Source organism: Mytilus edulis, chromosome 10 (assembly GCF_963676685.1).
Source record: "Mytilus edulis chromosome 10, xbMytEdul2.2, whole genome shotgun sequence".
NCBI lineage: Eukaryota > Metazoa > Mollusca > Bivalvia > Mytilida > Mytilidae > Mytilus > Mytilus edulis.
The window spans coordinates 66,939,574-67,011,662 of record NC_092353.1 but is presented as its reverse complement, the minus strand read 5'-3'; the positions used below and the strand labels follow the sequence as shown (position 1 = coordinate 67,011,662).

The 72,089-nt window shown below is 33.0% G+C and overlaps 3 protein-coding genes and 3 long non-coding RNA genes across 7 annotated transcripts in view; 4 read left to right on the top strand and 2 right to left on the bottom strand.

Annotated features, from left to right (window-relative positions):
* Positions 1-2,315, top strand: part of LOC139491715 (serine protease inhibitor dipetalogastin-like) — a 7,910-nt gene extending 5,595 nt beyond the window's left edge. Inside the window, exons 6-7 of the mRNA XM_071279546.1 lie at positions 387-500; positions 2,140-2,315. Coding sequence (XP_071135647.1) covers positions 387-500; positions 2,140-2,173 — 148 coding nt within the window. The 3' untranslated portion in view covers positions 2,174-2,315. The remainder of the gene's footprint in view (positions 1-386; positions 501-2,139) is intronic.
* A 2,953-nt stretch (positions 2,316-5,268) lies between these two features.
* On the bottom strand, positions 5,269-22,818 carry LOC139491716 (uncharacterized). 2 transcript variants are annotated; one of them, XR_011656615.1, is made up of 2 exons: positions 22,678-22,818; positions 5,269-7,473 (listed from the first exon to the last, which is right to left on the bottom strand). It is a non-coding gene; the product is annotated as an uncharacterized lncRNA (long non-coding RNA). The 2 variants fall into 2 exon arrangements; XR_011656614.1 differs by lacking the exon at positions 22,678-22,818 and adding an exon at positions 12,749-13,094.
* On the bottom strand, positions 18,767-21,399 carry LOC139491718 (uncharacterized). Its single transcript, XR_011656617.1, has 2 exons — positions 20,774-21,399; positions 18,767-19,155 (listed from the first exon to the last, which is right to left on the bottom strand). It is a non-coding gene; the product is annotated as an uncharacterized lncRNA (long non-coding RNA).
* On the top strand, positions 20,474-24,178 carry LOC139491717 (uncharacterized). The gene is made up of 3 exons (XR_011656616.1): positions 20,474-20,559; positions 22,694-22,800; positions 23,295-24,178. It is a non-coding gene; the product is annotated as an uncharacterized lncRNA (long non-coding RNA).
* An 8,120-nt stretch (positions 24,179-32,298) lies between these two features.
* LOC139491714 (uncharacterized) lies at positions 32,299-37,458 on the top strand. The gene is made up of 2 exons (XM_071279545.1): positions 32,299-32,366; positions 35,748-37,458. The coding sequence occupies exon 2, from the start codon at positions 35,756-35,758 to the stop codon at positions 37,442-37,444; it is 1,689 nt and encodes a 562-aa protein (XP_071135646.1). The 5' UTR covers positions 32,299-32,366; positions 35,748-35,755; the 3' UTR covers positions 37,445-37,458.
* Positions 37,459-44,204: 6,746 nt separating this feature from the next.
* On the top strand, positions 44,205-45,887 carry LOC139492920 (uncharacterized). Its single transcript, XM_071281069.1, has one exon. It carries the CDS (start codon positions 44,205-44,207, stop codon positions 45,885-45,887), a length of 1,683 nt encoding a protein of 560 aa, XP_071137170.1.
* The last annotated feature ends 26,202 nt before the right edge of the window (positions 45,888-72,089 follow it).

Below are 72,089 nucleotides of genomic sequence, written 5' to 3'. Positions count from 1 at the left end.
AAATGTGTTGTTTACAATGTTAAACAAAATCGAATGTTCTCCCCGGGACAAATGTCAATATGCTATCTCTACGAATCTGATGATTAACTTGTGAATGTCTTTACTCATGTGTTTATCGTGTAAACATCTTTGAAACTCTTATTACTTAACAATAGAAGAACACGTTTTTTTTTAGAGAATTTATTTTTGTTTCAATAATAATTCTTAAAATTTTGGTTGTAAATATGACGACAGTCATGTATTTGCTGACTGCACCAACTTGATACTTGTAATAGAATACAACAGTTAGTGCTAATGAAATAAAACAGAAATCACCTGTCCAAAACTAGGATACGAAAATAGAGTAATTCATAAAATTTTGTTCATCTGTAATATGTATCCAACAGTGGCGTCCCACTGCAGCACGAGGGTATGTGTGACTGTAATTGTCCTGTGACAGAGCAGCCCGTATGTGGAAATGACGGACAGACATACATAAATGAGTGCGTCATGGGCTGTGTGTAAGTATATCATTCCAATAAGTAAAGTTTTTCGTTCATTTTATGGCTGATGACGATTTGAAAGTATATTTTTGTTAAATAAAAACAAATTTGACATCAGCATTATTACCATATAGTTTATAATTCATTTCAATAGCAATCTGCGGGGCCATTTTGATTCACGAAGCATATTTAAAAATCCACTGAATTGTGTATCAATCGTCAGAATCATTTACTCGCCTGGGGTGCTGAATGCTATAGGTTAAAAGGAAGTAAATATAGATCGCTGGTGCCACCTAGATTTTACATCCAAGATGATAGGTAGAAGTAAATTTATTTTCTGCTGCCTTGGTAATTAGAAATTAAAATTGAAATAGTGAGAAATGAGTGTTGGCCATTGGTGTAGAAATAGCGAGAAATTTAGAGAAAACTCTCTAAGATTAGCAAGATTTGCTGTGCCAAATTAAGCAAGGGGTGTTCTTCATTCATACTATTTCGAAAATTCCGGAACCGTTGAGTACCCTTAAAAAATGCCATTTTGCTATCAAAAATGCTGCGGCACCATATGTGTTTGACCATTGCAATTACACCCAAAGGTGTTGATAATTCAGAATTCGAAATTTTTTTTAATAGATCTTTGATAGTGAAAAGGCAGGACCAAATAAGGCTACCATTGTCGCCTATGTAAATAATTACTTCCTTGTAACCATTAGGTTCGATCCATGACTGGGTCAAACCAAAGACTTATAAATATATATTTGCTGCTTCTCCGCTGCGCATGCGGTAATAACTGGAGTAAGAGTATAATTACTTATCGGCTCGATATCAAAATGTTGCGTCCGGTAAAGGTGACATGTCTTCATATGGACCGGTAAAGGCGCGCGTGTCGGTTAATTACAAAGCAGGGCCCAATCCATCATCCTCTGCAACACCATCGCAGCTTCTTCAGGAACCGAATCTTTAACTGGTATTTATTGTAACCACAAATATATAACTACAAGGACGATAGAAAGCTTTGCTTGGAAAACCCCAATAATAAACATTAACTGGTATCTTTAAATTGCGTGCGCATTTTAATAAGTCAACGAAGCAAACAGCAAACACAACAAACTATAAAGACATTTTGAGGTCAACATGCGGTATTAGTTTAAACATATTTATTTATAGTGGATTGGGAAACAAGTTTTGCAACTTATATTAATCCCTTTCCACTTTGTGGGTGCGAGTGCTGCCTTGTAGCGGCATTTAAATAGCCTACTCTCTTTCGAAATCTACAAGGGTGTCTTTAACGTGCAAGAGATATAGTTCTCTCTTTTAACACGGGTCAGTCATTTATCGCCCCCCTCCGACGGACTATCATCGTTTCCTCAAGACCATACTCGCAAATGGTGTCAAGGGAGAGCCGAAAATCAGTCCCTGAAATTTTCATCCCGGAACGGGAATCGAACCAGGAACCTTTGTGTCAGTAGTCCAATGCACTAACCACTACACCACGGCTCTCTGTACATGCGGTATTGAACACGTCCCCAAGTGGCGAATAAAACATCTGCGCTTTAAACGTATCTTATCTATCTCATAGTTTTATGTACACTTTATTATTCCAAACGTATCTATTATTATATTCTTATGGTGTTTTTCTCTCTTAAATTTCTTTATGCAGAGGTGTAACCAAAGTAAAGAATTCTGCATGCTGAAGACTGGTAGGAGTAACGAACTCTATTTGTACATCTCAATAGACACTGCATTGAACAAGACGTTGTACATAACATTTCATTTTTTAATGTATCAATATACTATATGTATATCAACCATCATCATCAAATAAAAAATGTAATAAAAAAATCACGTTTTTTTTTATATTACGCGTATATCTGTTCTATTATGCATGACAGATGTTTCAAGAAGAGACTTCATTAGGTATGAGATTGCCACTAAGATTTAGGTCCTAGACTACAATTGTCGTACCTTGATTTTCGTTGTCCTTCGTAGCAAGTCGGAGGATGAAATCTGTGATTTGGTCCTGTTGAAAAAGGTTAACAATTAGCACTTCGGAAGCTGTCAAAAGATTTCAAGACCCCCTTAAGATAAAATCTCCACAATTTACATATACCATTGGAATAACACAAGTATCAAAATTGCCTCATACCTTTAGAATTTTACCTCTGGGATAGATGAATCACCTTACCAGAAACTGAAGCATTATGGGTAACATTTTCTTTCGCGAAAACCAAAATCATAAGTATTAGACAATGGAAATTCAACCTAGGACTTGAAATTATTTACATTTTGGTTTTCGAATATTTTTTTTTATCCCGAAATGACGAATTTATCAGCAGTCATATCGATATCATATCTCAAACATTTTTTTTTTCTAAACCGTAACTTTATTTGGTATTCATAACAAAAGAAGTTGAGAATACGAAAACATATCTTACGGGAACTTTAAGTTAAGGGTATCTTGAAACAGCAATTTCATTTTCGAATCTAAATCCAAATCTGTATTGTTATTTCAATGTTGTTCAGCAGTAACCACGATATATTTCGACTATCCAACCTAAAACTACTTTGCTAAAGATAGGCTTGAACTTTCGTTGCACCATCAATTTAAAAACAAATTAACTGATAATTGATTGAAACGCAAATACTTGATAGTGTCGAAATCTTGTCTGTATTGACCTGTTATATATGCGTAAATTAACTAAATTGATCAAATCCATGATCCAATTTGAAAATAATATGTTGTTTTCCAGATACGAGGGCAATATCCTTATATTATTTTTTTCAAATCTTTGTTGGCACCGTATTGCAAACTTGACCGATGCTTCATAGTTATAGAAACAAAATCTAATATTGAAATTTGTTTGTTCGAATTATCAGATAGAGCTCGTTAGAACACATTGGCCTGTATGTTTGCTATTAAGCCTGTTTTGTTCGAAAGAACCTCGGGAAATAAACAAAAAACAAAATAGATATCCCGTTTTTAAGTAAATATAATATAACACTTCATTATCCTATAACAGTCAACAATGCAGGTAACATCAGTTCATCTTTTTTAGCCGTGTCTTTATTTCATAGCGAGTTTTCTTCAACTATGGACAAAGCAGTACAAATCCTGGAAATATATACAACAATAAGATTTAAGGTGGTACCTAACACTACAGGGAGATAACTCTGTAAACATCAGCTAAAAGTTTTAGTCACGTTATTGTTAAGGAACGAGCCACATTTATTTTAGTCAGTACCACCTTAATCTGTATTAATTTATCGCTTTAGTTTATGAATGAGAATGCTAAAACAAAGAATTATATTTGCTGCAGAATCTGTGATTATTTGATTGTGTCTTGACTTGTTGCCAGTGCACATGCAAATGATATATAGCATTCATTATAGTCAACACTCGTTCTGCATCAAATCTTCTCTGTTTTGTTAATTAATAAGTTGTCTGTACTTTTGGTTTATAATTGTTGATTTTACATAATGTTTCATAAAAAAATATTATTTGAAATCTAGCGGTCAATGTTACATGTAACCTTTTGAGAAACAAGTTAATTTCATAAAATTTAAAAACCGAGCCTGATATTGCATTGAAAACATGGCTTATTTTCATGGTATCTTTCTTTCCAACAATGATGTAATCTATGGAGGTCAATTGATGTGTATTGAGGGTTTTGCCTTGTCTCGTCATGAGACACTGGTGTTAAACTGACAATCGTAACTGGAATTACAACGATCCCAATATGGCTACGGCAGAACTAGGTAATATCTTTTCAGTCATTTTTTCTAAAATGTAGCCTGTTGTTGTCAAGAGTTCATCGATTGGAAGGTTTTTCTATACCATTACCAGAATATTTGATTCGTAACAGTGTACTATAATTGTCTAAGCGCTTCGAAAATTACCGTCGAAAAAATACGGGATGAGAGAAGGTATACATTGTGTCATTTATGTTTTGTTTAGCTGTCTCCTTGACGTTTATCCATCAACTGATATTATCCAAATTTATTAGTATAGCAAAAAAACAAAACTTAAATAAAAAAAACAAGTAAAATATAACACATGCATGAAAGGATACGGGTTTAGTGGTGTTGATCAACTGTAAAAAGGGGGGGTGGGGAATTTACTGTTCATTTAATAAGGTGAAAGACCTTTAAAATTGAGAATAGAATTGGTGAATGTGTCAAAGATAAAATTGAGAATGGAAATGGGGAATGTGTCAAAGAGACAACAACCCGACCAAATAAAAAACAACAGCAGAGGGTCACCAACAGGTCTTCAATATAGCGAGAAATTCCCGCACCCGGAATGAGACAACAACCCGACCATAGAGCAGACACCAGCCGAAGGTCACCAATGAGTCTTCAATGCCACGAGAAACTCCTGCATCCGGAGTCCGAGGCGTCCGTTAACATTAATTTATGAAATTACATTGACTGAATTAGGATAGTTGGACACAATTACAACAGAATTCGTTTAAAATACTAAAACATATGTTTTATAAGCAAGTAACTTGTCTTGTCTTTTTTAGTGTTGAGTTGAAAATAAAAACCTTTTTAAACGGAAGTTGCATATTAGTATTTCGTACTTCTTAAAATACTCTGAATTTCTTTTTTTTTTACAAAAAAAAAACCACGTGTTTGGTATGCTAATTGTTGTGTATTCATAAAGATAGATTTTATATCGTCAAGATACCAAATACGTGATAGGTATGGTCTAAAAATAAGCATTACAATCGAGTTTCAACTCATCAGCTCCTATAAAAATAGTTATACCGCTTCATAACAAGTTCAATAATTTCAACAGTAAATAAAATTTTTATTAGATGTAACTAAACAAGAAATATGTACTTATATAACTATACATGTATATATACAAAAATAGATGACATTACTATTAACAATGTACTTTAGAGGCTATTCACTGAAATTAAATTTATCAGAACACTCTACGTAGCGAAAGAGAAAAACCCACTTAAAATTCCAGACTAAATCCGGAAAACGCTTATCTGTTCATTTACAGTGTAAACTGAGTTTTGTAGTATGGGCTTTTTATTAGACGCCATATCAGCTTTTGACCATTTAAACAACTAAATTTGTTGAATTTACATTTTTAACGAAAAGAAACCTCTTTACCATATGAAAAACTTACTTGTGCAATTTCGATTTGTCTACCACAAAAAGACTTTAATCATACTCGAAACTTGCATGTTTCGATTGAAATTTCACTTTTTAATATTAGATATACAAATGTAATATTAACCTTTTGTTTTTTTCCGAAATTTTTGGCCAGAGATTCAATAAATACTTGACAACATTGACAACATGAGTCTGCTTGATGCAGGAGAACAAACATACCCTTATTGCACATGTAATGCACATTCAGATATAGAACAACAGACATAGATCATAAAATACTATTGTTAGATTCAGTTAACAATATGTTAGATCATGCTTCATATCATATAATCCACAAATACAAACGGTTTTGTAATTAACATGCATATTTTGCGTCGTGTTACATTTCAAATATTGTATTTTATACTGTTGCTAATAATTGCATGTACTGCCTGTTATTTTAATGCAATTAGAAAAATATAAAGTGTCTATAAAAAGCAATTATTTGCAGAATATCAAAAAAATAAAAACACAATAACAATAACATTCATAACATTGTAACAAAAAATAAATATCAAGCAATTTACAGCAGTTTGCATCAGAAACAACGGAACAAACTTAAAAAAAACAACATCGCCTATAAAAACATAAATAATCCAAAACACCCTCAATGAATATATGAACAATAGGAAATATGATTTTTCAGTATCAATTATTGAGGTCGGTTTTAGATATACTGTTATAAGGTCAGTTTTGGTCCAATTTTCGAACAATAATTCATATCAATTTTTAGTATAAATCTCGTTGACCGCAACACCTGATCCAGATTTTTTTTGTGTCAAGGAATTCGATAACATTGGCATATGTTACAAAAAAATTTTGATTTTAGATTGCTGTCAAGGTTTTCCCTACGCTTTTAAGTCCGAATATCCTCGTATTTTATCAATATATCCAAAAACGTTCTCACTTTGAAGCCGTTAATGTACTCTTATGAATATATTTGTTTAATCTAGCAGTAATGCTTTTAAAATTTATCTATTAAAGAACCAAACTATAGACTTTTAATTTTTGCATTTTAGTATAAAGTTAAAATGTAAGGCAAAGAGTCATTCCTTTAAAACATTTGGTGAACTTAATGATATAATACCCACACAATCCCTATAACACTAAACAGAAGAGCGGTGATATTTGACATTATTCCGTAGTTTCTGATAAAGTTTTAAATCAAAGCTTGCTATCAATAGCTGTAACGTGGTCGGCTATTAAAAGCTCGGCCATAAGCTCTAGAATATGAAGTAGATGGCACTGAGACTGAATGTCTTGCCTTATCTGTGTATAAATTAGGAACCAGACCCACATTAGAGTTGACCAGGTGGACACTGTTGCGTCCGTATAATTTTCTTTCGTAGTCAATCAGCTGCCTCCAAAATCCATTGTTTGGACGAATCACCGACCTCCTTTTCGACACATAATCATGAGCTTTGGCCAAAGTCATTCTATGATATTTCATCAGGTGAACTATACATAGTGTGGCGGATCTGCTGACACCAGCTACACAGTGAACTATAACCTTCCCTCCACGTGACGCTATGGTACTGATCTCGTCTGCAACTCGGTCGAAATGTAGATATAACTGTGCTTGTGGATGATCGTCGACGTGGATTTGTGTACTCTGAACTCCTGACACATTAAGGTTTGGTACGTCTAAAGTGCAATTTATTATATGGGTTATTCCAAGTAAAGACAATCGTTGACGAGTTATTGCTGTTGCACTACAAAGAAATAAATAATCCGTGATTTCTGCTATTTGTGTCAAATATGCCATTGTTTTTTTAAATGGTAGAACACGGTCTGTTAGATGATATGTCTATAAATGTCTAGGTATCTGAAAAAAAATTAAAAGTAGATATATTAAGGAATATGATAAGAAAAACAATAGATATGGAATACTTTTTATCTTTATAGTTTATACTCACTGGAGGGAAGAAACTTTTCGATTCTCTTTCTTGGTTTTATTTTTTGTTAGCGGGTAAAAATAGGAAACTCAAGGTATTTGAAAAACATTTCAAAATATATAATGAAAAAGAAAAAAAAAGATTGTTCAATCATTTTTATTTAAAAAAAGAGACATTTTGACTTCATGTGGATTCGTAAGGCGGGTGATGCATGTAGAGCAGTAAACGATTACCATGTCGACACAGACCGTCCCGCCCCTACCATAGCCGTGCGTGCGAGATCCTCACATATAACATATTTAGTTATATTTACAGTGTTTTCTATTGGAAAATGACTTTGATATATAAGTGCAATTGTATAATTCATTTTTCAAAACAATGCCGCGATTAGACGAAGGACACAGACGTGAATAAGTTTTCTTCTTTATCAAAATCTAAATAAAGTGTGTATGTGTGAATAAATAATTTATTCTTATTATAAATAAGAAGATGTGGTATGATTGCCAATGAGACAACTCTTCACAAGTGACCAAATGACACAGAAATTAACAAACAAAAAAGGTAACTGTACAGTCTTCAACAATGAGCAAAGCCCATACTGCATAAGTATGCACCCGTTTAGACATGCAAGCATTATTTTAGGAAAATGACTGTTCTGCAAGAGGAACTGAATCATTGAATAATAATTGCGGGTTGCTAGCTTAATGTTCATTGTCAAGTATCTCATGCATATTCCAGACGACTTACAACAGGGGCAAATATGTCATGCATATTCCAGACGACTTACAACAGGGGCGTCATGCATATTCCAGACGACTTACAACAGGGGCAAATATGTCATGCATATTCCAGACGACTTACAACAGGGGCAAATATGTCATGCATATTCCAGACGACTTACAACAGGGGCAAATATGTCATGCATATTCCAGACGACTTACAACAGGGGCAAATATGTCATGCATATTCCAGACGACTGACAATGAATTTAAATATATGTGTAAATGCCAATACTGGTATAATTAAGTTGCAACTGCATTCAAAGTAGAAGTTATTGTAAGACATTTCTTATATAAATGCAAGAATAGACTTAGCTTACTTTGGGATTCAATACCCCCTGGGAGAACACCATCATGTGCCCGCCATTGTTCTCCAGGGTATCACCCATCCTCGTATAGTAAGATGAATGTAAATTTCTGGTAGGAGTGACATGAATAAGTATATAATGAATATTTATGTAAAAAAAACCAAATGAAATAAAACATCTATAATCTTATTTCATGTTGATTGAAGTAATGAGTATCTTGGTTTATTTAAATAATTGCTACTAAACTGTGTTTTCAAGATAAGAGATATTGTTCAAAGAAGGGGTTGTGGTTTATTTAAGTATAGGTCACCGTGACAAGCTCTGATATATGTATACTTATACTCTATGACAGGTTAACGAACCTGTTTATTCTTTTGGCAAGATACCGATAATAATGATGTTATATTCATTAATAGTTTTATACGTGCCCCTATCTGCATACCTTACATATGTATTCAGTGAATGATTTGCTTTTAATATGTCTTGCACTGTTTTGATGCAGCTTTTAAATGGGCTAGATTTCCACCTTCAAGTTGCCGAAAATATTGAATTGTAGATCATTTCACCACTAAATAGATATAGTTAACAATGTATTGAACGATCGGCAGATACAAATAAAGGGGGACGGTCCCATATCATAAGTCGAATAAACATTATACTCGTGGAATTATTTATTTTCGTAAGTACGAATTTTCGTGGATTGGGATAAACTTGTATTTCCGTGGAATTAGCTTTCGTCGTTTTGCAAAAGTATGCATCCAAGCATATTATAGAGTATTGTACTTCGTTGGACATTCTAATTTTTGGTTTATCTTTACCTATACGAGATGCATGATGCATGATAATTAGTATCCCTCGATTAATGATAAATCCAAAGTAAATGTATGATAGTCAAAATAAAAAGACAAACAAGCCTACATGGTCATAAAACTAAATATTGAACAAAACGATCCAAACCAAAAGCAAGGGAATGCACTCATGAGCTTCCGAATGAACAACAATTTCCACTCCCCTAGCGACACTCCCCTTTTGTGCGGACAATTTGGTTGCTTAAATAGGGAATCGCTGTAGCATATGTGCCCCCCTCATAAAAAATTCTTGATCCGCCACTGATATTTAGAAAACAATCTTGACAGGGAAAATGACGGTTTTTTTTAAACGGTTGCATGGAGTACAGTTAATGTATAACAGTAGGGAATGTAAAAGACATAATAAGATGTCTATTTTTAATTTAACCATTAAATATTAGGAAATTTTAAAAATTATCTTAATTTCATACATTGACTTTCAAATATATTTACAGACAGCCATTCTATGACCGTAAAAGCCAACTATAGAAAAAAGACATACCTTTTCAGAAATCAATTTATCAAACCCAAATATACATGTAGGAAATTGTGCACTTATATTACGTATATGCTTGACAAACATGACCATACTTATTTCTGTAAAGAAGACGGATACAATTTTGTAAAGAAATTTAAAAGTTTTGTTCATTTATTCATCAAGTCTAGAATATTGCAAGGTTTTTGAAGTGCTGAAAGGTATTCGACGTAATAAATTATACAGATGGAATCAAATAGTGAATAGTAAACGAGACTGTATAGATTTTGTAACAATCTATATAATGTCAATTATTCATGAATAATTCTATGTATCTTTACATGTTCTTTTTGAATCTCCCGAAGTAAATGTGAAATTTGGTTTGAATGGATTGTAATTAAATAATACATGCAGCCGGGAAATTTTCTATATTGATTGAGGGTTATTATATGTAAAAGACATATTAAAGTATACATATCTATCAGAAAGAGACGAGTACCATTTAAATACGCATGACCACTTTCTCTTTAATTGCAATACCCTTATTACTATTTGAAACTGATGAATCCTGTCACATCTGAATATTTAGAATTGTTAAAACTATTAAAAGTTTTAAACGTTTTTATACCATTTATACAATTTAATCAATGTTCACAAAATTAATACGACATTCACATCTATTAACATTGATTGCCTGAGGACAAACTTTTGATAAAGCATTGGAAATATTATGTTGCTTTGCAAAGTCTTGCACCAAAACAAATCGACACAAAAGTAAATTAGTTTCTCTCTGGAAGACAGTAAATAGCTTGACTTTCAATTAAAGATAAGTTTGGAGTGGTTCTCATTTATATTTTAAAATACATGGTATAATTCGGCAATTATCATCATAATTGTATAGTGCATTGGTTCTATATGCTTTTGTTTTTTTAGACCTCTGATATTTGTTTGCTGTCTTTAATGAATGCACAACTTTCATATTTTTTTTAGCTATATAAACATAGTCTTACTCCTTCATCATACAGTAAGTTTACTGCTCCAAAAACGTCTTTCATTATTTACAAAAAAGTGGTATGTATGTTATCAGCAAAAAGTTCAGTATAGGCAATTAAACAAGAAAAGATAAGATAGATCGTCGATTCATATTGTCATAAACTCATAAGCCTAATATTAATCAGTATTAATTTGACGACAGAAATATAGAAGCAAATACGACTTCATTACAAGCACATACATATTAAATAAATCGTCTGAAAGTGTAACTATTCCTAAATTTATTAAAACAAATTGCTACTTCTTAGAAAAACAGAACACAACATCATTATTTATTACTTCTATCATTAGATATACTCGTTTCATATATTATGCTTGTATCTTAATTATTTTCGTGATGTATTATGAACTGTAAAAAGTAAAATCAGAAAAAATACGGAACTCGGAGGAAAATCTAAAACGGAAACTCCCTAATCAAAAGGCAAAATCAAAAGCAACACATCCAACGAATAAATAAAAACTGTCATATTGCTGACTTGTAATAGTTTGTTAATTTCGTCTATGTCACCAACTACATTGGGGTATAATTGTGCATTATCAGATCTTTGTGGCTAAACCTTCTCAGATATGAGAAGACAATATACATCTTAGAAATTTTATACTTCGACTTTGTCCACTTTATTTTACAAAAACCTGTTTGATTCAGAGGTGAAAGTACGTAACAAATAAATGTTGATCTTATTTCTGTATAAATAGCAATCTCTACCCGCACGCGATCATTAGAATAACAGAAACCAGTTTAAACCGACAATTCTGCAAAAAAAATAATCTTGATTATACTGGTTTACTTGCAGAATGAATGTGCAATGACGTAGACAGTGGCCTCGAAATATGTTTCGTAGGAAGTTGTGTACTGTATTGAGTATTGTGCACGTGAAAGACTTCTTTAAACCCACTGACAAACAATTTAAAGTTTCAATAAAGCAATAATCATATATTGAATGATAGTTGAATAACTTGAGTTATTAAAGTTCATGTTTGTTAAGATATTTTTGCATTTAGAATGTCTTTTTTATGAATGTTTTTTTATATTTTCTAAGAAAATTGGGACTGAGTTGGTAACTTCTTAAAATATGACGCCTCTAGCATTTAGAAAAAACTATAGATCTTTGAATAAAAAAAGAAGATATCTAATATTAGTGAATGGGCTATAATTCTTTGGTTTGTCATATCGACTCCTATCAACCTAGATAGCGATAAGATTTACGACTTCTACATGAAACTTGTCAAAAATAAAACCTAGTAATCCAACCAATGCAATAGGAAACCAGAATAAAGATGACGAAAATCTAACCCCAATACAAGATCGTGATATATAATACACTATTGTCGCAAGAAAAAAGTTTTGAAACAAAATCGCAGAAAACAATCCAACAAATTTTTAACACTTCAATGCAACTCTGACTCAACTAAACCAGTATAAAAAAACAGTAAAAAATCATCATGATAAAATTACTATAATGGAATTACATCAATGAAAATGATTGTCGAATCAATATCGAAACTGTTTGAAAGAAACATTGTTATATGTTGTTTTGTATCAAAAACAAACGGTTCTCAGTTTGAAAAGACTCTTTGTAATGTTTCTACCAATTATATGTACTCTTATTCCCTAACAATTTACACTGTCTACTTATTTATTGTTCACAGATCTGTATATATAAATATATACATCTACATGCAGGTATAATTTAAAATAACACACATGTAATTAACAAGTAATTAAAGTTGATCGGACTTACCTAATTCTAGAAGCGAAAGAATTTACTTAAGAAAGTAACATCCACATAACAAGCATCTTCAATAGCACACCTTTACTTTATGATTTATAATTAGTTATATGGTATACACTGGCAGGTAGCCATATAGTATGTCATTGATCTATAAACCACACTTTCTTTACATTTAAACGCCTATATTAATAATTTGTTACTTCTGAACTCGGACTCCGTATTGTACTTGTTGTTTACTTCATATGTTTGTTTTGGAAGTTTTCAGTTTCAAATGTTTTGACGTATATTTGCGTGACGTGGGCGCTATATAATTAACATTTTATTGCTATTGTATTGATGTGTACATTTTGTGAAGGATGAACGGATACTTTATCTAAACACCTATCTAAACCTCATATCAATTGTGCCCCATCTCCTATATTTATCTTTTAATCAAATGTATATGTTGTACGTGAAGTGGAGTGCAGTTATAATAGTTGATATAATATTTTTCTATTCTTGAAAAGTGATGGTTTTTGGTAGAAGGAAAACAAATTAAATCAAATCAAATATTGTCGTAGAAACTTTTTTGTGACCATTATATACGAACACAATAAACACATATACATACATATCAAGGATACGCAACAAAAACGGCATCAAAATTTATAACAACAAACAAGCTGTTAAGAGTCCCCTGCCCTCAGTTCTAATGACTCTTTTTTTCAAGAAGGATCCTTACTTATTTGTTTGTAAAGGCGTTGATGGATTTAGTAAATAAAATGATTTTTTTCTTCTTCAGATAAATTATTAAAGTTATTATTTTCAGTACATATGTGTTGAAAACAACTCGTTGTAAAGTAATTTACAAATATTTGAAAATACCTGGAAGGTGATATATATATTACGTTGATGATTTTCTGTGAATTTCAATGAAATACTACAAAATGTCATGTTGTTGACGCAAAACATGGATAGACCTAAAGGCGTATACTAGTAACGTAAAATGCACGCTTGTTATTAAAAAAAGAATTGCACACCTCAAAACACTCCTTATATAATTATTTTGTTTGAAAGCCGACTGATGCACACCTATACATGTATATGGGATCATGCGCGGTTGTTGTCATTAAACCGTTAGTTTTATGATAAATAATGATAAAGTTCATTTCCCCATGTTTCACGTGCAGGAAAAACTACAAAAAATAAAAGAACAAAAATTCTAAACTCCAAATAAAATCCAGAAAGGAAAGTATCCTATCAAATAGCATTACCAAAAGCTCAAATACACCAAAAACGAATGGAAAACAACTGTTATATTCCTGAATTGGAACACTGATATGCTTTCAAATGATTTTCCTATAAAATCATATGATGAATAAATTATCTTTTAAAATGAAACTTTTCCAAGACATCAGGTTGGAGACACTATGCATCCTTGCTACGCCTCCATATGCATTTTGAAGAACACGGTCACCGTCAGGAAATTGCAATGATTTTGGGCATGTAAATTAACAAAAAAAAGCAAAAATCATTGAATAATTTTCAGCCAATATCTTAGTAGCGTATTTAAATATATTCGTTTATTTTGCTAATCCAACTGTTCAGTTTGGTTTAATATGTGTCTTAGTCGTAACATTGTATGTGTCTTACAAATCTGGTATTGTAATTTTGAACATTTTGTTCAATATTTTCATTTTAAGAGCTTATAGCTGTGTGTTTTTTAAAAACAAGATTGGGCCTTATTTATTGTCGACATCTACTGTTTAATGAAATAAAAATACCATACTTTTCACAATAACGTGTGAAATATTACATGTCTTTATTTCAAATTATCAAAAGCAATCTATTTTCCGAAAGGATTTTTTTCCATTTATAAGCAATCTATTTAAATTAGATGAATTAATTTAACGATCTTTTGAAAAAAATAAAGTTTTAGATGTGCGGCAATTCTATAATGTAATAACTTTCTATTATACAAACGTCGCTCCTTTGTTAATATATACAGTTGTTGTTCAAAACTATTTAAAAACTTAATTGTGCTTGATAATTACTATTTAAACCAGTATAGTTTTGGTGAAACTGAGCTTTGGTAACAATATCCTCGCTGACAAAGCATCTCATTTCTATTTCAATTTATATACAAGTCAATCACACTTTAGTCAAGTTTCGAAATCTGTAAGAAATCGCGCTTGTCATCAAGTTTTTAAATTTAAACCAACTTTTGAACAGTTTTAACAAGTTTAAAATGACGCCGTATCAAAATAAAGTAATACGAAGTGATATAGACAAACGAAAAATGTTTGAAAACCCCACAAGATAGGCAACAAAATCAACATAATCAAAGATCTAGACATTTTTTCCATTTTATCATTTTAAAAGAATGAGTGTAATTTGATAATGGTTTACAAGATTGTCAACATAACTTAATTTGCTAAATTTTGGTCGACAGATTTGGTATTTCTGACAAAACCTATCAGTTGATGCTCCCGTAGGCATCTGGTTTCAAGTGTTGTACGTTACCTCGACTATATGTGTTTAATGCACAATATTGAGCTTCAAGAATTTGGCTTTGAGAATTTTTTACCAAACGTTATCTAGCATTGCTGAGTTTGTTAGTTTATCTTTCTTGGTGACACAAAAAGCATGTGTTTAGCGCATTTAAATTGGCACCATGCGATTATTATCATCTTCAACTATCGATGGTTGTGCATTTCTCAAACCTGGTTTAAGCCAAAGAGATAAGGATTAAATTTTGTATAGTGTCTTATACATATGAAATATTAACGTAAATTCGGAAATCTCAAAATTTTGCATTATAGTCTCGAATACTTTTTGGATCAATTTGGAATGCATGCAAGTTTTCAAATGCATAACGTATTTACTCAAGCTACTGTTTCACTGCCTCAGCAGGGACATTTTTTTCTCTCCAAATTATGTTATTGCTTTGAGATAAAAGCAAACCAGCTGTAGTTCACAGATATCTGTATATGATGGTGTTTCTTAATTTGTTGTTGAAACTGTTTATTTTAAAATCTCATCTCATATAAGTTTATAAACGTTAAGACTTAATTTTGTTTGGAAAATACTCTAAACGATACACCTCTAATAAAAAAGTCATACAAAAAATTGGAAACCAGCATTGTTCAATAGACAAAAAGGTCAATTTGGTATGCAGTAAATACTTCTTTGACAATATTCTAGTTTTGGACCACATGAATCTAGATAATTCTTATAAAGTGTTTTATGATCGTTTGAAGTGGCTTTGTACCTACCTATACATCCCGTCATTATGTTATTTAATGAATGGCTATTATCTATTTTGAATTTATTGAACCATAAAACTAATTTTTGACTCTTCACATTGAATAATCCTCGAAGCGTATGAATACACAACGTCAGAGTGGGCGTGTCGCCATCAACATTGACAACATTGAAAATAAAACTAATAATTTTAACCAATCAGAAGAGAGTAAATACACCAAATTTATTTATTTTTATATACTTGTCTTTCATTATGCCTTTTGGTGCTACGTTTGTTTTCATAGTGATTAAGATTATGACCAATGTTGACTGCTGTCCCCCTATTTTTGACATTTATACCTATTATGTCTGTTTGATTTGTTCACACATCGTTGTCAATATAAAGGAATTTCATGCGACTGTCAGATGTTAGCTAGCTATAAAACCATGTTTTATCCACCATTTTCAACATAAGAAAATACCTGTACCAAGTCAGAAATATGACAGTTGTGATCCATTCGTTTGATGTGTTTGAGCTTTTGATTTTGCAATATTTTAAGGTTCTCATCGTTTTGAATTTTTCCTCAGAGTTTTTGAGATTTAACTTTTTGTAACATTTTAAGTTTTAGAGTCGTGTTCATGCAAAACAACATTTTTTTTTAAATATTTTGTTTTTATTTAAACACATTCTTACACCAGTACTTTATATAGTTTGGGCACCAAACAATATTAAAATAGATGAGCAATTTAATTAGCTGCATGTCTTTTTAATTTTTGGCTTTTGAAGATTGCTAGTCATACAATTTATACCTAAATTATTTTCTCGTGGGAAGAATATAATCATTTTTACATTCAAATTGCATCATAGTGCAATGCAATTTACAAATTGTTGAAAATACCTTGAAGGTAAAATATATCACATTGATACTATTATGTAAACTTCAAAGATAATTCTTTTACCTCAAAGTGCGTATTTAAATGAAAAGGTATTTTTCTTTTACGATTGATCCGATAAAATTCTAGATCTGACATGCCCTATAGTGATCATTTGAAACTGCTCTTATAAAGGTTAAAAACATACACACCACGTGTCAATGAACTTATGTCGCTTGCTAATGCATGATAAAATCCTATAGGTTTCACAAAATGCAGTGCCTAATAAGGTGAAAAAAACATCGTTAATCTTATCAATACATGAGTAATAACGCCGTCGGATCTAAACCCCAGAATGAGTATTTGTAAACAAGATTTGGGTAACAAATACATTACTAATATCTCACACTATTCGAGAAAATAATTTACTCGGGTAAACGCTAGAAATGTTTTTTCCTGCTTTCTTATCAATATACCCGTATTGTGGTTTATTTTCGAGGGGTGTGAAATTTCGCTATTTTTGCGGATAGAACAAATTGGCCAAAATTCCGCCTATATAAGTCGCTTATCTGTATCAACCCGATACACCAATATAATACAAAGGGCTCTGTTTGAGCGAGTATATTTGATGAGGGTTGATACAGTATGTAATATTGAATAAGCAATATCAAATACACTTTATTATATACATGTACCTCCAGTACAACTAATTAAGATGTCTTTCACGAAACATGACGTAAAACATTTGTGTCAAAGCGGGTTGACATAGAAAACGCGATAATCAATACAAATCTAACAACTTTTCGGAAAGGCGTGTGATCCTACAACCATATGCAATGTTTAAATAAAAAAAAAACATATATCTTTGGCCGAATATATCATTTTAAAGTGTGAATTTGGTAAGCCGCGTCTAAAATTACGTTTTGCTTCAATGTTTATGGAATATGTAAATAAACTCATTATAAATACCAGAATTGAAATTTTGTATTAACGCCAGACGCACGTTTCGTCTACAAAAGACTCATCAATGACGCTCGATTAAAAAAATAGTTAAAAATGCGAATTAAGTACGAGGTTGAAGAGCATTGAGGACCCAACATTTTAAAAGTCTTACCAAATCAGCTAAGGTAATCTATTCCTGAGGTAGAAAAGCCTTAGTATTTAAAAAATGTAAAGCTTTGAAAATGTTTTTTAAATTCAAAGAAACACCTCTTTCAACTATTCAATAAGTACAATAGTTTGTTTATTTGAAAATTGAAATGAAGATTGAACATATCTTTAACATTGTCCAATCACATCACATGACAGTTCGACAAAGAGTTTCATTGTTCACGTGTCGGAGGAAAACGAGGGAGACATTCGTATATCAAGTAAACGGTACAAGTAAGAAAAATTACACCGAATTTTATGAAAACTAAACGCGCCAGATAAATTTCAGGCAAAGTTTTGATTTCCCCTATAAATTGAACAAAATAATATCCCAAATTCTCATATTTGTCGCCATTTCAGACTTGTTATTACCCTTTTCTGAATTCATGGAAATATTTTGAAACTTGAATTATCTTAAACTTGCAGTAAGTTGTTAGCTAATAATCCATATCGAAGGCCTCACATTGACATTCAGAAAAAAAAGCTTTAAAAAGTGTTGTTTCGTGACTTATGGTTTTATAAAAGGTATGTATAAGGAACTGTAGTGCTCGGATTTTATTCTCCTCGTTCATAAAAAACCTTTTATCGTCCTTTCAACCCAAGTTACATTTATACAGGTTTTTTTTAATGCACACAAGGCAACAAACAATAACATAAGTAGTACTTTGAAATAGAAAAATTATTAGGGACTTTCTGTTTTGAATTTTCCTCGGAGTTCAGTATTTTTGTGATTTTACTTTTAGAGTAACATAATATACGACACACGAAAAACAATCACACTGATACAGATAAAAATATTTTAATATAAAAGTGATGTATTTGACAGATTACAACTGTGAATAAAGGATAATGCGGTCGCATATGGCGATGGTGGGGAGCCAATGAAACGAACATATGTGACCGTCAAAAACAGTCCTGATATACCTATTCTCAACATTCGTTAAAAAAATGTCCAAACTAAACATTTCAATTATCTCGGAAACGTCTATAGCAATTGCACAATGTTGTTGCAAACGACTCCTTCATCCAGTCATCCATGGAACTTTCAGTAGACGTCATCTCATCAAGTGGTGTTACATGCCTTAGTCATTTTAATTTCACGCTTCCATTGCGTTTGCCAACGATTGTTGCAAGTCTTGGAAAATCCTATATTGTCTAGCGGTCAGAGTTAGCTGCAATGGAATGGTATAACATATTTTGTTGATATGGTTTTATATCAGCTATAAAATCCAGTCCATATTATTTGCATAACTAGTATCAAAAACGGCGTGAATAAGAATCTAAACAAATCTTCTAACCACCCATTTACTATTCTTAAGTCTGTCTCATATTCTATAACATTAATTTCCCATCCACAAATATATGGACGAACTTCAACTGTGTTCTTTCCAGTCTTTTCATACTCAAATATTATCAAACTCTTCCAAAATCCTTGATTTGGATGAATAAAACGTCTTTCATTAAACACGTGATCGTATGCATCCTTTAACGTCATATTATCATATTTCACAAGATATGCTAAGCAGACGCTGACTGACCTACTCATGCCTGCAATACAATGCACGAGTACTTTTCCGCCATTGTTTCTTACCATGTGAATATAGTCAATACATTGGTCTATATATTTCAATAAATTTTCTGAAGCACTGTCTTTCATTTCAACTCGCAAAATATTAGTAATACCAGAGGGATATTGAAAATCTTTTAGCTCAGTTGCTGTATTCAACACGTGCGTAATACCGTACTTCTTCAGTCTATGTTCATTGATAGACGCGACACCAGATAAAAACAGATATTCCTGTAATTGAGCTACAGAGTTAAAGCCTTTCATTTTTTCTGAAGAGAGAAAATGTATAGATATATTAAATAAAGCAATTGTTCCAAGTATTTAACCATAGTTTGTTTTTATATATACAAAACTATATATGATCCATTGTGCATCTATGCGTCTATAAGACAATAATATAATTTAGCATGTTTTAAACCGTTTACAATCATATGTCATAATAGCGTGTTTTCGTCATTTTAGCGGTATTTTGATATTGCCATAAAAGCCGAGGGTTTGACTAGCCATACAACCAGGTCTAACCGACCATTTGTTTCTTTCTTACAATGACTAACGTCCTGTGCCAAGTCACGAATATGGCAGTTGATATCAGACAGTCCGTTTCTATATATGTTGGTGTTTGCCAAGTTGTAGTTACCCCGATTTTGGTTTTTTTCCATTGATTTATGAGTTTTGAACAGCGGTATACTACTGTTGCCTTTATTTAGTGTTTCTGGTGTTCTGTTCAATGTTTTCGTCTTATAGTTACAGTGTTTCTCTCGGTTTTAGTTTGTTATCCAGGATATGTTTTTGCCTTTTTTGTTGCTCTTCCATCAGTTTCTTTTAAAAATAAAACGAATTTAAACCGATAACACATACATGTATATCTTTATTTGTGCCTATTTTAACTATGTTTATCCTTGTATATACTAGTATATCATGACCTATATAAGGATATTACACATATAGGAGGAAGTAGCTTAAATCAATGTATTGTTAATTTTAGAACTTACATAGACATATGATAGATGTAAGTATATGTTAATCTCTGTAAAAGTTATACGTAATTTTTAAATGAACCTGGATTAAAACAATGAACTCATTTAAACATTTTCGTATTTTCTTTATATTTGCCTACCTTTCTCTACTTTTATGTGGTGTCGTAAGGAATCCATTATTAACCTATTCGTTCATATGTTCGAATGTTTATAAAATTGAACTATATGTAGATACTTATTACTCACCTTGGATCAAATCCACGTGGAGGAAACCAGCAACTCACAAAACATAAACAAATATCATGGCGACCGAATTTGGATTTTAATAATCGTTATTATCTACCTTTATTACACCGTGTATTGAAATTCAAAACCATTTAAATTAAATCAATATCAAATTATTCTCGATATAATAAATGAATGTGTGAATTTAAATGTCCATGAAATATCATAAACATTACAACAAATAAACTCATCATAGAAGCAGCAACTTATTTGCAGATTAAGCATGATATGAGAATATGATTCAAATGTTAAGTATTATAAATATTTTGATATGAGCGTCACTGATGAGTCTTATGTAGACGAAACACGCGTCTGGCGTACAAAATTATAATCCTGGTACCTTTGATAACTAATAATGTCATTGTTACTACTTAGCTCTGTAAGAAAAATATGATATGCATATCTTTTGATTTTGCTAACAATAATTTGTTTTGATTTGTCACTTGTTCTATATTTTAACAAAGACACTATTGATCCAAAACGTATTATTGACCTTAGTACACACAAGTATTGACTTATGTACGTCAATGTTACCTTTGTTAAACACCTGGTCTATTGATCTGGTAATCAATTATACCTGTGATTATATGTATATCTGATGTGCAAACAACTGCATGTTCAGTATCATTAAACAAGGCACAAATCCTAGATTATCAAAGGGGTCTACGAGGTTTTATCTTATAATATATAGTGTATTTTTACCGGAGTTTTAGAATCCAAAAGGAGAAAAATATCAGACCCTCATTTTAAAGTCACAAATAATATATACCATCAAGAAGAGAAGTCATCTTATTATTAAACAATCAACAATTTTCACATATTTTTTATACTTTAATTTTAGTTGCCTTGAAAGAAGAAAAATATCCAGAAGCCATAATCATAAATAGTTTATTATTATGATGTATGCATTTTTGTCATCTAACGTTAAGTTAAAAAGAATTAAGACAACGTCACTTAAAAAAGATCCCTAGTATTTCAAACTTGACATACATTGATATTGTCATATTTATGAATTAACTGTTCATTCTAAACTTTGGATTTTCTTAAACAGGAATAGTTAGGCCTTTTCACTTTTTTTTTATTGGAGCGTCACTGATGAGTATTTTGTCGAGAAAAAAAAACGCACATCAGGGGTTCAGACTTTTAATTTTGATAATTTGATGAGATTATTTGAAATTGTATACTTCCAAAGATTTCTCTGTTCTTATATCTAAAATAAAATAGTTGGTAAGAACTCTACCATATGCTGTCAAAGCTTTTGACAATATCGTTCTTACCCATACTATATATTTATATTCGAATTGTAAACGTTATCAAAATCTCTGGAAAAACAGCAAAATTGGTAGACTATAGATCTCACCAAAGGTAATCATACAATGTCATAAGGGACTCATTAAAAAAATTATTTCGAAATTTTTATTTTTACTTTGTCAATTCTATGTGAAGAGATGTTATGCTTTGCCATTTTATTCCCGCGATTGAAAATTATACGTACAGAGAAAACTATGCCTATATCTTTTCGAAGGAATGCAAGTATTGTTTTTTTTTTTACTTTCACTGATCTATAATCTTTGACCGCCATTATATGTTTAAATTTTTTCAACAAAACCAAGAAAGTTACTTCTAAATCTATTAATAGTATGTTATTTTACATCACTAATACACTTCCTACGTCTGTAGAAAGTAATATTCAACATCAGATGTCAATCTTAACAATATGGACGATAATATAATTAAAAGCCAAATAGTTGAATAAATAATTAGCGGATTCTGCTTTTGTCAATTTTTAATACCTTTTTTTCACATTGGTATTCACCTTAATAGTGTTTGCATCTAGGGTATGTAATAATCTAAAGCGAACTTACCTTTTTATTCTGTTAGATTCCAAAGTGTGGCAGCCATATTGATCTTCTAAGTTCTAAAAATAAGCAACACGCGATTACATGCTTAGTTATTCCTCTCGACCAAGTAGACGTACATATATAAACGTAAGTACAGAATCTCCCAAATGATTTAAATACCCTCTATCTATATCGACATTATTTGTCCCAAGAAGTAAAAATTGTGATCAGTTTATTCAGTGTATATTAAGTAGTCAATATTTCACTATTGCTTTCTTTACTTTTTGTAAAGTGCGTCCATAAACATATCACAACAAGTGCATTCTCATTTCGCAATTGAAGTATATCGTTTTCATATGCAAATTACTGCTTGAGACTTAAAATAACCATTGATGTTTATCTGTATCTAAACAGCGATGTTAAATGATCCATGTGCATTAATTTACAAAACTTACAGTTCTTATGAACATACTTGAATGTCAATATTTATTTCGCTTCTTACACGAATGAATATTATAAACTGCTAAAGAATAATTTAAACACAGATAAACAAATTTTTAGATTTGAGTAAAGTTACGTCGTTTTTCGTCATTTCGAAATGCAAAATTCAGTATTTTTTTATGAATTTTTTTCTTTTATAGATTGTATGTCAGAAAGAGTCTGTTTAGTTTAAATTGCAATCTTGTCGTTCAAGGCATGTCGTTTGTTTCTCAATTTGCGCAACTAACAGATTTTCTCTACCTCAGCAGTGCATTCGCCATTACGCGCGAACGTCTACTGGATTTTAGGATAACCCATATCATTAATTGCACGTTAGAGGCACCAAGTCCTAATGAACTTGAAATAAAAACAACATTCCTTCAAATCGGCGACAATCCACAGTCCCGTTTAGATGAATATTTTGACAAAGCAGCAGACGAAATCAATGACGTTGCTATGCAGGGTGGAAATGTTCTTGTGCACTGTCTTGGCGGAGTTAGTCGATCATCGACGATATGTATAGCCTACCTAATGAAACACAAGAAAATGAAACTGAAAGAAGCGCATGATTTTGTGAAAAGTAAAAGAAGAATCATCCGCCCAAATATAGGATTCTGGGAACAACTAGTTAACTATGAAAGGAAATTATTCGGTTCCAATACTGTAAATCTAATTGAAACAAGCACTGGATTAATACCAGATATTTATAGTGACCAAACAAAAAACATGCTCTAGATATTTGCTGTTGTCTTAATCCAAGATTCATGATAAGGATGTCTTTCCTAACCCCCTTGCAATCAGTATTAGATAGTTAAAAACGATTTAAAATAATGAGAGCTGTTTAAATTTTCCAATATTTAAAAGAAGCAACCAGTCATGAACGAAAACAGTATGAACTGTAAAGAAGTACAGATAAAGTAGCTTATTTGGGGTTTAAATTATTATTTTGTTCTCATATAATTCTATTCTATGCCATTGCTTTATTGTAACTTTAGCAGTGAAGTAACGACCTTCCAAATTATTTTACTTAAATGCATTTAAATTATTATGAATCGTGTTTTATCGATATCAAGTAATTTTATCAAAGCACACAAGTGAACAATGTCATGATTTTCCAATGAGTATCAGTTGGCCAGACAGAAAGATGCACAGTTCAGTCCTAACATAACGAGTGTCGTCACTTTTGTAGAACACTTTTGAAAAACAAAATTATCCAAATTAATAAACAATTTGCTAAAAAAATTATTGCACTTTAGTCGAAACAACTTCTGATGGACTGGTATAAAGCCTATCAAGGAATTATCAGATACGTACTGCATCTTTGAATGGTACAATCCATATGATCCGACATCCAAATCATTCAAGCTTTTTTGACACAAGTTGGTTTATAGTTAACGAGGATGCCACCAAACATTTTACAAGTTATTTAGGGTGTTCTCTTTTGTTAGTAGACAACAATGTATAAAGTGAAAAGCTCACGAATACTCCCCCTCAATAAATATTCGTTAGACCAGATACAAAATAGAAGTCGCAAAGGAGCAGTTTGAACACAATTCGATGAGTTACGGCCACATCTTACATGTGCACGCAGTTATAGAAGGAGTTGATGAACGTATAGTTGCATATAACTGCTTACATCCACTTCATTTGAACTTCGATGGATAGTGGTCCTATTGGCAATCATACCACCTCTCCTTAAATTTATTTTTTGAAAAAAGTCACTTGAGCATTCAAATGCGCTATTCCATATATATTTCTCTTGTTTATTCGTGTGGTTTAGCCTCTGTTATGAAACCTTCACTTATCTTCATTTTTTGAACAAGGGTTCGGATTTTGGCCATTCAAAACTGTAATGAAACACAGAAAATACATAGCACGTATTTCCAAAATAAATGTCAGTGCCACTGATCTCAGAATCTAATAATATCCGGCTTCTCTCAAATACAATATAAACAAAGACGACAAACAATAAAAACACATGCAATAACATCAATTTGGCATCTGCATCATCTGAGTTTGAATCATCACAAATATATGTTGTTTCAGAAAAAAAGATAATTATTTTCAATTCCTTTCGGAACTCCATTTAAACAAATTAATAATAGAAGAACCCTGCACAGTTGGTAAGCATTTTATACCAAGAATACGCGGTAGTGCAAACTCTGATAAGGCAGGTTTCTCATATAGCTTTATTTGGTTCGTTTATATATATTCAACCAACAAAACTATTACATTTCCATGACAATGTGATATTTCGGATTTGAGTGTATTCTATGTCGTAAATGGTAAAGTGGGAGTGTACACTGTCACTTGGCAAAAAGTTATTAAAAAAAAGTTGAAAGAACGTCTGCTCAAATACACAATATTGTCACAGATTGTCATCAAGAAAAACCTGCAGCAAGTTTAGAAAAAAAAAATCTATTAGCTTAGATACGAATATATGTTGAAAACTGCTATAGCAGATGTGATGTATGTGCTTTGCAAAAAGTGACTAGATAGAACACCAAAAGCACCTTTGTGGCAATACAACGTCGGTGCCCCCCTAAGAAAGAGTTGATATTGATATAATATAGCATTTGCCTAGATCAATTCATGGAAATTATCATAAGCTAGAAGTTGGTTATTATTTCAGTAACTATGTACATGCCATTCCATTGAGAGACGCATATGTTGTAGCTCGAACATTTTTTAAGTAGATAGTTTTATCTCAATTTCTAAAGTTCCCTTACAAATATATAAGGACGAGAGGGCTGTATTTTAGTCCCATTTATTACCTATTATATCTGCTTGTTTCGTTCACACATCGTTTTCAATATAATGGAATTTAATGTGACTGTCATACAGGCATAGATTACCTTAGCCGTATTTGGCACAACTTTTTGGAATTTTGGATCCTCAATGCTCTTCAACTTTGTACTTGTTTGGCTTTATAAATATTTTGATATGAGCGTCACTGATGAGTCTTATGTAGACGAAACGCGCGTCTGGCGTACTAAATTATAATCCTGGTACCTTTGATAACTCATACAAGTGAGCATGTCAAGTTTGTCAATGATCTCGGTGATACTTACATGATTGTTGTTTCATAGTCGTCGTTATCTATTCGCCTTTTCAGAATCTGAAGGACTATGGATAATCTCATTGTTCGTACACCAAAATGAAAATAGCGTTACGTCATTGGTTGAATTTCAATTGCTTGGAACGTTTTTAACCAATCACAACGTTTTGGTATATGCTTTTGAAATTATAACCCAGAATGCATTAGATTCTGAAACGGCCAATTGGCTATCGGTTGCAAAAAGGTTGTCTCCATATTTACCCATCACAAATAATACGCAGCTCTGTGTAGTCGATTTTAAACACAAAAATACATTAAAAGTATTCGCGAAGAACACAGCATTGTTTACAATTGCATCACCATGAAGAGAATAAAGGAAATTTCTATAAGTAGAGGGATGGCTTTTAGGTGTCATTGTATCAGTGCAACTGTCGTTGGTCAATTGGTCATATTTATATATACGTGTTATTGACTCATTTGACTGGGTCAAGGAGAATAGCTTGGATTTGTTGATCGTACGTAAAATTAAAGAGATTGAACACTGACAATTGAAACCAAATTGAATTATGTCTGATATATTAAGTGTAATTAGTTATCAAAGGTACCAGGATTGTAATTTTTATATGCCAGACGCGCGTTTCGTCTACACAAGACTCATCAGTAACGCTCAGATCAAAATAGTTATAAAGCCAAAAAAGTACAAAGTTGAAGAGCATTGGGGACCCAAAATTCCAAAAAAAGTTGCCAAATACGGCTATGGTAATCTATTCCTGGGATTATAGAAAATCCTTAGTTTTACGAAAAATTCTAAGTTTTGTAACAGCAATTTATAAAAATGATATTCATGTCAACACTGAAGCGCTTACTACTGGGCTGGTGATACTCTCGGGGACAAGACGTATAAAACTTTTATTCTACAATAAAAATATTATTTGCGCCAGTTAACGATGACGGTGCCAAATATCATTCTCGGTAATTTGATCTCGGTGACGTTGATATTTTAAAATTTGATTTTACATTATTTTAGCTTTTTTTAAAACTTATTTCGTCTAGAACACATATTAGTATTCATCAAATAAAATAGTCGCAAGAAAATTATATACCGGCAGTTGTCACTAGAGAAAAAAGTCAATTTGCAACACAACTTTTTGATAATATTCCAATTTTGGATCAAAGAAAGGCGAGTAAATTTACATGTATAGTAGAATCGATTTTTATAATACCTGTATAGACTATATCGTGATATGCAAAACAGATTCTTATAAACAATAGTACTGTACAGAATATGGGCACAAAAAAGTAACAAAGAAGTGTTTTCCTTAGTCAGTTAATTTGTATATGAAAAATATTTAAGCTGTTTTTTGAATTTTTGGATTCTTAGGTTAAGGAGTCATACCCTTTCTATTGCATTTTAACAGCCAGTATCAATTTAAGAGAAGAAAAATAGTCATTTCTACATTTCAAATTGCTTCATATAGTGTAATGCTATTTACAAATAGTTTAAAATACCTTGAAGGAAAATATATTCCATTGATACTATTATGTACACGTAAAACTTAATTATTTGTCTTCATACTGCACAGATAAATGAAAATGTGTTTTCCTTTTACGAATGGCACAATAAAATTGTGACATGCCCTATAGTGATCATTTGAATCTGTACTTAAGGTTAAAAACTGCACACCGTGGCAATGAACTTATTCCACTTCATTAATGCATGGTGAAATCTTGAAAGTATCACAAAATGCCGTGTCTAATAAAGCGAAAGAACATTCCTTAATCTTATCAATACAGAAGTTATAACGCTGTGGGATTTAAACCCATGAACGAGAGTTTGTAAACAAGTTTGTTAACAATTAAATACAATACTAGCATCTAATGCTAGTAATGGCCGTACATTTGACATGCTTCACAGTCTAGAAAAAGCTCTGAATGAGTAACTTGGGTAAAAAATGAACGAGTTTCGAGAATGGGTGGTCATGTTTCTCCTACATTTCGTTATTGAGATATGCTACTACAAGCTTTAAAAATTATGCTGATAATATCCGAGCTGAAAGAAATGGCCTTTGGTCTCTTCATTTGCATTCTATTTTCTCAATGCTTCCTTACTTCTTTGAAGCCAACAAAAACAGTTATTCCAGATGGACTCCTGTCTACCTTTTAGATATCCAAAACCTGTCAACTGAGGCAGAAGGTCATTTTTAGATGGATTTCTTCTCTGTTCGTCAAAAGGTTGGATCGTTCAATGGCGTTTGAAGCGACATGCCAACAGAAAAAAACAGTGATAAAAGATTCAAAAGGAGACGGTGGCATTGTTGGTTTAACAAGGAAGAAGGTTGCATTGATAAGATGGAATCTTACAAGGCACGTGCTTAGTCAGATAACATCGGCAATGAGAGCACGTGCGGGTCTTGTTTAGGTTGATGACCAATGTCACGAGGAAGCAAAACCAGCTGCAATGAAAAGGGATGAAAAAAATGTACAAGATCTAATTGTTTATTTGACAGAAAATATGACAAATCCATTTGACGTTGATAATCACCCTTGTCAGCTTATTGACATTTCAACTGGTCTCCATGCAAGTCACGACATTGAAGATTCACTGTTAAAATCAGTTGAAACTGGAAGAACTAAATGAAAATATTTGTTGAGTCAGCTTTATCAACAGACAAGGCAGGTAGCTTTTACCATCCCATCCAAAGATCAGGACTGAAGACCTTTGAAGATATGAACCCCAAAGTACAACTAAAATGCAAATCTGGGCAAGTTGTAAAAGGTCGTTTGAATCCTGAGCTTGTGTTTTAATACGTGCACTATCTCTAACTTAATGTAGAGATGACGTATCTGTGGTTTGTCCTATCCAGTTTGTCCCATTCCCCCTGCATTATTTCATGACGATGGAACTATGAGGAAGACAAATAAGTCTGATCTTGCCCATGTATTAAAATTTAGTAGGATCAGTCCCTAACATTCCTCCATTCGACCACAGTGCTCCCGTACTAATAAGAGATGGCATGAGCTTAGTTCAGCCATTTGATGTTAAAAGGATGTCCATATTTGGAGCTTTGGCCAAATCTTACATTATGCAGGTACAATCATGCTTCTGATTCACAGACAAGGTTGTTGATGTCTTCGATCGCTATGACACTGAACATTCCATAAAATAAGCAGAGCGTCATACACGATAGGCAACAAAAACTACGCAAAAAGTTTATCATATCGCTGAAGGCCGAACTGTTCCAGATTGGAAAAAAATTCTTTCAAGCAACAAAAACAAGCAAGCTCTGATTACTTTCCTTGGTGATTATCTGAGCAGCAATTTTTCTGATATGTTCCAGGAGGAAAATAAATATTTAGTTCTTGCCGGTGCATTTTCCAATCCAGAAATAGTGCGCCAACTCTTTAATGAGCATGTAATCGATATCCCAGATCTTTTCTGTTCGCACGAAGAAGCAGACAAAATAATCTTGTTTCATGTTATACACTCTGATAAAATATTTCAACAGTTGAATATAAGGGGACAAATCATAGTCAAGTGATGTTCTTGTGCTCTGTGTTCATTATTTCAAGGTTCTTGTGTCGACTGAACAAATGTGGTTTTTGACGGGGCCAACTAATTCTCTTAGGGACTGTAGAAGGTACGTACCAATCCATGAATTAAGTAAATCTATTTCACCTTTACTAGCTTACATTCTCCCTGCAGTTCATGCTTTAACTGGTTGTGATACCACTTCCGAAATATTTGGGTTTGGCAAAAAGACTGTATTCAAGTCTATAAGAAAATCTCCGAGTTAGTTTACAAATCTCCAAAACTTTGACAAGATTGATTTTTCCACATCGTTGTCAGCAGCCAGAGAGCTGATTTTCAAGCTTGTATGACCCAAAAGACAAATTCGCTTCATCACATGTTGACTTAAACAAGTAACGTTTTAAACTTGCAACATGCAAAGACACAATTGTGTTGCGATTGTCACCAAGCGAACCTGCATTCAAAGAACATGTTTTGCGGTCATGTCTTCAAACGAAAATTTAGATGTCCTCACATCTCGATCACCCAAATGCTTTGTCTCCTTATGAATATAGATGGAAAAAGAGTTCATATTGCCCGGACCCAGTCTACTTTTTAGGTATGATGACGTCCGATTTCTTGCAAGTTTAAATATGTTCTTGCAAGGGGAAATATATATGTAGCAAGTCATGTATTTGCCGAGAGCAGCAGATGTCTTGCACTGAGTTTTGCCCATGTCAGGGTAGTAATACCTGCCAAAATATATATTCTAAAAAGGAAATCGACCTCAAAGATCAAATAAAAGAGGGACGAAAGATACCAAAGGGACAGTCAAACTCATAAATCTAAAACAAACTGACAACGCCATGGCTAAAAATGAAAAAGACAAACAGAAAAACAGTAGTACACATGACACAACATAGAAAACTAAAGAATAAACAACACGAACCCCACCAAAAACAAGGGGTGATCTCAGGTGCTCTGGAAGGGTAAGCAGATCCTGCTCCACATGTGGCACCCGTCGTGTTGCTTATGTGATTTCATATCCGGTAAATAGTCTAATTCGGTAGGTCACATTCATGAAAGGGAAGGGGATTGTAGTTACGACGTAAGGAACAGATCCGATATCATTTGTGAAACGGTTATTCCATAACGGTCAACCAACTCGTGATGGCGTCCGTAAAATTTACGAAGGGATGATTTCAACTTCACCATTTGGAACTCTTGGTTTAATAGCTTCCTTGTGAGCAGTAACCCTCTATCAAGAAAATCATGATAGGAAATGCAAGCACGGGAATATCGTATCAATTGGGAGATATATACCCCGTATGCAGGTGCTGCTGGAATGTTGCTACTTAGAAATGGAAAGTTCACAATTGGAAAGCTGAAATCATCTCTTTTGTCGTAAAGTTTTGTTTTCAACCGACCCTCATTGTCAATTTCTAGATGTAAGTCAAGATATGAAGCCGACTTAACTGTATCTGTAGTATCCTTTATCTCCAATTCGATGGGATAGATGCGTTCCACATAGTCACCAAATTTTGAATTGTTTAGTGAAAGAACGTCATCTATATAGCGGAAAGTAGAGTTAAAGGATATTGCTAACTTCTTATCTTTCTTCCTTAGAAGTTCCTGCATGAAGTCAGCCTCATAATAATAAAGAAACAAGTCGGCAAGTAGAGGGGCACAGTTTGTTCCCATTGGGATGCCGACAGTCTGTTGAAAAACACGTCCTCCGAACGTTACAAATATGTTGTCAATCAAGAAATCAAGCATCCTGATAATATCGGTTTCAGAGAATTTTTTGTTAGAATCAGAGTGATTCTTTACAAAGTATGATTTATCCCTCCCTAAGACAAGATACTTGTATCTACGTTGGCCATTCTGTTTTATGAAGCAAAGTAATACCAACTCTTTCAATTTGTCTTTTAGTTTAGAATGTGGAATACTTGTGTAAAGAGTAGAAAAGTCAAACGTTTTAATACTATTACAAGATGAAAGAGAGTTAGATTGTATGTACTCTAAAAGATCTTTGGAATTTTTAAGTATCCACATCTGATTCACGCCACCTCTAGAATAGGCAGTTTCACAATAACTTTGAAGCCCGTTTTTGATTGCTGATAAAATAGATGTTAATAATTTAGAAAGAGGTCAAAATAAAACATCAAATAAATGTCGATGATGAAGATGCAAACGATACCATTGACTAACGAAAGAGCATTTAGTTTTATCAATATTTTGTCGGTATAAAAAACATCCTAGGCGAGACATTAGAACTTAAAAAACAAGTAATATATGTTATTAATATAAAACCAATAGAATTTGTGTGTTTTCGATGCAAAATGAAATATAACCGAGCATTTTGCCAAAACAGCTGTATTTGATTAAATTAGTAATAGCGAATTAGAATTCGAAATTATCACAAAGTGCAGATATTAAGTCGACATCACATCAGGAAAATTCAGCAAACCCGTGAAAACAATTGAATGCGTTTAAAATCAATTACAAAATTCGTTATAACATATTCAATCCGTATTATTTTGTTGTTGAGTATGTCATGATTGGTCTGCCGTACTGGAGTCGGACAAGCTTTTTGAAATATCAAAAGTTGTTGATTTATCGAACTTCCGGGTATCTACTATGTGATCAACAAGATATCTCCTAAAGGTTTGTAATGTTTGTAACATTTCTAATTCAAATGTATAAAATCTTTCATGAAGTTAGCAGAGTGATAATGTCACAGGACAAAGGTCAGTCTGTCTTTATCGACCACAAGCATTTGAGATAAATTACTTATAGAGCAAAACCCCCTGCAAAACTTAATTTCTGCTTTCAAATTCGAATAGATTTACCAATGAGTATTATCAAATACATGTAAACTATTGAAGTGGTTGAAAGTTGGAATCTATGTGTCTTTGTGACAAAGCTGTGCATGTGTATGAATAATAATATATGTAAACCTACGTATTGACAGCCGTTCGGGACATAACTTTTGTAATTGTGAGCACTGTGGAACCGAAAGTTCGTATTAATATTATGGATTAAAGAATCACTTTTTAAAATATATTTTTCAGTTTTAATTTGATTTCATATTTTTCTATCAATTACCCTTTTCTAGCTTTATAGAAATGAATATATTGAAGACACGCACCTACAAATGTATGACACATGGATTGAGATTTTATTAAATTTAGTATATCACATGATAAGTTGTTGATTTTCTTACGTCCATATGAATATGTTTAGAATCATCTAAAGGGCTAGGAAAGTAACTATTTCACAATATTGTTAAACGTTTTGAAAGGGAAACGGACTGTTTCAAAGAAACAACATTCACATAACAACATAAAAAGAGGAAAGAATATGACGGACGCCCTGTGAATTCAAGCCCCTTGTTTTGGAGAGACATATATAGATGTAGCGATATTGGTTAAAACGTATTTGTGAGTGCATATCATTCGTCTGTCTTTTTAATAAATCATGTCACACCGAAGAATTGACACAGTACTAACCAGGGACAGTCGTGTACTATAGCACAACATTAAAATACATTGTGAAAATTAGTTAAAAAAGTCATATTCACTTCAAACTCAAATTTTATTTTTGATTTCACATGAATACCATTTACATGATCATTTTAATAACCACTAAAATAGAAAGAATAAGTATTCTGGTTATTTGTCGTGATAAAACATTTACTAAAGACATGATTTAGACGAAGTTGTGTCCAGGGTTTCCCCTGGGTCAATTATTTTTTTCGCCACCTCTTTCGCCAAAACAATATATTTTTCGCCACTTTATTATTTTTTTCGCCAAGTAACATAAATATATTTTTCATTTAAAATTTATCTTTTTTTCTACCACCCCCCCTTTCCTTTAAATAAGATAATTTTGCCCCATTGTGTCTATGATTATTCTCTCAAACTTATTTTAGAGTACATTTTAATGAGTAAACACTAAACATTTACTTTAAAACAATAACAAATTTTTAACTTAGTAAAAGGGATAAATATTCATTGTATTTTAAACAACTTTTCTAAATGAGGGGGCCACTATACTTTTAATAATAAAGAAGATATAAGTCCTGGAATATAACACAGTTAATGGACATATTTTGATCATATAATAGCAGTATAGTTCGTAGTAGGGAAAGAAAAAGAAAAATACTGATGTGCCCTTTTGTACTAAGAAGTGGTTCTTACAACAAAACAAAAGCTTGTATCACATGAAATTGATCCCTCATTTCATGTGTAGTCATTACATTGAAGGGTTACTCTCATTCGAGGGGTTGTGTTCTTAACCTTTTGGATAGATTTCTTCATAACGACAGTTTCTTTTCTTGACCATCGTAAATGAAAAAGTTGATACGTAAAACTATGCTTGAAACACGTGTGTCACTAAAACGACTTTAAAGTAGTCTCCCTAATCAATAACCTATACTAAAAGTCAAAGGATAATTTAATTTTTAATCAGAGATTTTTCTTGCTTTTGATTATTTTTCGTCACAACAACAGCTTTCTTTTCTAAACTATCTTTAAAAGGAGAGGAGACGTCAAAAGTCTGCTTCAAACACGTGCGTCGTAAAGTGGTAAATAAATTATGTATGTGACATTTAGCGGAAGCTATTTAACCATATCATTTTGTCAAACAATTCAATCAACACCTTTATTAATTAGTCCTTTGTTGTCGATAGGTATTAAATGCAATCAGCTGATTATTGATTTTCTGTCCAAATCTTAATGAGGTCAAGGTGAATTCCGAGTATTGTCTGATCGGGTAAAGTCCGAGAAACTCGAAAAAAAAGTAAATAAACAAGATGGAGGAAAATAAATCGTTATATATATTTCTGTCGCCAAATTCTTTCGCCAATGACAAATTTTAATCGCCACAATTATTATTTTTTCGCAAATTGCGAAAATGGCGACCGCCAGCGGAAACCCTGGTTGTGTCACTTAGCTACAAACATTCAATAATCCCAATTTTCAATTTCATGTTCAGTGATTCGTTTTCTCTCGGGAGAGTAAAATAATTGTATCTTTATTTTGAATGACCTGAAGTTTGTCATAAAGTTTCTTTGCTAAACCTCCATACCAATAATCTCACTCATAAAGAAGATTACATTGTATTAATCCAGATAAACAATTGTCCAATATAATACCTAACTGTTCACATTTGCTTTCAATTCTAATATTATCACATTCAATAGAAAATAATAACTTTTATTCAAATCTGAAACCTCAAATTAAAAAAAAATAATTTTTTATTACAAAATGGATAGTTTTCATTCTGACTTAAACCTATGTACATATACTTTTTTTCTGAAGAAAAGTCTTTAATTTGTCCACATTAAGAAGAAGTTGACTTTTTTTAAAATTGCTTGCTTCCAGGAAGCCGTGAATTCGCCGACATAATTTCCGTATGCAAAAGTGACCCTTCTCCTAAAAATCCATTGATGGCAATACGCATGGATCTTTCAATGAAATAAACTATTATCTGATTGTACATGTTAAACACGTGCTCAATATTCATGCTTCTTTGTTGATTGTTTATTATAAAGTGACAATCGGTAAACTTTGGTTTCAAACACAAGTAATGAGCAGCCATATTTTTACATCATAACAAACAGAGAGAAAAAAATTGACGATTATATGATAATGATATTTGCGTAATAAATGATAAAATCGTGCACATAAGTTTAAGTTAATGATATATGTATTGGTTTAAGAATTGGATAAACATTATTTTTCACCAGTCACTTGTTTCATATGACTTTAAAGCTTTCTAGATTTCTTTTTGTATCTGAATGTAAGAAAAAATATATAGCCGTATTATCAGCATATGATAAAACCCTACATTTCCAAGAGTTATGCTAGCTTGCAAATCATTAACATATTCTAAAAACAAAAGCAGCCTACATTTACTACCTTTGGGAACACCTAAAAGTGTTAACCGTGCGCAAAGTTTAAATTTTCTACTTGAAGAAGAAGGTTTCATAGAATGATAAATTTAGCTGTAATATTTCAATATGTTAAGTATTCGTTATTTCAGAAACACCAATGGCTACCAATTCAGTGTACTGTAATATCTGCGAATTGAGACATCTTTCAAATCTGTCAACTCATTGGTGTCCTGAATGTGAACAGTCTCTTTGTCCAGAATGTAAGGAGCATCATGGCGTTGTAAAAATAGTACGTAACCACAAGCTTATACCAATTGAATATTACAAGAAATTACCTCCCTTTTTATCTGAACTTCGACAGAGTTGTCAAGAACATAACGAAAACTACCAGCTTTATTGTCCAACTCACGAAACTTGCATTTGCTACAAATGTATAAAATTGCATGGGAAATGTGAAGCTGTTCCGCTAGATGATATGTTGAACGATATCAAAACCTCCGAAATGTACAAGGACTTAGAACAAACGATGATTGATATGCTAGAAAATATTAAAGAAATCAAACATGATAGACAGGTCAACATATCAGACATCGAAACAGAAAAAAAGAAACAACTTGAAGAGATCAGTCAAATGCGATTGCTTGTCAATAATCACTTTGACAAGCTAGAAAAGGAGTTAAAATTAGAGGTTGAAGAAACAGTCATTCAAACGACCGAGAAGATCCGACAGACAATATTGTTTGTTAAAGAAACTGAACAGAAGATATCTAAGAATATAGCAGACCTAAATGATATTCGAAGTTACGCGTCAGAACTCCAAACTTTTCTTGGAATGAAAGAAATGCAAAATAGAGTAACAGAAAATGAAAAAAGTATGCAATCATTACTTGACGATGGTCTTTTACAGCAAATGGTATTAAAATCGGCAGTTGATACAAGTATAGGTAACTGCTTGTCTGAAATAAAGGTATTCGGATCTGTAGAGATTCTAACAAAACAAGAGAGGCTGTCGCAAAGGAAGAGGAAACACAAACAAGCACAACTGTTAGCTGTACAGAAGCAGAAATTTATTCAAGATATAACATTGAACCAAATACAAGCAATGACGACCACAAATGGTGGTGCCATACGAGGGTGCTGTGCCACTCCAGATAATCACTTGCTTTTAACACACCACTCAAAAAGTAAGCTTAGCCTAATGGATTTTCATGGGTCCTGTCTAGCCTCTTTTTCAATTGGATACGGTGACTCATACGGTGTTTCATTTCTCGACAATCACAATGTTGCTGTTACTTCAGGTCAAGTTGATGTTTTTCATGGAATCAACATTATACATTTGCCTTCCAGGAAAAAAGTAGATTTTATTGAACTACCCGGAAACCCTTTTAGCATAGCAAGTACTAGTGAAAAGATATACTGTGTTGTAAAGTATATGGGTATATATCAAATTAATAAAAACGATCATAAAATATCAACTTTTGTTAAAGGGAATTTCAGTTCCTGTTCATTCGTAGCAACGAACGAAGAAAACATATATTATTCGAATGACAAAAGTTGTATCATAAGTACCAGTTATTCAGGAGAAACGCTTTGGGAATTCAAACATGAAAAAATCCTTCATGGGCCACGTGGTGCTGCATTTGACAATTATGGAAACCTGTATATAACTGGAGAGAAATTGAGTAACGTTGTAGTCCTGTCAAGTGACGGGAAACAGCATAGAGAAATTCTTACAAGGTCGGACGGTCTTAACTATCCGTCTGCAATATTCTTTGACAAAGATGAAAATAGGTTAATAGTCTCCAGTGGCAACACTAACATATTGATTTTCAATGTTTCTCATTAAAGGATTTAAAATTCTGACATCGTTCAAAGTTTGGGATAGCTAATGATGCATGTATATTATTGTCACACACTTGGAATCAGTGAAGAAGATATTTAATAAAATTTTAAGTAGAAACCTTTTCACATTTTCGGTTCTTACGCAAGACCTTCATTAAAATACAAAACAAACGTCTATTACTTATAATACAATGGATCATAAGGATTCGAATTGATTTTAAAGAAATGATAAAACTTCTTTTTTTTAGAATTTGAGTAAAGAAAATAACTTTCTACTTTTATTTTATATGTAAACAGAATAGGGAAATTATGAGTGTCAGTGTTTACCTGTTACTATGTATCAATACTTTTAGGAAGTGGAATCTAAATCTGTGGCAATATCAACTTGCAACTTGATTAGTGCATATCTTCATTGTTATATAATGAACGTTTAAGAATTTATTCAAATTAGTGTCTTGAGTCAGATGTTGCAGTTCACTGAACATGGAAATGTTAGCAGAGACTTTAGTATAGTGCCATGAGTTATTTATTCTTCAATCTGATTTAGAGCATGCTATTTTCAGTCTGCTATACGTTAGATTTATTTGTTGCGATGTGCATAAGCAGCAAGTAATACATCTATAAACGGAGCAAACTGTATGAAATATCTGATTTAAATCAGAGTGCATATTCTTGCTCTTCTAGATCTATAAGCTAAAAAAAACCATGAGTCTTCTTAGGACTCACCACCAATTATAACTTGTTTGTATGAGTATGAAGCTCTGCCTTGAATGTCTTTGTTGTTTTCCTTTCTAAACAAAATATCTAGTTTGTAAACAGTATAAAACCGAGGAGGTGTAGTATAATCGCCAATAATTCAATTATACACCAGAGTTCAAATGTTGAGTATGTAAGCAGTTAAAGTTACTCTGCATCGGAGATTGTACGTTTAGCGGGAAAATATGAACGCCTTTTTAAATCCAATCTACTATTGGCCTACTAGAAAAATCGAAATATTACAGAAGAGTGTCCGACATGCACTTGTACTGCACTATCATTAATATAGTAGAATAAAATGATATACAAATGGATGACCATTATATAAACTGTATATATCCACATGTAACTGTAATATACAATAATAATATAATGTATAACAACAAACCAGAATATACTGAATATTGAAGACTGTAATACCGAATGACCACGGAACTATAAATCCGTTTACAAAAAAACGTTTTTTTTTGTTTCCATGACGCAAAATCATTTTTTTGGGGATTAGATTTACAAAAAAGCACAATTTTAAAAACAGAAGTTCCAACAAATGATGCCAACCTCTCATATAAAGGTGTAATTCCACCATTGATTTCTCCAATTTGTCTTTGTTAAATTGGCACTTTTCCAAAAATTGTGCAGAATTTATCTTTGTTTCAAATAAAGAAATACTTGGCATGAGTAAAATTTTATCCTGTCCAGTTCTATAGAAAAAGATCACATAACATTTCATTGCATATAAGAAAATAACCATCACTGAAAGTTAACCAATCAAATTTCTCCCCTTATTCAATCTGTGTACAAGCTTAAGTAACCATGTAACCTCAAGTTTACAAAATATTATATAGAAACCCCAAGTAAAAAATATAACGGTGCTGTGAAATACCTAAGATATATGATGATGACACAGAAATGTTTTACTGCAATAAAATGTAGGATTAATAAACTACAACTATTTTTTCGACCTTTTTTCGTATACAATCGGATTTGACGTTCCATGATTTGGTGGTATTTCACCTAAAGGTAAAGACAATGCTTGCTATCAATTTGTTTTTAAAAATCATTCAGTTTCTCCGTTTATTTGTAAAGCGAAATTCGGCCCATAAGAACTCGGTAAAATGTATACAGTATTCTTTTATTTACCATATACAGTATATGTAAAGTGAAATTCAAATACACGGTATCAAACTTAAAACTAATCTGAAAGATTTCAAATTTACAGAGTGGTGTTTTCATATCTAAAGCATTAATTTGAGACGTAAACATGTTTTTTTTCAAATTTGTGATTTCAGAAAAAACACTTATTTTTACAAAAAAGATAAAAAAAAAAATTAAAAATTCTACCCATAATTTTTATCATAAACATAACTTTATTTGTATTATTGCATATTTTCAAAAAATTGTGAAAATTATTTTAGTACTTTGAAAATTGTGTGTCGATTTTAATCCAATTTTCCGCAAAAAAAAGTTGAATCCTGTGACCATTTACGCGGAATTTAGTTTCTTTCCTACAGGTTTTGATTTTCATAATCATATGCACATACATGGCAAATGAAAAGTTTTTAAAATAGTGCATCTCATTTTGTTTTATTTTAAATACTTTTTGATCAATTTGATTTCTAAGTCGTGTATCGTTTCTTTTGTTGACTAGTATAATAATAGATATTACGATGAGATTGATTCCCCTGTCATTTATTTATCATCCACGCACAAACTTGTCAAAAAAAAATATATCTGTACATTAACCTCACTTTCAGGTTTAGAGATGTGATTTTTTCTCGAGATAAGTGCTTGTGACCATCCACAAGACTTTGCTATCATCTGATGTTCAGTACTTCAGTACTTTGATTATAAATTGAATATACGTTTGTGTATGTTACAAATCGAATATCAGAATTTAACTTTAAATCAAATCGATGAACATAAATTTGATAGCTAGTGCCCCATTAAAAGAATATAAAGAACGGAATGTATGACTTACTGTCAAATGCTGGACTTTGATTGGTTAATACGAGGATGATAACAATTTACTCTTTCACATGCTTTCTATTAACCTTCAATGACACGCTTGATCAAATGTGTGCTTTATGAATTATTTACTATTTATGAAAACCAATTGTGATGATTTTAGTAACAAAATCGTAGTTTTTTAATCAAAATTCAAATTCGAGTTTGAAGTTTATCGTGAATATATGATTGAAGTGGTAATCGTGAATTATAATTCGAAATTATCACACCCTGCCCTATATATAATTCGGCATCATATATCAGGTTATTCAGAAAACCCATGATAACAATTAAATGCGTTAAAAACAATTAGAAAAACATATTCTATCCTTAATTGCGCAATTTTTGTTTGAGATAAGTCATAATTGGACTGCCTTACTTGAGTTGGACAAGCTTTTTGAAAAACTAAAACTTGTTGGTTCATCGAACTTCCGGGTACATGATCAACAACAAATCCCTGTAAAGGTTTGTAACGTTTATAATATAATACTACATCGAATATTTAAAATCTTTCATTAAGTTAACAGAGTGGCATAAGTCACTCAGTCTCTATGATCACACGCATATATAATGCGTTTTAAATAAATCACTGTTCTTATATAACATATAATAATGTTATATATAAAACGCCCCATGCACACATTATTGCAAAACTTTAGTGGTTGCTTTCAAATTCAGGTAGCTTTACCAATCAGTATGATAAATATAAAAGTATTGAAGGGGTTGAAAGAAAGAACCTATGTGTCTTTGTGCTAAAAATGAAGCGATTTTGATATGAATATTATATATTTACTATGAGAATAAAGCCATAGAGAGTGTAACAGAATATTCATTTTTGGGAATGTTGATAAAATGTAATGGAAATTTATCACAAAGTACTTTAGAGCTGACAAAAAAAAGCAAAAAAAGTATTTTTTGCAATAAAATCATATACTAAATCATTGAATAATCTACCTATAAAAGTAGCAAATAATCTTTTTGATTCTTTAGTAAAACCAATTATGACCTATAATTCAGAAGTAACATATTTGGATACATATATTTCTTTTCATCGAGCCAAAAGCAGAGCCTTAACTTCAGGAAAAGAAATTAATCAACTTGATTTTATAGACAAAACCCCCATAGAAAATATGCATCTTAAATTTTGTAAATCTACTCTAGGGATAAGAAAAAATGCATCCAATTTAGGAGCAAGAGTTGAATTAGGAAGATTGCCTATAGAATGTTTTATTAAAACACAAACCCTTTTATATTTAGCTAGACTATATATAATAATATTAATCCATTGTTAAAGGAAGCTTTTTCTCTAGCACAGTCTCTAGATTTGACAGGAACTTACTCATGGTATACATATGCTAAAAATATTGTTAAAGAGACTAAAGTTGACCTTAATATTCTTTCTACTTGTAAGGACATAAAAGATGTAAATAAAATAAAAAACGATATAAAGTTAAAAAAATGAAAAATAGTTATGAAGATTTAATTCAAAATAAATTTCAAAACATCGATGATAAAAGTAAATTTTTTCTCTATAAAAAACTTTAAAAAGATTACAAACTAGAATATTATCTAAATACATCTAATTTTCAGATAAGGAGATTAATCACTAAATTTAGAATAAGTGATCACTCCCTCTTGATTGAAAAGGGGAGATATTTTAAAATCCCAAGAGAGGAACGTCTTTGCCATAAATGTAAAATACTAGAGGATGAGAAACATTTTTTACTATATTGTGAGTATAATAAAACTCTAAGAAATGACTTTTTTCATCACATATGTACAGAAAATAATAACTTTAATAATTTAAATGAAGAAGAAAAAATTCATTATTTACTAAATCCATCATCGCCTTTACAAACAAATAAGTTAGGATCCTTCTTGAAAAAGTCATTAGAACTGAGGGCAGGGGACTCTTAACAACTTGTTTGTGTTTATTGTATTAATATATGTTGGTCACAAACTGTAAAGTTTATATGACAATAAAATATTTGATTTGATTTGATTTGATTATTATAGGCAAAACTTTATGTTGGCCTTTGATGTACCCAAGGCAGGTGAAGGAAGTCAAATTTTTAGCGCTGTGATTGGATATAAGGGTACAATATATTTTTTTTTATTTTAGAGAATTATTCGAAAAGACTATCAAAATTTCATATACAGTGGCGGATCCAGAACTTTTCCTTAAAAGGGGGGGGGGGGGCGCTCCAAGTCATGCTTCAATGATTCCCTATATAATCAACCAAATTTTTCCCACGAAAGGGGGGCCGGGCCCCCCAGCCCCCCCCCCCCCCCCCTGGATCCGCCTATGATATATTTGGTGCAAAATGACGGTGGGCATGGATAACATAAACAAGCTTCGTTGGAAATTGGTCATGATACTATTTGGCTTCAATTTTTAAAGTAGAATAATAAAGTACTAACACCACACATAACTGTTTTATTCAGGTTTTTATTATAATAAGTGGTAAATTTAGAAAATGTTAGTATTGTCGCCTATGGCAGAATAAATAGTACCGTTTTCCCTATATGTAAACCTATGTATTGGCAGATAAACCTATGTATTGACAGCCGTTTGGGACATAATTTCTGTAAATGGTTAGCACTCTGGAAACGACATTTTGTATTAACATTAAGAATTACAAGCTTACATTGTAAACTATATTTTTTTTACCCATTCCATCAATTACACTTTTCTAGCTTTAACGTTTATAAAACAAAACATTTGCAAATGAAAATATCGAATATATTGAGAGTGCACAAAATGAAAATGCGACTCTACAAGTTTCCAGTATGCAAAGCTTTTAACCGGATTAACCTTCCTCCGAAACGTTCAAACATAAATGTTTCATGATTTTTAAGCCTACATGTATAAACATGTAAGGAGCTATATATGACCAATGACACCAATAGGAGTCTGGAAAGAATAGCAAAAAAGACCAATGGTCAAATTGTCTAAGGTTATATAAACCTTATAATCTGAATGATTTGTAAATGTATCACTGGGGAATTTTCGAAATGTAAGTTAAATCTGTTTTTAAAAAAATGATTTCATTACTGAAGAATTGACACTCCGTACCCTTGCCCGTGACAGTAGTGTAAGATCACATTATTAGAATACATTGTAAAAATCAGTTGAAAAAAGATTGGACTCATTAGGTTCAGCAACCTGTATTGATGGCTCTTTGCTTTAAGGATGTTGGCTAACGGCTTGTTGTGATTTGGAATTTTTGTCAGATTTTCGGAATCCTCTGATTTTGTCCATTTGAATGTCTTAAAAAATTTTGGCCCATTGACCCCAATTTTTCTTTTTGTAAATCTTTTACGCGTATAATGATAACCCATCTGAAAAAGTCTAAAAAATTGAATTATTGTTTAATAGTTTTTGAGAACTTAAACTTGTCAATGATAAAATTATGAAAAATCAGGAGAGAACATTTTCCAGCCAACATTTCAATGGCTTATATCTCGAAAACAAGCACATAGACCTATATATATATATTTTTTGCTCTTTTGATTCCTTTATTATTCCCCTATCAATATATAATAGTTTTATACAAAACTTATTATTTTGAAACTGAGAAGCGAACTCCCTTATTAAAAAAAGTTTTGTTTTGTTTAAAGAGGCTTAATGAGAATAAGTATTACTATCACTGAAACTCCCAAATGCATATAATTCTTGACACAGTACAAAATCAACAACAAACTACAACATATATGATCAACTACCGAAAAAGTACTTCAAGATCTAAAATGTAGATTGATAACAAAGGGTCTAGTTGAAATTAAACAAATTGAAATGAAAAAAAAATTATCATTCAATTTTAAAGCAATAAATAGTATCTATGAACAGATTTAAACATTTGTAAAAAAAATCAATCTAATAAACTATAAAACCTGCATCTGACATTGATTTGATATTAATCATTGGGTGTTTTCTGTGAATCTATAATTCAGTTATAATATTTGAATATGTTAAGTTTTTCTTCTTTCAGAAAGTAACACAAATGGCTACCAATTTAGCTTTCTGTAATATCTGCGAATTGAGACATCTTTCAAATCTGTCAACTCATTGGTGTCCTGAATGTGAACAGTCTCTCTGTCCAGAATGTAAGGAGCACCACGGCATTGCAAAATTATTACGTAACCACAAGCTAATCTCAATTGAAGATTATAAGAAATTACCACCCTTTATTACCGAACTTCGTCAGAGTTGTCAAGAACATAACGAAAATTACCAGCTGTATTGTCCAACTCACGAAACTTGCATTTGCTACAAGTGTATAAAATTGCATGGGAAATGTGGAGCTGTTCCGCTAGATGATGTGTTAAAAGATGTTAAAACCTCCGAAATGTATAAAGACTTAGACCAAAGTATGACTGATTTGCTAGAAAATATTAAAGAAATAAAAAATGACAGACAGGTCAACATATCAGACATCGAAACAGAAAAGGAGAAACAACTTGAAGAGATCATTCAAATGCGATTGCTTGTCAATAATCACTTTGACGAGCTAGAAAAGAGGTTAAAATTAGACATTGAAGAAACAGTCAAGCAAACGACCGAGAAGATCCGAAAGACAATAGTGTTAGTGCACGAAACTGAACAAAAGATATCTAAGAATATAGGAGACTTAAATGATATTCGAAGTTACGCGTCAGAACTCCAAACTTTTTTTGGAATGAAAGAAATGCAAAAGAGAATAACAGAAAATGAAAAAAGTATGCAGTCATTACTTGACGATGGACTTTTGCAGCAAATGGTATTAAAATCGGCAGTTAATACAAATATCAATAAGTGCTTGTCTGAAATAAAGGTATTCGGAACTATGGAGATTCTAACAAAACAAGAGATGGTGTCGCTTAGAAAGAGGAAAAATAAACAGGCACAACTTCTAGCAGTACAAAAACCAAAATCTATTCAAGATATAACATTAAACCGAGTACAATCATTGACATCCGATGGTGGTGGTGCCATACGAGGTTGCTATGTCACACCAGAGAATCATCTGCTTTTAACTCATCACGCAAGAAGTAAGCTTAGCCTAATGGATTTTCATGGGTCATGTCTATCTTCTATTTCAATTGAAAACAGCGACGCATACGATGTTGCATGTCTAGACGATAACAATGTTGCTGTCACTACGGGTAATTCTAGCTGCGGTGGAATCAATATAATACATTTGCCTTCCAGGAAAAGAATGAAGTTTATCCAACTACCGGGAAATTCTTCCAGCATAGCAAGTAATAATGAAAAGATGTTCTGTGTTGTACAAAACATGGGTATATATCAAATTGATAAAAAAGATTATAAAACATTAATTTTTATTAAAGGGAAATTACCTTTTGAATCATTTGTAGTGACATCTGAAGACAAAATATATTATTCGAATGATACATGTTCTGTCATATGTACCAACAAGTCTGGAGAACCACTTTGGACATTCAACTATAAAAGTGTCATGGTGCATCCACGTGGTGGTGCATTTGACAAATATGGAAACCTGTATATAACTGGAGAGTCATCGGATAACGTTGTAGTCCTATCAAGTGATGGAAAATTTCATAGAGAAATCCTTATGGAGTCGGACGGTCTACGATTACCATCAGCAATATTCTTTTACAAAGATGAAAATAGGCTGATAGTCTCCAGCGGGTACACTAACATATTGATTTTCAAAATTTCTTAAGAAAGAATTTAAAATTCTGACGTCGTTGAATGTATGGGATAACTGAACAAAACAAACGTGTACTACTAATAATACAATGGATCATAAGTACTTGTATCCGAATAGATTTTAAAAACAAATAATAAACCTTCTTAATTTCAACATTTGTGTAAAGAATATAACTTTCTTCTTTTATATTGTATGTGAACAGCAAAGAGACATTATGAGTGTCCATTAAAATAAATCCTAACTGTGTATCAATAGTAGATTCAATATTCCTTAAGAAAGTTTATTTTAAAGGTGTTGTCATAGCAACTTACCACCTAATAAGTGCACAATTTCGTTGTTATATAATAAATTTTAAAGAATATATACAAAATGAGTGTCTTGAGTCAGATATTGCACTTCACTGAACATGGACATGTGAGCGGGACATAGTGTCCTGTGGTTGTTTATTCTTCAATCTGATTAAGGGCATATTTTTCCATCAATCACGTTAGACTTGTTTGCTGCGATGTGAATAAGCTGCAACAAATAAATCTAAAGGAGCACGCTGTATGATAGATCTGGTTTTAATCAGAGTGCATATTCTTCCTCTACTTAAAGTATCTACATGCTGAAAAAAAATGTTTTTACTTATAAATAGGACTGACCTCCAAATAACTTATAAAATTGAGAATGGAAATGGGGAATGTGTCAAAGAGACAACCACCCGCCCAAATAAAAAACAACATCAGAGGGTCACCAACAGGTCTTCAATGTAGCGAGAAATTCCCGCACCCGGAGGCGTCCTTCAGCTGGCCCCTAAACAAATATATACTAGTCCAGTGATAATGAACGCCATACTAATTTCCAAATTGTACACAAGAAACTAAAATTAAAATAATACAAGACTAACAAAGGCCAGAGGCTCCTGACTTGGGACAGGCGCAAAAATGCGGCGGGGTTAAACATGTTTGTGAGATCTCAACCCTCCCCCTATACCTCTAACAAATGTAGTAAAGTAAACGCATAACAATATGCACATTAAAATTCAGTTCAAGAGAAATCCGAGTCTGATGTCAGAAGATGTAACCAAAGAAAATAAACAAAATGACAATAATACATAAATAACAACAGACTACTAGCAGTTAACTGACATGCCAGCTCCAGACTTCAAATAAACTGACTGAAAGATTATGATTTCATCATATGAACATCAGGCACAACCCTTCCCGTTAGGGGTTTAGTATCATACCATCATAACATATATGAGAAGAACATAACCCGTGTCATGCCAACAACTGTTTTTAGAATAAATGTGTTTAGTTCCGATGCAAAGACCTTATCAGTGACTCAATATTAACGCCAAAATATGCAATCTTTAATGACTTGACAACAGTATCGTAATTATATCCCTTCCTAATAAGTCTATTCAAAGGTTTTGTAAGTTTCTGAGGTGAATACTGACACCTTTGTGCTTTATAAAGAATATTACCATAAAAAATTGGATGTGAAATACCTGAACGTATTAGAAGTCTGCATGTTGAGCTATATTTACGAATGATGTCTTTATACCGATGATAAAATTTAGTAAATGTTTTGACTAGTTTGTGATATCGAAAACCCTGGTGTAATAATTTGTCAGTAATACATAAATTTCTCTCGTTAAAATCTAAAACATTGTTACATACACGAGCGAATCGTACAAGTTGAGATATATAAACACCGTAAGATGGTGACAAGGGAACGTCACCATCTAAAAACGGATAATTAACGATAGGAAATGAAAAATCATCCCTTTTATCATAAATTTTAGTATTCAGCTTTCCATTAGTGATATAGATATCAAGATCGAGAAAAGGGCAGTGGTCATTGTTAGTATTAGCTTTATTTAAAGTAAGTTCAACAGGATACATTTCATTAATATATATACTGAAGTCGTCATTATTGAGAGCCAAAATATCATCCAAATATCTAAAAGTATTATTAAATTTGTTTATCAGATGTTGTTTCGATGGGTCTTTGCTTATTTTTGTCATAAATTGTAACTCATAACAATACAAAAACAGGTCCGCAATAAGTGGTGCACAGTTAGTCCCCATTGGAATTCCGATAATCTGACGATATACGGAATCCCCAAAGCGAACAAAAATGTTATCTAGTAAAAATTCAAGGGCATATATAGTATCAAAGCATGTCCAACTAACATAGTTTTTTTGTTTATTGCTACTAAAAAATGACCTAAAAGAGTTTGAACATATATATTCACATTCTGATTTTTTGAATGCCCATTTAATTAGGTGTGTGAATTTTTTCTTAATGAGAATGTGAGGCAATGTGGTATACAGGGTAGAAAAATCAAAACTTTGAACAGATTCAAAATCACCAATATAAGCATGCAATTTATCAAGTACTTCCAACGAGTTCTTGACACTCCAAAAGTAATTTATTCCACTATTTTCGAAGGCCTTATTTGAACAATTTATTATCAGGTTTTTTAATTGTACCAAGTGTGCTGGTAAGAAGAATAGACAATTTAGTAGTTGAACAATGGCTTTAAGACGAAATAAATCTATATTTGTAAGGGGTTTTGTGTAGCTTCGGAAGCCAATACATAGTTGGGACTTTCATTGTATTTGGCTCTGCTTCTAAAGCGGTGCCTAAAAGTTTATGTTTGTTACAGATTTCGTTTTCTGAAAATGGAGTCAGTTGGAATGTTGGTGAATTGGTGATTTCCTTTTTCAGAACCTCAAGGGCTGTATAGCCAGTCAAGGTCGTTAAAAACTTCCATTTGTTGAAGAACAACCGGTAAAAATCGGTAGCAAAAATTTATTCAAAACATCGGTACACGTCGCAAAACCAACTAATGTAGCACGGAGATAATGATTACTTGCAGTTACTTAAAGCTTGTCCAAAGCCAATTACAACTTATAATAAATAAATCATGTTTTCCCAGTCTAAAGTTTCAATCAGTACAGATCCAACGGAGAGAGAGAAGTTTAACACCCGCCAGCGCATTATAGATCAAAACCAACAGGAGCAAAATTGAAAAAAGAAATATTCTGATAATGATGTGTTTTTTTTTCTTATTAGTTTGGTGATAGTGGAACGCTCACCTTATGTTGATCAGCCTACGATGCAATTTGGTCAAGCATAATATATAACTTCATGGAGACTTATGCGCATCAACTAACGCAACTTGGTAGTGACATAAAAGCTCTATGACGTTGTTTCTAGCAATAAAAAAACGTCAAATTATAACGTCCTATTTCGCGTTTTCACGGATTCCAACATGGTGCACGTTTAAAAATACGTCCTTCAAGAAAAGAGGAATTAAGCGTCGCGCTGATATCTTGCGTAAATTTAGCTCAAATGGACACAAAAGATACTACACTATATTTAACCTACGTTCTAATAAAAATAATAAAATATAAATTTTGATCTCGACTTTTTGCATTTGCGCCGATCTGCAATTTTTTTTTTCATTCTTTCAAATGCGTAGATTTTGTCTTATATTTGCGCCGATCTGCATTTCTTTTTTTTTATTCTTTCACTTGCGTAGATTTTGTCTTTCATTTGCGCCGATTGTGTATAGGTTAATTAGATAGGCGAAAGTTATTTTCATGCCTAATTGATGTGCGTCCGTACGTCCGTTCGTCCGTCCGTTTGTCCAGCTTCAGATTAAAGTTTTTGGTTAAAGTTTATAGTCAAGTTGAAGTCCTATCAACTTAAAACTTAGTACACATGTTCCTTATGATATGATCCTTCTAGTTTTAATGTAAATTTTTAAAAAGTTAAGTATTCAGAAGGTCAGGCCGATAAACAATTATTCCTAGAAGTTTTGACATACTGGAAACGTATGCATGTAACTGATGGCTGAATGATTCTCGTAAAATAAAATCCGATCTTGCAATGAGTAAAATTTATTTATACTGCTTATTTGACAAAATCTTATAGTTAAAATAAAATTAGGACAAAGGGTCACTGTCGTTTGTCAACTGTTTCATTTCAAGTTGTCTCAAGGAGAAACGATAAACATTTCGCCTGATCTCACTGAAGCTAACAGCTAATTTCCTATGTATATCAACACTTTGGTCAGCTTGCTTGCTTTTTTGTATATATTTTGCATAATTATATTTTGATAACGTCCAATTGAATTTAAATATCATACATACAGGTTTGCATACCTATATATGAAGATGTCAATCTTCATTACAAAGCTTGAATAAAAATTTATACAAACAAAGCAAGGAGGCCAACCAAAGTTTAACCCTACATGCATTAGGAAATTAGCTGTAAGGCAAAACATGTTAATAAAATTAATACTCAGCGAATGTGAATTAAAATCTAAATTTTCAGTGTTTAAAACTAAATTGTTGTAAATTTAACTTATGACAAAAGCAATTGCTCCAAGAATAATATCCAACATAAAATCTCCGGGATAAAATATCTCCCTTTCATTTAGCTGTACAACTAACTATGAAAGATTGAAAACAAATTTCGATTTTCAATGCCGGCAACAACCTGTTCTAAAATGTTTTAATTTCCAAAATGAGCAATTTAGATTTATGATATTTATCCTGTTGGAGAAATCTTACTAAATGTAGTTTTCAACGAGAAAATTATTTCTAAATTAATTTTTGAATTAAAAACTTTTTGTATTTTATATTTACTGTCTGGTTTATTCAAAACACGTGAGGTAGTAATAACAGGGATTGTATTTTATGGTAGATGTATAACGTTTTAGAATAAAAAATTCATATATTAAACCTATAAATTTAATTTCCTTAAAGTTAAATCTGAAATAGTCAGAAATAATGAATTCACAAACTAGATGGAATAAGTTCTATACGTTCGTCTTAGTCGGGAAAAATAATGCCATTAATGGTATAAAGAAGTCCATGCTTTTGTATGTCCGTCTGTCAGCAGTCGCGAATGAGTTTTTTACGGCATACTTCTGAAATTGACGCGGAAAAAAAGACACATCTAGTCTGATATAGTCAAATACTCTGTAAGTTAGCCAGTGCCATCTTTCATTTCTTTTTTTATTTTTCGATAATTTTGCTAGTGAGGGACAGAGGACAAAAACAGACTTTCCTAACAAAAGCGGCGTGAAAGGTTATTTCAAACAATTTTCCATTCAGACGAATGGTGTTTCTGAAGGTTAATATATTGTGCGGCAACAACATCCTTATACATGCATTTAATCTATTGTATTACCGGATAATAAAGTAGGTGAATATAGTGTGGGTTTCAAACGTCCAATTTGGGATTTTTTTCAAATAGTGCGCCAGCAAGGAAAGTTTGTACTATGACGTCAGATGCAATATTTTGAAGAAAGACAACTCTTTTCTTCAAAACGAACGAGAAAAAAACATGAAAATTGCTCATAACTTTTTTGAAAGTTCGGTGACATACACTTTTTTTGCTTTATTTTGAAGAGTACACATGGAACTTTCCTTCTTGAATTTTTTATGAAGAAATCACTGGTAGATTTTTTTTAATACTGTAGACGTTTTTCATTTTTACGTTTTATTTTTGGCGGGAATGAAATAAATCATGTTTTTAAAGATCAAAACAATACGAGTCTAAAACTCTTTTAAACCTGTATTTGATAGATACAAATCTACGTTTTAACGTGAAACAAGAATTATGCTTGTATGCTTGATATAAAGGATTTTTTAAGAGTTTAGATAACAAGTAAATATTATGTTAATATTCGGGAAAACACGAAACTGAGGTTGCTATAGTGACAAAACTAAGTCGGTGACCCCCAATTTTTTTCATCATATTTTGTTCCTCAAATCATGAAAAACATTCACACAAAATTGCAAGGGGAAATCACTGGTAGAAATGAATAGGCTGTTTGGTCTTTAAAATTGATAGAGGAAAATATATTCAAGGAAAGACTGTAATATTTTTTCTGTCTATTCGAAATAACATAAAAAAAATTGTTGCACATTGTATTACGCGCGTAGCACCACATTTTTTATGTTATTTCGAATAGACAGAAAAATATTACAGTCATTTCTTATAATTTACTTTCAAAATTCCATTTTAAACCGTAGAAAACCATGAAAAAAACGTTGATGACGTCACGGTCACATGACTAAATTATGTCTATGGGCTGATAACAAAATAACGTCAGCCAATGAGAAGACGCGTTACATCCAAAATTAAGTTATATATGATTATAAAAAAAATTGCCATTTTTAAATGCAAGATTTCACAAAGTAAGCTTGCATATATATATGCAAGTCAAATATGTAGACGAAGCCCCTGACTATTTACCGGATTTGTTATAACATGAGCAACACGACGGGTGCCACATGTAGAGCAGGCCCTTCCGGAGCACCTGAGATCATCCCAAGTCTTTGGCGCGGTTCGTGTTGCTTAGTCTTTAGTTTTCTATGTTGTGTCATGTTTATTGTTTGTCTGTCTGTTTGTCTTTTTTTATTTTTAGCCATGGCTTTGTCAGTTTATTCGATTTATGAGTTTGACTGCCCCTCTTGTATCGTTCGTGCCTCTTTAATGTGTCATTGTCAGAATTATAAAAATGAAAGAGATAAAACCAAAATTTTTATTTGAAAAATATTATTGATAACAGTATTACTAAAGCCCCGGTCACAACAGATCGTACGATATTTTGTCGTGGATGATCTAAAAAATAGTTGTCGTACAAAATGTCAAAAAATATTTTGAGTGGTCACATCAGCTATGACATGTCCACGATGGTTACATGACAGAAAACAAAAATTGTAATTGTACTGTCGTGGGTCTATCGCAAGTCGGTCGTGCGACAGTCGAACGGCAATTGTGAGTTGCTTGGGGCTATTTCTCAGGTTTTCATGTCATGGAATGCGCGTGTTACTGTCGTGTCACTGTCATACGCCTGTCGCACAACAGTCGTTGGATCACTCGCGCGTTTGACTCCGACCTACTGGTATATAAAGAGGGCCCGATTTATTGCGTGCCATTTGCCATTTGCTTTCAATATTGTTCAGTGTTATTATTCCGGTCCAAGTAAACGACGTTTTTCGTATTAGTTAAAGTCTTAATGAACGAGGGACCGGTGAAAAATAATGTTATTCCAATTCATGAACTAATGCATCCAAACATCATAAACTTAGTCTTCTTTGCACGATTTTATATTTTTTTCGCATAAATTTCGTATAATCGTCTATTTTCTTTTCAATCGGCCAGTGTTGTTGTGCAGATATGGCAGGTAATAAAAGTTCGTGTTTTGAAGCCGAAGTATAACGATTGTCACCTGTTTGTCAACGAACAACAAAAAAGCATGTATATTGAGCACGTGTTTAACATGTACACTCAGATAATAGTTTATTTAAGGACATCCATGCGTATTGTGATCACAGGATTTTTACGCAGAGATGGGTCACACTGAGGTCACTTTGCATACGGAAAATATGTCGGGGAATTGCTACCTGGAAAGGAAGCAAGGAAGCAATTAAAATAAAGCAAACTTCTTCTAAATATAAGAAAATTAAAGAATTTGTCTTTAGAAAAAAGTAGAAGAACATGAGTTTTGTAATGAAAACTATCCATTGAGGTTTCTTATGACTTTAATACTATAAATATCCATCGAATTTTAACCAGAAACCCCGAAAAGAAAAATTAACAAAAGAAAGGTCGTAGCAGTAAACGTGGATGATACTGACCAGATGGAGGACCCCTACCACAAGCTGAAGCATATGAAGATTCAGAAACTACTGGAAACGTCATGGGGCTCGGGGACGAAAATGTGTTGCACGACGAACGTACAACTGTCGTACGACAGACAATCAATGTTGTGCGAGCATCGTACGAAATTTGGTATTCGTGAGACAATCGTGCGACTGTATCACGAGTGTCTTGCGACAGTCGTGAGGTCAGTGTCGTACGACAGTCGTACGATTGTTAAATATTAAAATACTTATTTTGGTACCCACTACAAAGTTTTTGTCGCGCGACAGTCGCACGGCTGTAGTAAGGCACTCTCACGACAGCCACAAGACAGTGACAGGATAAAAAAGTCGTAGAGCAAAAAAGGTGCATATCCAATTTTCGTCCCACGACACTCGACAGCGCCACGATGCTCAAAATATCGTGCGACTGTCGTACGACGATCACAGATGACTCACGATTTGACAAAAAAATCCTCTCGTGGTGCTGCATAGATGTGACGTGGGTTTGTTGTGACCAGGGATTAATAAATCAAAATTATCGTTCAATAGTCGGGGTCTTAACAAATACAATATGTGTTCTGCATACTTCACTGAAGTTTTGATATATATTTTTAAAGTTAGAAATGATCATTTACAAAACTGTTTATTATATATTTAATCACTTTTTCTTGTCTACAACCTATTGATAAATAGTTGTCGGTCATGTACTTTATTTTAATGTAATATTCTTTGTATTTAGCCTGTTCCGATTTTAACCATTATTCCCGGACTAAAATGTATACTATCTGGATATTTTTCACTTGGAATGATTTTCTATTGACACACTTACTGTTTTGATCGGCTTTCCTACAGTATGATTTATTATGTAAAGTGACAAAGTTAAAGGTAAGATTTGAGCATTTATATTTGTTGAAGTTTTACCAAGTTCTTACAAATTATGAACCATTTGATGCTTATAGATCAAGCAGTTCATTACATTATTTATGTTTGAGTATGTTACTGCGGTGTTGTACAAGTATTACTTCAACTAAATAAGCACTGCAATATCAAATTAACAATTGTGATGAAAATCTAAAAATTACCTGTCGTTATTTAATATAAAGTGAAAATGATATACTTTCCGATTCGTATTTTGTTTTTATGTATGATATCCATTAGTTGTTTATATATGAGAATAATCTAAGTCTCAAGAATAAAGTAATTAGTCTACACACGTTTTAATTAATTTTTCTGTGTCCAGTTTTCATGTTAGAAAGACTACTTGAAAACCAGTTAGGGTATAAAAGACAAAGTTGAACACTTTTAAAAACTTCGAGACGACATGTCAGTATACATGGTATAAGTATCCAAATCAACATAACTCGCATACATTTCTTTTTTTACTTACGTTACCGGGAAATAGCTCAGGCTAGACGCGATTTCACCAACCTATTTTTTTTACATATTTGATAGGGATAAAAAAAAAGTATATTGAAAAATACTGAAGTCCAAAAATGTTTCTACAACTTATGATAAAAAAAACCTGACAAAATCAAACGTTAGACATTCAGGCTCAACCAACGGAAGGAATGGAAAATAGGAAAACTTACGGGATAAAATCTTGACGGCCATGTCCAAAAATATCTCGTTTGAATTATTTCTTCCTCGTAACGTCTTAAATTGACGATACTGCACAAACATGAAAATAATTCTTAAATTTGTGGATATTAATAAAAAATATTATGAGCATTTATAAACGAAATGAAATGAATCATATCGTACAAATATTTTGGATCAACAAATGACTTCGTCGTGGTCAATCTTTTCAAATGCAACAATAGTGCATGTGTTGAAACAGGCTCTCTCGTAAAGGTTACCATGGCATTTTGATATGTAACCCTCATCGACAAAACCACAGGCAGATCCAAGAGGGCGCCACAAGGTTATATTTCATTTGCGCATAAAAAAATCATTTGCGCCATTTCACAGGTAATACAGATAAAATATAACCGAACAGTTGAATATTCTTTGCTGTATCGTGAATAAGAATTGTTTCTACAGTATTTCTCCTGTATGATTGTTCATACTAATTTCTAATACAAAACGGAGTTTTAGAATTATAAAATGTTTACATGTTTGAGGTGTATAGATGGACATTGTAATTTCAGAGACAAATAGAGGAAATGAGTCTGTATTTTTGTTTTATGATCACACATACGGTATATAGCTTACCATATGCATCATATTAAAAATCGTTCGGGTACCGGTATTCCATAAAACTTGCAAATCCAGAATAACAACTGATATAGACAGAATTATATTTTTACAACTGTCTCGCAATTTTACTCCTCTTTAAAATATGTTCAAAGTAATAGAACTGTGTTTTAACGAAGTTTTAACATACCTTGTATGATTTTAAGATGAGTGATTTCTGAGGAGTATGTTTTATTATGCAAACAAAAACTGTATTTATTATTTAAAATCATCTTTATTGATACTATTGACCTGTATTTACCAATATTATTGGCGCAAATGAAAGGTTTTATTTTTGGCGCAAATGAAATATGGTTTACGGCGCAAATGAAATGCCAATTGGCGTAAAAGCAAAGCATCGAACCTGGCGGAATTGGGAATCATTGAAGCATGACTCGGGCGATCCCCTTCTAGGGGCAGTCAGAGCCCTCCCCTCCCCATCCGCCCCCCATATAAAAAAATTTGGATACGCCACTGAAAAGTTCTAAATTTTGTAGGTTAGATATTCCAGTGTCAAAAGGTAAAATTGAGAATGGAAATGGGGAATGTGTCAAAGAGGCAACATGGCCGTAACTAGCCTCTTATAATATTGAGGCAAAATATATTCGCCGAGCGTAGCGAGGTGAAAAAAAAATTGCGTGGGGTCTCGGGGCCGCTTAAGGCCCACAGAAGCTCTGAGAAAAATAACGCAAGATCGTTCATTCTGAGCGTTTGCCGGACTCTTTCTTACATTGAAACGCAATTAATTTTAAGCTATTTCTTTTGACAATATTCTTGTCTCAAAGCAAAAACTCATTGTAATTTAAGACTTTTAGGTTTTACGGGGACAACATTAAAAGTAGACCGATATGTAGAATAAAGCAAAAACCGAAATTCTCATTATCATTATGTCTGTCTGTTCTTGTCTTGTCTTGTATTGTGCTTAACTCAGACTTTGGTGTTTTTTTATGGCTAGATTGAAATAGAGTGACAGTGCAGTATCAAGATGAAGAATAGGGAAAAAAACTTTGGCCATTGATCATTTGTATTTTTTCTATGCATTGACTTCGTGTGAGATAAGGTCCTGTGCACGTTTACTCCATATTCTTTTTTTCTGTTTCAGAGTCTAAACACGACTTCATGCAAGTTTAATCCTTCAATGTAAAAGGTCATATGGCAATACATTGACTTTTTTTTAAAGATGATTTGATACCGGGAGCCAGTTTTGAATTCTTTGATATCAAGTTCAATTCTCCATGCAGAAACGACAATTTTTTTTTATGTCCAGTAGCATCGTATATTCTTTAAATAGTTTCTCGTACAATGTCTGGACATCGGTGGACATGCAACATGGCCACAGTTTACGAATGAAAATCAAAACTCTGCAGACTATAGTTATGAAGTAGGACAATAAATGAACAAAAGACAAACCCGGGACACAGAAGTACAAACAATAGACCATCAACTTCTGAAAAACTAAAAGTAAAATAGAAACATGGATCTCGAAAAGCATGCACGGGAGACATCAGAGAGACTTGCAAGACACTTTCCGTGAAAACAATTCAGGTTGATATGAAGACAATCCTGATTCAGTTTTTGTTTTTTGGTTGTTTTTTTTTTGGAAATTTCCAACATGAGGCACTTGCCTCATTTGCCTCAATGTAGTTACGGCCCTGGGCAACAACCCGACCAAAGGGCAGAAAACAGCCGAAGGCCACAAATGGGTCTTAAAAAAAGCGAGAAAATCCCGCACCCGTAGACGTGCTTCAGTTGGCTAAATATCTGATGTTTAGTAATTGTCGTTTGTTGATGTGGTTCATAAGTGTTTCTCGTGAAACATTTTTTATATAGATAATTCCGTTGGTTTCCCCGTTTGAATGTTTCACACTTATAATTTTGGGGCCTTTTATAGCTTGCTGTTCGGTGTGAGCCAAGGCTCCGTGTTGAACACCGTACGTAATAATTGTTAACTTATATAAACTGTGACTTGGATGGAGAGTTGCCTCATTGACACTCATACCACATCTTCTTATATCTAGTTCAGAGATGATGGACGTCTTACTATTTCTTTTTGCATAAAAAATATTTATTCAAGTCAGAACCGTCCAATTGAAATTTTCTGTGCCACGATGTGATATTTTTTTCCCGATCACATATATGATTTATCATCCTCTCTATTTAACTTGCATGGCAAAATTGTGCACTGCTTGTGTTGATTAGTTGAGATAAACTTTATTGACACTAATACCAAGCAAGTTTACCGTTGCTGCTGCATCAGAACTTAGTGCAGGGGCGGATCCAGCCATTTTAAAAAGGGGGGTTCCTAACCCAGGACAAAAGGGGGGGGGGGGGGGTTCCAGTTGCATGTCCCCATTCAAATGCATTGATCGTCCAAAAAAAAAGGGGGGGTTCCAACCCCCGGAACCCCCCTCTGGATCCGCGCCTGTAGTGATTCGTAGTATTCTTCTTTTACCAGAAAATAAAATGTAGGTTTATATGGAATAATTGTAATACTGCTCTCAGATTGAATGACATACCAGTATATGTTTTTTTTACAGAGATTAAACCTTGTTCACAGATGAAGATACAACGTGTAAAGTCATGCCGTTTTTAGCTGACCTAGCAAAGATAACTGAATGGTTGTATTTATGTGGCGCCAGTGGAGTTACAATCGAAAAATTACGAGACGCCGGAATCACTGAAGTAATAAACTGTACTCTAGATGTTCCGAATGTTGACTTACCGGAAATAAAGACAACACGAATAAGAATCGACGATTCGCCACACGCTCCGTTGCAAAAACATTTTGAAAGTGTGGCAGACCATATTGAATTTGTTAGGTCTAATGGCGGGAAAATTCTTGTCCATTGTGTGGCTGGGGTCAGTAGGTCAGTGACATTATGCATAGCTTACTTAATGAAATACCAGAAATTGACTTTGTTCAAAGCACACGAAGAAGTCATCAAAAGAAGGCCGATTATACGACCAAACATGGGCTTTTGGAAACAGATGATCGAATACGAGAAGGTTTTACATGGAAAGAATACGGTGGAAATGGTACAGTCGCCTATCGGTTTCATTCCAGATATTTATCAAGAGCAGACGAGAAATATGTGGGCTTTCATCTAACTTATAAGCGAATAATCATGATGCAGATATATTTTTTGGTGAATAATAAATTCAGATTGTATTGTGCACATGTTTTGAAAAGTGAATGAACAAAAAATTTAATGAACAAAGACTTATTTCTGTTGAAAAAGGAATATGTAATTTATTTTATTAAAAGACCGTGTTTCGGTTTGCAATAGACAAGTTCTGTGAATATGACCATGATTGAAATTATGTCCGAAAAGTTTCTAATCTCGATTTCGTGAAAAATGCTATCTGGTTAAATTCTATTAAGTGCAATGACGAGCCAGTAACCTATATCTAGATGTTGATATCTTTATTTTTAGCATGTTAAAAGAACTTTGTTATTCTCTATTAGGTATCCCCTAAAACACAGTTACAATGATGCTTCTTAATACTAGTAGGTATCAAAGGTTTCTTCTTCTTTTTGTTAGCTCACCAGATCCAAAGGGTTTGATCACTCTATCGTCCGTCATTAACTTTTCATATTCTCTTATGAAATAACTGGCTAAATTTACTCAAACTTTGCCACAAGTATCATTAGGGTATCTAGGTTTTAGAAATGTGTCCGACGACCGCCCTTGCCAACCAACATGGTCAGCACGGCTAAAAATGACCATAGGGGAGGGATGCAAGTTTTGTCTATTTTTCAATAACCGCGACAGAAAAGAATATGACATAATCAGACACGTTTAGAGGGTGTTCTGATATGGCAGGTGTCCCCTCATCACCAGACATGACAAATATCTCAAACACGACTCATTCAGATCATCGTCCTAGTGACAATAGCAATATTACACATATACAGCCATGTTCAGTTCTCCTTAAAGACATTTTGGTTTTTGATGACACAGTACAACACTGTCGCATTTCAAAATGTGAGACCAAAGGCTGCAAAACATGTGCTATTTTAATTATAGATGCTGAATTCACTAGCAATTTGACCAAAAAGTCATATTTTACCAGAAGTTACGATGATCTGAATTGTAAATCGATAAATGTCGTCTACGGATTAGAGTGCAACCTTTGCGGATTGGTATTCGTCGGTGAAACGAAAGGAAGGCTAAACAAACGTATGTGCGGTCATAGATCAGACATTAACCTCAATGCTAACGACATTCTATACCAGCATTTCAATCAGCCCGATCATTCCATCGTTTCTATGACAGTTCGCATTATCGAAAAGATATACCATAGCTCTAACAATCCTAATCTTTCAACGACTCTCCGTAGACAAAAAGAAGACTACTGGATTAGACAATTGGGAACTGCAACACCGTATGGCTGCAATGACAAAATTGATGGTATAGGTATTCTATCTAGTCCTTCGTGTAACTCGGTGAATGTGATGAATATTTTCAACTCGACTCCTCGACGTAGACGCAGTCATGGTCAGACTCACCGTCATTATACATCACCTTCTCTGCATGATGTCTCTATTAATGACTTGCTGTCATTCATACAAAAGCCGTTAGGTATTCATCACATTCGCACGAAACTTTATTCATTACCCCTTTCAAAACTTCATTCTCTGTTCAATTTATGTTTGGAATCCACTGTTACAAACCCTCATTCAAACCAATACAAACTTCAAGCTATAATTTCGGATATTGCAAGTCACAGACTTTTCAAGCCAGTTCGCATTGGAAAAGATGAAAAAGAGAAAAGATCTTTTCTAAATCTTTCCTTTGCCAACAAAGGTTTCGATGGCGTCAACCTAGGCAATATCCTTCATCATAAATTAGTTCAATCGAAAATACCTCCTTATTTCAAAGACCAGTCTGTACCAATAATTTCTTATACCTATACCAAACCTATTGCTACTAAAATTTTCAATTACAAACGCGTTTTGCAGAATCTCGATATTGACGACTTCAAGTCTAACCTCCTGATTGCACTTGTGCTAGTTCCCAATTCATATATAATCCTGCTGGCCACGTTATTACCGGTGACCTTAACATTGTTAATAACACTTCTCTACGAAATGTGTTATTGAAAGGTCCGAAATATCGTGAGCCTAAATCCATCAATTGGAAATACAACTTTAAAATTTTGATGGACTCAGTCGAGGATTATGCCAGGCAATGGGTTAAACGTGAAAAGGAAGACGTAGACACTCTATCCGAATGGATTAAGGCAGTGAGGTCGTTAATACAAATCAGAATCAAGAAACTGAATGGGTCCATCAATGCCCATGCTACGTCAACCTTTAAAGACCCAAATGTTGCTAAACACTTATCCGACCTCCATGATAAATATGATGTTGTGCCCGCAGACAAAGCCCCAAATAACATCGTTTTTGTCTGTAAAAGTCACTACATTAATTGCTTGATAAACGAATTAGGTATAGACAATTCACTTGGAAACTCAACATATACCCTCACGACACTTACCAAAGAGGAAATCCTGGATAATCATAGGTCTGTTCTTTGTTCCTTTGGTATTTCAACTAAAGATGAAGAACTGGATCTTCCATCACTGTATTGGATACCTAAACTACATAAGTGTCCTTACAAACAACGGTATATTGCTGGGTCTTCCAAGTGCTCCACGAAACCTCTTTCTAAATTATTAACATCTATTTTATCAGCAATCAAAGACGGGCTTCAAAGTTATTGTGAAACTGCCTATTCTAGAGGTGGCGTGAATCAGATGTGGATACTTAAAAATTCCAAAGATCTTTTAGAGTACATACAATCTAACTCTCTTTCATCTTGTAACAGTATTAAAACATTTGACTTTTCTACTCTTTACACAAGTATTCCACATTCCAAACTAAAAGACAAATTGAAAGAGTTGGTATTACTTTGCTTCATAAAAAAGAATGGCCAACGTAGATACAAGTATCTTGTCTTAGGGAGGGATAAATCATACTTTGTAAAGAATCACTCTGATTCAAACAAAAAATTCTCTGAAACCGATATTATCAAGATGCTTGATTTCTTGATTGACAACATATTTGTAACGTTCGGAGGACGTGTTTTTCAACAGACTGTCGGCATCCCAATGGGAACAAACTGTGCCCCTCTACTTGCCGACTTGTTTCTTTATTATTATGAGGCAGACTTCATGCAGGAACTTCTTAGGAAGAAAGATAAGAAGTTAGCAACATCCTTTAACTCTACTTTCCGCTATATAGATGACGTTCTTTCACTAAACAATTCAAAATTTGGTGACTATGTGGAACGCATCTATCCCATCGAATTAGAGATAAAGGATACTACAGATACAGTTAAGTCGGCTTCATATCTTGACTTACATCTAGAAATTGACAATTAGGGTTGAAAACAAAATTTTACGACAAAAGAGATGATTTCAGCTTTCCAATTGTGAACTTTCCATTTCTAAGTAGCAACATTCCAGCAGCACCTGCATACGGGGTATATATCTCCCAATTGATACGATATTCCCGTGCTTGCATTTCCTATCATGATTTTCTTGATAGAGGGTTACTGCTCACAAGGAAGCTATTAAACCAAGAGTTCCAAATGGTGAAGTTGTAATCATCCCTTCGTAAATTTTACGGACGCCATCACGAGTTGGTTGACCGTTATGGAATAACCGTTTCACAAATAATATCGGATATGTTCCTTACGTCGTAACTACAATCCCCTTCCCTTTCATGAATGTGACCTACCGAATTAGACTATTTACCGGATTTGTAATCACATAAGCAACACGACGGGTGCCACATGTGGAGCAGGATCTGCTTACCCTTCCGGAGCACCTGAGATCACCCTTAGTTTTTGGTGGGGTTCGTGTTGTTTATTCTTTAGTTTTATATGTTGTGTCATGTGTACTATTGTTTTTCTGTTTGTCTATTTCATTTTTAGCCATGGCGTTGTCAGTTTGTTTTAGATTTATGAGTTTGACTGTCCCTTTGGTATCTTTCGTCCCTCTTTTAGAATATTGATATCTACCTATTGTCCATTCACATCAAAACTGATAGACGACTTCTTATAGAACGACTTGCCCTTATTTGTTTTTAATTTGTTGCCTTTTATCCTGAACATTATAAGATACAAGTAGAAAGAAACCTCAAACAGCAAAACTGAGCAATAAGACGAGATCTATATTTGAAAAGATTACCATATTAAATAGAGAGAAACAATAATAAGCAAAAATCATCAGCAAAAAGTAAAATAACAAAAATACCGAACTCCTAGGAAAATTTAAAACGGAAAGGCCATAATCAAATCGCAAAATCAAAACCTCAAATAGATAACAACTGTCACAAATTCCTGACTTGGTACAGACATTTCTTATGCAGCTGACCTAGCAAAGATAACCGAATAGTTGTTTTTTTAATGTGGTTAATGTGGCGCCAGTGGAGCAGGAACATATTTATTGTTATATATACTGTTCCCAGAGTGGAGTTACAAATGAAAAACTACGAGACGCCGGAATCACCGAAGTAATAAACTGTACTCTAGATGTTCCGAATGTTTACTTACCGGGAATAAAGACGACTTGAATAAAAATCGACGATTCGCCGCACGCTCCGTTGCAAAAACATTTTGAAAGTGTGACCATATCGACTCTGTAAGGTATAATGCGGGAAATTCTTGTCCATTGTGTGGAAGGGGTCAGTAGGTCAGTGACACTGTGCATAGCTTACTTAATGAAATACCAGAAATTGACTTTGCTCCAAGCACACGGTGAAGTCATCAACAGAAGGTCGATTATACGACCAAATATGGGTTTTTGGAAACAACTGATCGAATACTAGAAGAGTTTACATGGGAAGAATACGGTGGAAATGGTACAGTCGCCTATCGGTTTCATTCCGGATATTTATCAAGAGCAGACGAGAAACATATGGGCTTTCATCTAACTGGTAAGCGAATAATTATGATGCAGATATATTTATCGGTGAATGATAAATTCAGATTGTATTGTGCTTATGTTTTGAGAAGGAATATGTTAAAAAAAAAGTTGAAGGACCGTGTTTCTTTGTTCAATTATAGACAAGTTATGTGAATATATAAGATCATATTTGTAATTATGTCTAAAAAGTTTCTATCGATTTTGTGAATATAATGCAGAGAGGAATGACAAGCCAACATCCTAAATCTAGATATTTATTTGTTTATAATAGCATGTTAAAAGAACTTTGTTATTCTATATTAGGTATCCCCTAGAACACAGTGACAATGATGCATGGAAGGTTTTCTTTCTCTTCTTCTCCCTTTTTTTTTTAGCTCACCAGATCCAAAGGGTTTAATCACTTGGCGTCTGTCGTCCGTCGTTGACTTTTCCTATTCGCCTCTGAAACAACTGGCTAGATTTACTCAAACTTTGCCACAAGTATCATTAGAGTATATAAAGTTTTGAAAATGTGTCTGTTGACCGCGCTTGCCAACCAATTTACCAACTGTGTAAAGACTTATAGCCAGTCAAGGTCGTTAAAAAACTTCCATTTGTGCCAACCAACACTGACATAGCCGACACGGGCTAAAAATGACCATAGGAGAAAGGTGCAAGTTCTCTCAAAAACCGCTGTAGAAAAATAATCTTACAGAAGCAAGCAGAAACGTTTAAGAATGATAAAATCTACCTATTGTCCATTCACAGAAAACTGTCAGACGTCTTCTTATAGGATAACTTGCCCTTATTTGTATGCCCAACCTACGATAGTAAAGGTTAAAGTATTTTGTCAAGGTAGTTTTTGATGAAGTTGAAGTCCTATCAACTTGAAACTTAGTACACATGTTCATTTTGATATGATATTTCTAATTTTAAAGCCAAATTAGACTTTTAACCCCAATTTGACGGTCCACTGAACATAAGAATGAAAGTGCGAGTTTTGGTTAAAGTGTTTGGTCAAGGTAGTTTTTGATGAAGCTGAAGTCCAATCAACTTGAAACTTAGTACACATGTTCTTTTTGATATGATCTTTCTAATTTTAGAGCTAAATTAGACTTTTGACCCCAATTCCATGGTCCATTGAACATAGAAAATGAAAGTGCGAGTTTCAGGTTAAAGTTTTTGGTCGAGGTTGTTTTTTATGAAGTTAAAGTCTAATCAACTTGAAACTTAGTACACATGTTCCCTATTGTATGATCTTTCTACTGTTAATGACAAATTAGATTTATTACCAAATTTCATTGAACATGGAAAATAATAATGCGAGGGGGGCATCCGTGTACTTTGGAAACATTCTTGTTTTTTATACGACCGCAAAAATTGAAAAAAAAATTTGGTCGTATATTGGTATCACGTTGGCATCAGCGTCGTCGTCGTCGTCGTCGTTCGAATACTTTTGGTTTTTGCACTATAACTTTATTTTAAGTAAATAGAAATCTATGAAATTTAAACACAAGGTTTATGACCACAAAAGGACGGTTGGGATTGATTTTGGAAGTTTTAGTCCCAACAGTTTCGGAATTAGGGGCCAAATAGGGCCCAAATAAGCATTTCCTTGGTTTTCGCACTATAACTTTAGGTTAAGTAAATAGAAATCTATGAAATTTTGACACAAGGTTTATGAGCACAAAAGGAAGGTTGGGATTGATTTTGGGAGTTTTGGTTCCAACTGTTTAGGAATTAGGGGCTAACAAAGGGCCCAAATAAGCATTATTCTTGGTCTTCGCACAATAACTTTAGTATAAGTAAATAGAAATCAATGAAATTTAAACACAAGGTTTATGAACACAAAAGGAAGGTTGGGATTGATTTTGGGAGTTTTGATCCCAAGAGTTTAGGAATAAGGGGCCCAAAGGGTCCAAAATTAAACTTTGTTTGATTTCATCAAAAATTGAATAATTGGGGTTCTTTGATATGCCAAATCTTACTGTGTATGTAGATTCTTAATTTTTGGTCCCTTTTTCAAATTGGTCTACATTAAAGTCCAAAGGGTCCAAAATTAAACTAAGTTTGATTTTAACAAAAATTGAATTCTTGGGCTTCTTTGATATGCTGAATCTAAACATGTACTTAGATTTTTGATTATGGGCCCAGTTTTCAAGTTGGTCCAAATCAGGATCCAAAATTATTATATAAAGTATTGTGCAATAGCAAGAAATTTTCAATTGCACAGTATTCAGCAATAGTAAGAAATCTTAAATTGCACAGTATTGTGCAATAGCAAGATATTTTCAATTGTACAGTACTGCGCAATAGAAAGAAATCTTCAATTGCACAGTATTGTGCAATAGCAAGCATTTTCATTTGCACAGTATTGCGCAATAGCAAGAAATATCTAATTGCACACTATTGCGCAATAGCAAGAAATTTTCAATTGGAGTTATCTTTCTTTGTCCAGAATAGTAGTTGAATCAACTTAAATCACTACCAACTGATACATTGAAACAATCTTTACCATTCAGTGATAACAAGCACTTTTTTTTACATTTTAATATTTTATGATGTATTTAAATGAGTAGTTATTGTTGCAAACTCCATTAGTAATTTGAATTGAGATCAGTTTTGGAATAAAGGAAAGGGGGTTGGGAAAAAATGGGGGGGGGGCAATTTTTCTAATTTCAGATTTCATAAATAAAAAGAAAATGTCTTCAAACATTTTTTTGAGAGGATTAATATTCAACAGCATAGTGAATTGCTCAAAGGCAACAAACACATTTTAAGTTTATTAGACCACATTCATTCGGTGTCAGAAACCTATGCTGTGTCAACTATTTAATCACAATCCAAATTTAGAGCTGAATCCAGCTTGAATGTTGTGTCCATACTTGCCCCAACCGTTCAGGGTTCAACCTCTGCGGTCGTATAAAGCTGCGCCCTGCGGAGCATCTGGTTTTCTAATTTGATGCCTTTTATCCTGAACATTATAAGATACAAGTTGAAAGAAACTTCAAACAGCAAAACTGAGCAATAAGACGAGATCTATAACTGAAAAGAATACCATGGATAGATAGAAAAATTAATAAGTAAAAATCATCAGCAAGCAGTAAAATAACAAAAATACCGAACTTCGAGGAAAATTTAAAACGGAAAGTCTGTATTCAAATCGCAAAATCAAAAGCTCAAATGGATAACAACTGTCACACATTTCTAACTTGGTGCAGATATTTTCTTATGTAACGGACCTAGCAAAGATTACCTAATAGTTGTTTTTATGTAGCACCAGTGGAGTAACAAACAAACAAAAATACGAGACGCTTGAATCACTGAAGTAATAAACTGTACTCTAGATGTTCCGAATGTTGACTTACCGTAAATAAAAACAACACGAATAGAAATCGATGATTCGCCACATGCTCCGTTGCAGAAACATTTTCAAAGTGTGGCAGACCATATTGACTCTGTAAGGTCTAATTGCGGGAAAATTCTAGTTTATTGTGTGGCTGGGGTCAGTAGGTCAGTGACACTGTGCATGTCTTAAAGACTTACTTAATGAAATACAGAGGTGGATACAGCCATCTTAAAAAGGGGGATTCCCAATCCAGGATAAAGTGGGTTGGGGGTTGGGGGGTCATTTACATAATAATACAAGTGAAAATGCCTGTACCAAGTCAGGAGTATAACAGTTCTTGTCCATTCGTTTTCGATGCGTTTTGTTATTTGATTTTGCCATGTGATTATGGACTTTCCGAATTGATTTTCCTCTGAGTTCAGTATTTTTGTGATTTTACTTTTTAATAGGATCCAGAAACAAGCTGTTAGCTCTGTTTCCTATTTTTTGGATATGATTACTTTTAAGGAATCTGTAGACTAATACCATGTATACCATTGACTCAGGGCCATGCCCTCACGTCAACTGGTTTAACTTTACTGTCGAAAAACTTATCATTAACTTTTTCTAATAAAACGTACTGAAAATACAATGAAGTGGAGTGTAAAAAAATATCTTTTTTGGTAAAAATATAAAACAACACGTTTAATAATTTATTGCGTCCGAAGCGCTTTTCTGGATTTACCTTCATCAGGAACGCTCAAAGCCAAACATTTGAAATCCGAAGATGTATAAGTACCGAAAATCGTTGAAGAGCTATATGTTAAACATACCTAAAATAAATAGCCAAATTCATCTAAAGCCAACTTTGCCTGAGGGAGTTGAAACCTTAGTTTCATAAGAATTTCAAAATTTATAAACGGACAATTTTAGTAAAGTTTGTTTAATCATGTCAGTACCGAAGCACTGACTACTGAGCTGATGATACCCTCGGGGACTGATAGTCCACCAGCAGAGGTATCGACCCAGTGATGTAAAAATATAAAACAACACGTTTAATAATTTATTGCGTCCGAAGCGCTTTTCTGGATTTACCTTCATCAGGAACGCTCAAAGCCAAACATTTGAAATCCGAAGATGTATAAGTACCGAATATCGTTGAAGAGCTATATGTTAAAAATACCTAAAATAAATAGCCAAATTCATCTAAAGCCAACTTTGCCTGAGGGAGTTGAAACCTTAGTTTCATAATAATTTCAAAATTTATAAACGGACAATTTTAATAAAGTTTGTTTAATCATGTCAGTACCGAAGCACTGACTACTGAGCCGATGATACCTTCGGGGACTGATAATCCACCAGCAGAGGTATCGACTCAGTGATGTAAAAATATAAAACAACACGTTTAATAATTTATTGCGTCCGAAGCGCTTTTCTGGATTTACCTTCATCAGGAACGCTCAAAGCCAAACATTTGAAATCCGAAGATGTATAAGTACCGAAAATCGTTGAAGAGCTATATGTTAAAAATACCTAAATAACGTGCTTTTCTTGGTCCTTTTGATTCGGTTGACAGAATTGACTTCTCCAGTCTTAACACTATACTTCTTTACACAATCTTATCAAACAAACAAATCGAAGTGCAGATTGCTCTGAAGGATACGATTGTCATTGTTTTCATGTATACATGTAATATATATGTTCAAACTCTTTTAGGTCATTTTTTAGTAGCAAAAAAACAAAAAAAAACTATGTCAATTGGACATGCTTTGATACTATATCTGCTCTTGAATTTTTACTTAGATAACATTTTTGTTCGCTTTGGAGATTCCGTATATCGTCAGGTTGTCGGAATTCCAATGGGGACTAACTGTGCACCACTTATTGCGGACCTGTTTTTGTATTGCTATGAGTTACAATTTATGACAAAATTCAGCAAAGACCCATCGAAACAATATCTGATACACAAATTTAATAATACTTTTAGATATTTGGATGATATTTTAGCTCTCAATAATGACGACTTCAGTATGTATATTAAAGAAATTTATCCTGCTGAACTTACTTTAAATAAAGCTAATACTAACAATGACCACTGCCCTTTCCTCGATCTTAATATATATATCATAAACGGAAAGCTTAATACTAAAATTTATGATAAAAGAGATGATTTCTCATTTCCTATCGTTAATTATCCATTTTTAGATGGTGACGTTCCCTTGTCACCATCTTACGGAGTTTATATATCTCAACTTGTACGATTCACTCGTGTATGTAACAATGTTTTAGATTTTAACGAGAGAAATTTATGTATTACTGAAAATTATTACACCAGGGTTTTCGATATCACAAACTAGTCAAAACATTTACTAAATGTTATCATCGGTAAAAGGACATCATTCGTAAATATAGCTCAACATACAGACTTCTTATACGTTCAGGTATTTCACATCCAATACTTTATGGAAATATTGTCAGTATTCACCTCAGAAGCTAACAAAACCTTTAAATAGACTTATTAAGAAGGGATATAGTTACGATACTGTTGTCAGGTAATTAAAGATTGCATATTTTGGCGTTAATATTGATTCACTTATAGGGTCTTTGCATCGGAACTAAACACATTTATTCTTAATAAACAAGTTGTTGGCATGACACGGGTTATGTTCTCCTCATATATGTTATGATGGTATGATACTAAACCCCTCACGGGGAGGATTGTGCCTGATATTCATATGATGAAGACATAATTTTTCAATCAGTTTAATTGAGATCCGGAGCTGGCATGTCAGTTAAGGTGTCATACCACCAATTACGCCCTTAAATTTAGAACGTATGTGAAAGTAGGCCTACTCGGACAAAAAATAGTGCATTTGATGTCATTGTTTACTTAAACTAACCAACAAATTGGCAGAAATGAAACTTTTGGTGAAAGAGAAATATATTAAGACCATTTTGAGCTAAAATTTACTTGTTTATGAGTTTGCATTCAAAATTGAGGATTAATGCACCCCATAGCATACTAATTTAAGATTTCCAGAAAACCAGGGGTTATTTTTAGTGGTACCTCTATTCGGAAGACCTTTTCTTTTTTATATGATTTTAAACACCTGTTGAAAATTGGCATGTAGAAAGCTGATATATGTACAATTCAGGATATACCTGGTTTCTATGAAGTTAAACTTAAGGTAAAATATTTAGAAAGCTGTGAAAATTGTAAAATTTGGTTGAACAGATAGGGACTTTTAATTGGTGGTATGACACCTTAACTGCTAGTAGTCTGATGTTATTTATGTATTATTGTCATTTTGTTTATTTTCTTTGGTTACATCTTCTGACATCAGACTCGGACTTCTCTTGAACTGAATTTTAATGTGCGTATTGTTATGCGTTTACTTTTCTGCATTGGCTAGAGGTATAGGAGGAGGGTTGAGATCTCACAAACATGTTTAACCCCGCCGCATTTTTGCGCCTGTCCCAAGTCAGGAGCCTCTGGCCTTTGTTAGTCTTGTATCATTCTAACTTTTAGTTTCTTGTGTACAATTTGGAGTTTAGTATGGTGTTCATTATCACTGAACCAGTATATATTTGTTTTGGGGTCAGCTGAAGGACGCCTCCGGGTGCGAGAATTTCTCGTTGCATTGAAGACCTGTTGGTGACCTTCTGCTGTTGTCTGCTCTATGGTCGGGTTGTTGTCTCCTTGGCACATTCCCCATTTCCATTTTCAATTTTATTAGTATTATTTTCAAAAATAATTCAACTGTACGTGTAAAAATGCTCGTAAAATGTAATTTACGCAATCTGAATAGTTATTCAACTTTAGAAATAGCCAATCCTCGATAAAAGTGTATGAACAATGTAATTATTGTGTTTTATTTTTGTACTATCAATTCCAGTTTACTGTCCACAGCAGTCACTGAAAGTGAGAGAAGGCATTTCACTTCGTACCTTATCACCTATTTTCCTACGTGAATTCTAGGTGGAACCCCATTCCTAACTCTTTAAATATTTAATTTCCTTTGGGTCAGTAGGCATGACTCCATTCCGTACACACTGCTCTGTTTCAATTGTGATAGCTTTTAATATAATACGACGTCTATCGACAGAACGAGTTAATTTTTCTCGACGTATTGTCGTTTGAAAACTTACGGAAGGAGACAACTCGAAGCGATAATATGGAAAACTCCATTTTGGCTGAAGGGGTGTTCTAGTTACACCTTTACGTTGTTGACTACATTTATTTTAATTTAAATGATGCATATGATTTAAATTATGCAACAACAATAACCCACAATAGCAGACAGACATGACAATTAATCTATGGAGTGGGGAATCCAGAGCAACCATTTAATCTGATACCCCCGCAAGTCAAGAAAACTATACGCATGCGCATACTTAAGTAAACAAACCCTAGACTTGTGATTTGTAACATGGACTTATATTTAGTGCTGACTAATCACACATTGTAAGCATAACGTTCACCTCACGAACGAATATTGATGAAACTTTATATATAAAAAAAATAATATCAGAGAACGTGAATTCAGGAATATGGTCCTGTCAAAACATGCTTATCAAGTTTACCTCTATTCTTATCCTTCATTCTGTCTTTCTACTTCTAAACGGCAACATATATGAACATTAATGAAACTATACACAGAATAGTGAACGATCTCTGTTTACGTGCACAAAGAAATATAATCCTGATCCAATATGCGGGATGTATACTTTTATGAGTTGGCTAACAGCTTCATTGGACTTCAGATGCCCTTAGATTATAACTTTATCAAGAAAAATTGTCAACAGTTAAACATTGTAACAATACATTTTTCATTTAACACAAACACATTAAATTGTGCAAACATTGTTAAGTATATTAAAATTTAAGTTGGTTTTAAGAACCTTTATATGAACTTATGTACATAAAGACCGCTAAATAAACTACTGAAATCGTCTGGGACATAACATACATGTAAGTATAATATTCTGAGATCGTGAAAGAAAACGTACAAATATAACAAGATGATGTCTTTTATTTTATGTAATTAGACACATTTGTAAGTGCATAGATAATTAATCCTT

Bases quoted from the DNA above. Each gene is read 5' to 3' on its own strand.
- LOC139492920 (XM_071281069.1), top strand. From the start codon at position 44,205: ATGGCTACCAATTTAGCTTTCTGTAATATCTGCGAATTGAGACATCTT.
- LOC139491714 (XM_071279545.1), top strand. From the start codon at position 35,756: ATGGCTACCAATTCAGTGTACTGTAATATCTGCGAATTGAGACATCTT.